The sequence below is a fragment of the Plecotus auritus genome (genome assembly GCF_963455305.1).
Source record: "Plecotus auritus genome assembly, chromosome: 4".
NCBI lineage: Eukaryota > Metazoa > Chordata > Mammalia > Chiroptera > Vespertilionidae > Plecotus > Plecotus auritus.
The window spans coordinates 82,078,801-82,139,748 of record NC_137775.1 but is presented as its reverse complement, the minus strand read 5'-3'; the positions used below and the strand labels follow the sequence as shown (position 1 = coordinate 82,139,748).

The window sequence follows — 60,948 nt, the reverse complement described above, 5'->3', positions numbered from 1 at the left end:
CATCCTCCTGCCGCTCTCCTAAACGTATCTTTTCCTCAACCTCCAGACCCGTGCTTTTAAAAAGTTAAGTCGTTACAATAGCCTGTGATGTAGCGGGGTTTCACAGTTCCCCTGCATTCCTGGCGTGACACTCCAGCCAGAGTCGCCGCGGGACAGCCCGGAGCGCTAGTTGGATGCTCATTAGGGCTACCTGCCATAGGGTCTCAACCCTTAACGAGTTACATTTTATTTTTAAGATTTAAATTTTTATTGTTTAAAGTATTACATATGTCCCCTTTCCACCCCAGTGACCCCTTCTAGCCCGCCCCCGCACCCCCACCCCAGGCCCTCAACACCCTATTGTCAGTATCCATGGGTTATTTGCATACATGCACACAAGTTCTTTGGTTGATCTCTGCCCACCCAGCCACCCACCGCTTGAGTTACATTTTTGAGATAATGGTTTTCCAAGTTTGCATAAGTGTTCACTGAGCCGAATAAGTGGGTTGAGTTTGGGGGTCCGCAAATTGGTGACCTCTCGCCTACTTTTGGCCTCGCGCACACAGTAGGCCCACGCCCCCTCGTCCTCCACTAGGCGGCACGCGCCGGCGGTCCGGCCGAGCCGCCCACGCAGGCGGCGGCGGGGCACTGCGCATGCTCGATGCGGCGGCGCAGCTTTCTGCAGCGGAGGGGTTAGCTCTGCGGCGGCGTGTGGGGTCTTCAGTAGGACGGACGCTCTGGTTCTCGCACAGTCTCCGGCCTCCGCTAGCGACGGGTATCTCTCCGGTCCTCGCGTCCGCGACCGCCGCTCCAGCGCGCCCCGATCTGGCCCCCGATCCCGCGAAGATGGCTGCCGTACGCCGGGCCCGCAGTTACCGCCGCTGCCTGGTGCGCTACTCCGACCGAGAACTCTGCTAAGCCCTCTGCAGTAGACAGGCAAGAGTAGACACCCGGACACCCAGCACACCTCCTCGGGGGACGGTGCCGAGGGGGCGCGGAGAACCCCTCGACCGCGGCCGGCCGGCCCGCCAGCATGGTAATCTGAGGAGGGGGTCAGGGGATCCTGCGAGGCGGGGGTGCGGTGTGCCGGAGGGGGTGCGGTGTGCCGGAAGGGGTGCGGTGTGCCGGAGGGGGTGCGGTGTGCCGAGGGGCCCGGCCTGCGGGGAGGAACCCTGAGGGAGCAGGAAGGGGCTGGGAGGAGTGGGAGCTGCACGGCCGCTACCCTTTGTAGGACCTCTGGCCTGGGGAGTGGAGGGGTGCTAGCCCTGAGCACTCCCCGGGCTTTCTTCCTGCACCCTCAGCCGGGGTCGATGTGAGGAGAGTGGGTTTGCAGGACGGCCGAGAAAAATGCCTCTTGTCGGCTCGCTGAGGACCCTGAACCAATCTCGCTCCTCTCGAGGGATTTTATCAGAAGCATTGAGCATAGGTTGACGCCGCATCTGGAATCCGGAGGGAGCCCTGGCAAACAGAGGCACTTGTTGATTGCTCCCCCTCTGCAAAGCCGTGCCCACGGAGAGGCCTGGGTTTCGGGCGCATCTGCCCCGTGACGCGGCAGTGCCCTGGATAGGATGCTGGCAGGCGGGCCAGGCGGCGTGGGGTTGGGAGGATTTTGTCTCACCTCTCAGCAGCGAGGGCCTGAGAAGCGACAGTGCGGTGCAAATGGAGAGACTGAGCTAAGCTCCAGAAATCGACAACGCAAATTCCATAGGACTATTTCAGGCAGGACTATGTAGTCTCTGCCCTGTGCTGCCTTGCTTTGGCTTGAAATCATTGTCCGTCCGAGAAACTGATCTCTAGGGTTGCATGACTCAAGAGTGAAATGATACCAAACTAATTAGCTTACAGTAGACACTCAAATATTTATTGAATAAATGAGTGGCTGAATTATTTGATTTTATTAATCTGGATAGGAAAAGCAGTAATTGACTATGCACCTAAATACTGGTTCTCTGGACAGTATTAAGTACTTAACTTTTTATATTTCATTAATCCCACGTGTGAAACAGGAGTTAAATGATGAAGACACGGGCTACCCAAGTGAAAGGTGAGGTTTAGGTCACACTCAATTAGGAAAAACTAAGTGAAAATCTCGGATGACAGCTGAGGACCTGCTTATTTCAAGTGGTATTTGAATTGAAAAATGTAGTAAAACCTAAATTGATAGTTTCTCGTTTTTGCCATACTGTCGCAATCAAAGTAACGATGGATTAAAACTCTGTGATAAAACAGGAGCTCATGAAGAAGAAAGATGCCATCTGTATTATAGATTTCCTGTTTCCTCATTCTTGAGAAATGCATTATATATCCACATGGCATTTTATTAATTCAACCGATTTTTTTTGAGCACCTGTTATCAGCCTGGCATAGTGCTGGACTCTGGTACAATACCAGAACTTCAATATAACCAAAATTGTAAGGTGATTTGTGGTAAACTTTTAATCATAGAATGTCAAAACAAGGGACAAGTCTTAAGTGTCCTGATACAAGCACAAGTGTAATGAAAAGCGGCAATTAAAAGGATCAACAAATGCCCTCTACTGGGATGATTCCTGAGCTGAATCTTGAAGGATGAGTAGCCAAGTGAGTAAGGAGCAGCAGTCATTCCAGCCGTCATTCAAACAGCATACGCAGGAGCAGGGATCTGGAGAGAGCAGGGGAAGTGTTGAAGTCAGTTTAGTATGACCACGAGGCTCGAGGTAGAGAAAGCTGTTGTTCCCTGGTTACCCTAGGGGACCCAGATTCCCTTGTAATTAGCTGTACTTAGAGTTTACAATAATAAAGCAGGCTCTTACTTGAGAAGAAATACATTTCTCAGCGGGATCTATAAATTCACAGTTCTTTCTTGTGTATTTTCCTATTAGTGATGTTCTTAGTGCGGAAAACTCCCAGCTTAAGACTCAGAAGAAGAAATGTATTGCTTAAATTTTCCAGTTTCTGGAAATGTGTCCGAGTTTTGGCCTCTTTTATTTATTTCTTTGCTGATTTAGCTTTTACAGTGTGTCAAGCACTTTATCATATACAAACTGGTTCAAGTCTTAAAGGCACCCCTGCTTGAAGTCTGGTTCGCAGAGATAAGATAGGAAGCTAGGCTTATTTATGTTGCACTACAGAGTAGTTCTAGTACATAACTAGTTACGGTACTCCAAGATATGTGCTAATACATTCCACCACCACCCCCCCACCCCCCGGGAAACAAATTACAACTAAAATGGGCAATTGTGAAACTTAACATCTTTGGAAAGAGTAAAATTAAATAGTTTTGTTATTTTTTTCTAACCTTCAAGGTCATTTCCCTGATTGCCACATTTCTCTATAGGACTGTCCACAGTAAGTATTAAGCAAGTCCCATTTGCTAATAAGTCTATTACTTAACAGACTGAACCTAGGCAACATTTCATCTTCACTGGAAGGTAGGGTTCAGTTTAATTTAGCAAACATTTATTGAGAAAAGAAGAATAAAATGAAATAAATTGATGTGAGACTTCTGTTAAGCTCCAAACCATGCACAGTCATGCCAGTCCTGCTTTATTCCATTTTAAATTAATCCAATATATAAAAATCTGGATTTATAAAGTAGAAGGGGCTTCTTTACAAAAAACATTTCACTGTTACATGGCCTTGGTTTATGAGCTTTCCTAGTGCACTTAAAACATTAAGCAGAAAAAAAGTCATATTCACACATTAATAAGATGCCAGTGTGTAAAAGAAGGAACATCTATACATGGATTATATACATCATCTTTAAAGTGATCTGTAAAAGGAAAACTATTTGCTGAACTCTATACCACAACTGAATGTTATTTTCCAAAGCATAGTTGTTCTTTTTAACCACCTACCAAAACATTTAAAACTAGAGCCTGTGAGGAAAGTATCTAGAGAAAAGCAACTTTATATTTCATTGGGCGAGTGGCTAAATAAATAGGTGTAGATTTCAAAGAGAAATTGATGTTGATTATTTGTTTCCCTCCTTCCCCCCTTCAGGCAGAAGCGGAGGAAGATTGTCATTCTGATATGATCAGAGCAGATGATGATGAAAACGAAAGCCCTGCGGAAACAGATCTGCAGGCATGTTTCTTCATTATATATTTAATTCTTATTCCATTGCTTTCCAGACATAAACGGCAGTTGGTCATAATTGTGAAGATCTATAGTTTTCTTTGCATTGGATTTAACTGTATTTTTATACTGGTTTATAGAATGCTTAAATTATAACTATGTTATAGATTTCTTTTTTTCTGTAAAAAGATTTATCAGTAATTGCTGCTGTGTAGTTCAGTATATGGGTTTAAAGTATACAAACCTAGGCTTAAGGCCTCAAAGAAAAAGATTGACAGATTTGACCACCTAACATTTTTAAACCTATATATAGCAAAAGACATCATAAATCTGTCAAAAGAGAAATAATCAACTGTAAAAACTACCACATATGGGCAGAGGTTTGATAGCCTCAGTATATAGGATATCTTATAAATCAGCAAGAGGAACACAAGGTAGAAATATATGAATGGACAACTAATGGAAAAAATAATATAAATGGCTATTAAAAATTTGAAAAGATAACTAGCCTCATTAATAATTTAAAAAATACAAATTAAATCTACACTTAATTTTTTTTAAATGATCAGATTGGTGGTGAATAATGCCCATTGCCATCCAGGCTATGAGAACACTGATGCAGTGTATATGAAAGTGTAATTGCTACAACTTTTTTGAAAGAGTAACAATATGGGTCAAAATGAGAAACATACATTCCCTTTGAACCAGCAATTCTGCTTCCAGGAAATTAATCCTAAAGAATCATGGAGAAAGTGAGTAAATATACATGTACAGAAATGTTTATTGTAGCATTATTTATATGGAAAAATGGAATACAGCCTAAGTATCTATCACTTGTGTTAAGTAACGATGCATCCATACAGTGAAATACACAGCAGCCATTTAAAAGAATGGGGTAAATCTTTGTGCATTGAAATAGAAAAATATTCATTGTAATTTGTTAAGTGCATCTTACTGAATTCTTAAGCTTTATAATATTCATTTGGAATGCAACATCTAGTAAATATTAAGAGTGCTGCTAAAGATTCTTGAGGTTAGAGGTATACGTGTTAGATGTAGGAAGGTGGGATCCCAAACAAAAGCAGTGTGCAGAATAGAGAGAAAAAATATTTTAGAAACATTATTTATATATATAACTAGAGGTCCAGCACACGATTGAAATAGCGCGAGGAGGTGCCCCACTCCCGCCTTGCGAGGAGGCATCCCGTGGGGGGCCGGGACCCATGCCTGACTCGCAGCGTCCCCTGGCCCCCTGCCTGTGTCCACTCTGGGGCCGCAGGGGGCCAGGACCTGTGCCTGACTTGCAGCGTCCCCCGGCTCCCCTGCCTGTGTCCGCACCGGGGCTGCCTGAGCTACCTCACCGGCTCAGGCAGGCCCCCCTGCCTCTGTCTCTGTCTTCACTCTGGGCCTTACCTGCGCACGCAACCTCCTCCTGTCTGGTTGTGACCCGTTACAGAGTCCTGGCCTAATTTGCATATTACCTCTTTATAATATAGATTTTAAAAGCCAGGACTAATACACAATCCCATTGGCAATGGCCTTCTCTGGGAGGAAGGGCCTCTTGGGTTGGGTTCCCTAGAAAGCAAACTTGGAGATGGAGAGTACCATGTAGGAGGTATTTAAAGCAGTACTCTTGGGATCAACACTGTTTTGTCACCTTAAAGGGAGGGAGGGAAGCCAGAGTTGGGGGGAGTTGAGCTGCTTTGCATTCTTAATGGACCACCTTTGTTATTCCTGTGGAAGTTCTGAGGATGGAAGAACCTTTGAGAGTCTGGCTTTTTCAGTCACTGATTACTTTCATCGATGTATCTTTGGGTAGGAATCACCTGGGAAGGGAGTATGTATGATCTTGCTGAAGCAATATCCCAAAAAGGCTAACAGCTGAGGGAATCCCAGCATTTTGGGGAATGTGGCAGCACAGCACAGTCCACCACACAGGGGACTTCAGTTATCCTGCATTTAAAAAAGATTAATGATATGTATTAGAAAAAATATTTTATTAAAAAAGAGAAGGGTTGTTAACAGATAACGTTGGGTTTGCATACAGAAATTTTAGCAGCACTCAACATCTGCTAGATCAGTGGTTCTCAACCTTTCTAATGCCGCGACCCTTTAACACAGTTCCTCATGTTGTGGTGACCCCCAACCATGAAATTATTTTTGTTGCTACTTCATAACTGTAATTTTGCTACTGTTATGAATCGTAATGTAAATATCTGTGTTTTCCGATGGTCTTAGGCTCTACAGCAGTGGTTCTCTGGTTTTCTGGGTCGTGACCCACAGATTGAGAACTGCTAGCAGGGTCGCCTAAGACCATCGGAAAACACAGATATTTACATTATGATTCATTAACAGTAGCAAAATTACAGTTATGAAGTAGCAGCGAAAATAATTTTATGGTTGAGGGTCACCACAACATGAACTGTATTAAAGGGTCGCGACATTAGAAAGGTTGAGAACCACTGTGCTAGATAGTGTATTCCAAGGAAACAAATGTTTGAAAGCATCTAAGTTGAGTGCCTAAGTGATGGTGTATATTTTTTATTCTAATTAAAACTTGTTTTTCTCATACCATTAGATGTTTTCTGTGTAAACAATCTTATTTTAGGCAAATTTTCATTATTTCTTTCAAGTCTGAAGCAGAAAATTATTTTAGAATAGGCATTTATTAGTAATTTAAAAGAGTGTTTTCTGGTTTTAGAAAAAAAAAAAAAAATATATATATATATATATATATACACACACACACACATACACATTAGGGGCCCAGTGCATGAATTTGTGCACCTTGAAAGGAACTGTGAGCCTCAAGGCTGCAGTGGGCACAGAGGCAGGTCTCAGCCCATCCTCCGCGCCCCCGCCTGGCCCTTCCTATGTGGCCCCCGCTCCCACTGCTGCCACTCCCACGCGCTGAAGGTGCCAGCCCCACTTGCACCCCCTGACAGCACGGAGTGATTGGGGCCGGTGCCAGCAGTGGGTGTGAGCGGGACCAGCGCTGTCAGCAGGTGCAAGTGGCGGCTGCTGCCCTGATTGCCCCTCAGGAGCAGGGGGAGGTGGAGGAGCCCTCAGGGAGATTGGGGCTGGCAGCTGCCACTCGCACCCGCTATGGCACTGAGCACTGGCAGCGGGTACGAGCGGCGGCTCCAGCACTGGCTGCAGGTGCAAGTGGGGCTGGAGCTGTCAGTGGGTGTGAGCAGTGGCTCCGGCGCCAGCTGCAGGTGCGAGTGCTGGGCGGGACCACGGCGTGCAGGAGCAAAGAATTTTCAGTAACCACCAGAGGCTCACCCTGATGACAGCGACCAGCACCCCACCTTGGTCTGGAGCCCCTGCTCACCTGCTCCACCATCCTGCTGCAGCCAACACCTGCCATGTTCCGTGCATGCTCCCTGGTGGTCAGTGCACATCATAGTGACCCTTCGGTCTATTTGCATATTGAGTTTTTATATATAGAGGTATATAAGACCTATTGACAAATTGTTCCCAAGTTGAGCTACTCTTTCTAGAGGAGTCCTAAAATACTTTTCTCCTTTAGGCACAACTCCAGATGTTCAGAGCTCAGTGGATGTTTGAACTTGCCCCAGGCGTAGGCTCTGGCAATTTAGAAACTCGATCTTGCAGAGCAGCAAGAGGCTCTTTTCTGAAAGCAGCAGACACCAAAGGAAAGCAAGAACTGGCAAAAGAAGAAAAGTTAAGTATTATGGACATCATACTTGAAAAAAACTTTGACAAGTATACCAGTTTATCCATCCCTCACTTCTAGGTTCTTTGAGTGATATCACCACTCCTTATGGGCTTCTTTCCTGCAGGTACACTATATTCATGGACCTGTCTTTGATAATTTATAGATCCCTGAGATTCAAATGGTCTCTTAGAGGTTGATGCCTCTGAATTTATTACAGAAGGGCAAAAAATTATTCAAATGTTAACACCTTTTCAAAGGTCTTAATGCAGTATTTTGTTATATTTTCAATTGAACGAATTTATAATGATGCATTAATCACATCCTTATTTTGGAAAATTTTCAAAGTGCTCCCACTGGAAAAATTTTGGATGCTGTCTGATTGTTTACTTCTTTCCTGTTACTCACATGAAGTGGGCACAGCACCCCATCTTTTCATTATTCTCCTATACCACAGAAGCTGTCATCTTTATGCCATCAGATCTTTATACCATCTTTATTTACAAGTAATTTGCCATTAAATAATTGACATTACCATGATAACTAAAAACTTCCATGTTCATTTTGTTTTAATTTTTATGTTTTTATTAAATTGATTGGGGTGATATAGGTCAGTGGACGGCAAACTCATTAGTCAACAGAGCCAAATATCAACAGTACAACGATTGACATTTCTTTTGAGAGCCAAATTTTTTTAAACTTAAACTTCTTCTAACGCCACTTCTTCAAAATAGACTCGCCCAGGCCGTGGTATTTTGTGGAAGAGCCACACTCAAGGGGCCAAAGAGCCGCATGTGGTTCACGAGCCGCAGTTTGCCGACCACTGATATAGGTCAACATGATCATACAGGTTTCAGGAGTGTGTTTCTATGTTACAAGATCTGTATATTGCACCATGTGCCCACCTCCCAAAGTCAAATATTTTCCCATCACCATATATTAGGACCCTTGTTTTAATTTTAAAATAATTACAGATTCACATGTATAGGGAAGTCTTTTGGACTCTTTTCCCATTCTCCCTCGATGGTGACGTCTTGCATAGCTATAATACTAGGAAATATACATTGGTACAATGCTTGGGGCTTATTCAGATTTTCTAGATTTAGAAGCACTTTTGTGTGTGTATGTAAATAAATAGTTCTGTGCAATTTTATTAATGTGAAGCTTCATATAACCACTACCACAATCAAGGTACAGAATCATCTTGTCACCACAAGGCCACCTCTTGCTATACCTTTATAGTTACACTCTCTCATCTCTCCCTCTTCCCCAGCCATTCCTAACTACTGACAACAACTGATCTATTCTCCATTTCTATAACTTTAATATTTTTTTAAATCTTATTTTATTGTTGAGAGTATTACAGATGTCCCCCATTTTTCCCCTTTGCCCCCCTCCATCAATCTCCCACCCCATCCTGGGCCTTCACCTATCTATTGTCTGTGTCCATGGACTATGACTAATTTGTACTTGTAAATCCCTTATCCTTTTTCATCCATCCCTCTAACTTTCCTCCCATCTGGTAACTGTCACAATGTTGTCTGTATCTATGAGTCTGTTTCTGTTCTGCTTGTTCATTTATTTTAATTTTTTAGATTCAACTGTTGATAGATATGTATTTATTGCCATTTCATTGTTCATATTTTTTATCTTTTTCTTCTTCTTCTTAAAGAAGACCCTTTAACATTTCATGTAATACTGGTTTGGTGGTGATGTAATACTGGTTTCCTATAGCTTTTTATTGTCTGTGAAGCTCTATCTGACCTTCAATTCTAAGTGATAGCTTTGCTGGGTAGAGTAATCTTGGTTATAGGTCCTTGCTTTCATCACTTTGAATATTTCTTTTTTTTTTTTAATATATTTTATTGATTTTTTTACAGAGAGGAAGGGAGAGGGATAGCGAGTCAGAAACATCGATGAGAGAGAAACATTGATCAGCTGCCTCCTGCACACCTCCCAGTGGGTATGTGCCTGCAACCAAGGTACATGCCCTTGACCGGAATTGAACCTGGGACCCTTTAGTCCAAAGGCCAAGGCTTTATCCACCAAGCCAAACTGGTTAGGGCACTTTGAATATTTCTTGCTACTCCCTTCTGGCCTGCAAAGTTTCTGTTGAGAAATCAGCTGACAGTCATATGGGTGCTTCCTTATGGGTAACTAACTGCTTTTCTCTTGCTGCTTTTAAGATTCTCTCTTTGTCTTTAATCTTTGGCATTTTAATTTTGATGTGCCTCGGTGTGGGCCTCTTTGGGTTCATCTTGTTTGGGTCTCTCTGTGCTTCCTGGACTTGTATGTCTATTTCTTTCACTAGGTAAGGGAAGTTTTTTTGTCATCATTTTTTCAAGTAGGTTTTCAATTTCTTGCTCCCTTTCTTCTCCTTCCAGCACTCCCATGATATGAAGGTTGGTACACTTGAAGTTGTCCAAGGGGCTCCTTACACTATCTTCATATTTTTAGATTTTTTTCTTTCTGATCTTCTGATTGGGTGTTTTTTGCTTTCTTATATTCCAAATTCTTGATTTGATTCTCAGCGTCCTCTACTTTACTGTTGAATCCCTATAAATTATTCTTTATTTCAGTAGTGTATCTTTCATTTCTGACTGGTCCTTTTTTTTATGTTGTTGATGTTCTCACTAAGGTCCTTGAAGTTCTCACTAAAGTTTCTTGAGCATCTCTATAACCATTGTTTTGAACTCTGTATCTGGTAGTTTCCTTGCTTCATTTTATTTAGTTATTTTTCTGGAGATTTCCTATGTTCTTTCATTTGTGGCATGTTTCTTTGTCTCCACATTTTGACTGCTTTTCTGTGTCTGTTTTTATGTATTAGGTAGATTTGCTATGTCTCCAGGACTTGGTAGAGTGACCTTGTGTATGTAGTAGTTGTTCTGTAGGGCCCAGTGGCTCAGCCTTCCCAGTCACCTGAGCTGGGCACTCCAGGTATGCCCTTGTGTGAACTGTGCACTGTCCTATTGTAGTTGAACATTGATTGATGTAGGTGTCACAGGGAGGGATTGATCCCCAAGCCAATCAATTGCAAGGATCGGCTGCTACTACAGCAGAAGAGCTGTTATGCAGGAGCTGACCCTATGGAGCTCTGGACTTGCTTCAGTGGGGCTTTGGTGCTCACTGAGTCTGCCCCTTGAGTGTGTCACTTGTGAAGATGGTAGAGTTGTAATCCAGAGTGGTCAAAACTGACCACCAGGTGCACTGGCTTTGGAGCCTTCTGGGAGGTACAAAATCAGTCACTCCCTGTGCCCTGCCTGGGGCTACCCAGCATGAACTACAAAGCAGTCTACAGATGGCTTCTACTTGTATTGAGCTTGGAGGTGTCCCAGAGAGACCGAGCTGTGAACCAAGGTGGACTGCCACTAGTGCCAGGCCTGGGGCCACTTACTGAGAGGTACAGGGCATGCTGAGGCCAGCTGCTGCTTGTCTGAGAGATTTTAGGAAAGTCTGAAGCATGAAATCAGTTGTATGGAATAGGCACTGCAAATGGCTTGGTTGAACCTGTAAGTAGGTAGGGGTGGGGTTTCAAGGAATCACCAGGGCAGGGCAAAAAGTGTGAGCCAGGTTGATGGAGATTCAGATATGGCACTGGCTTGTCGCTCTGTGGCGGAGAGATCTCAGCAAAGGAGTAATGGCCTCTGTCAGCACTTTTGTCTGGGAGAAAGCTGCCTCTCCAGCTCTTACTCTGATTCCACACAAGTTCCATCCTGAATGTCCCAGGTTCCTTTCAAGCTGCTGCTCTAGTGCTGGAGCTCAGAGGGAGTAAGTCTGTGCATGGGTTCTTTAAGAGGAGCTGCCTGAGGCCAGCAGCCTCCATGTCACTCAGCCACAATACCTTCTGGTTTTTGCACTCCGAAGTTACAGGGGCTTCTCTTCCCAGCACTGGAACCCTGGGCTTGGGGGGCCTGGTGTGGGGCTGGGACCCCTCACGCCTCAGGGAAACCAGCCAAGATATTCCTCCCGATTTTAAACCACCATATGTGGGAGTGGGACCAACCGGTTCATAATTCACCCCACATCTCCACCCCTCCTACCAGTCTTGATGTACTGCTTCTTCAATTCCCTAGTTGTAGGACTTCCTTTCAGCTAGATTTCAGGTGGTTCTGAATGGTGATTGTTTTAGTTGTAATTTTGATGTGGTTGTGGAAGATGGCAAATACCATGTTTACCTACACCATCATCTTGACTCGAAGCATATAATTTTAATATTAAAAAATACTACATAAATTGAACCATACACTTTTGAGCTTAGTCTAATTCCTTTAAGATCCATTAAAGTTACGTGTATAAAAAGTTTGTTCCTTTTTATTGTTCAGTAGTATTGCATGTTATGGATACCCAATTTCTTTATCCACCAGTTGAAGGACATTTGGGTTGTTTCCAGTGTTTGGCTATTATGTATAGAGCTGCTGTGACTATTCATGTGCAGGTTTTGCATGAATATTAAGTTTTAATTTCTTTGGCCTAAGAGTGTAATTTCTAGATAAGTGCATCTTTGGTTAAAAGAACCTGCCATAGTCCCACAGGTGTGGCTTTGGCTGAGCATCATCCTGTGAACCTAAAGGTCACTGGTTTGATTCCTGGTCAGGACTTGCTCCCCAGTAGGGGGCATGCAGGAGGCAGCTGATTGATGTTTCTCTCTCTCTCTCCCTTTCCCTTCCTCTCTCTCTAAAATCAATTAAATACACACACACACACACACACACACACACACACACACACACATATATTCTCTTGTGTTTTCAGTGTTGAGTTTTGAGAGTTCATTTTGTTTTCTAAATGCTTTCTCTCAGGTTATAGTTTGTCTTTCCATCTTCTTTAACAGAATATTTTGCAGAACACGTTTTTAACTTTGCTGAGGTCCAATTTATCAACTTTTATGGCTTGTGTTTTTGGTGTGAAGTATAAGAATTTTGCTTACTGCTAGGTCTCCAAGATTTTCTTTATCATTTTTTTTCCTGCAAGTTTAAAAAATTTTAATTTAAGTCCACGATCACGTTCAAGTTAATTTTTATGTAAGATGTGAGGTTTAGGTCGAGGTTTGTTATTTTGCCTATGGATGTTCAGTTGTTCTAGCACCATTTGTTGAGAGGACTATTTCTGCTATTCATACTCATTTTTAATACTGATTTTCAAAATATTTTCCACCGTTTATTTTTATAGGCTCGAGAACTCTTCCTAAAAGCAGTAGAAGAAGAACAAAATGGAGCTCTCTATGAAGGTAAAAACTCAGGGTCATGCTGTCATGACATTTCTGAATAATGACTCTGTTACTGAGAAATTTTTTTACTAGAATATATTTGGTATAGAACATCAGTCTCCCTATATTTTAAACTGGTTCTTAAACTATCAAAAATAAAAATTTTATTTCTATATAACCTTACTCTTTTCAAAAAAAATATTGCTGGAAACCTAATATTGATAGGATGAGTAAAATGACTTTTTTAATATTTAGGTTTTAATATTCTTCATTTTAATAAAGTCTTAAAAATATTACTAATTTAAAAATAGATTATGCTTCTTTTATAAGTGAAATTACTTCAGGGGGAAATATTAAGGATCCATTGAGGAACATATTTTCTAAGTTCTAATTTATGTTATCTGTGAAGGAATACCCTTTAACTTTGTTTCTATTAGTAGGCTAATGGAAATACATAAGTAAACACAATGATGAGGCTATTTATCATATTATGTTTGTATTTGGGCTTTCATTTTGACATAGTAAAGCTAATAATTGGGGCATACGAAATATTCTTTTGCTCGGAGCCCTTGAATATGCCCCTAAAATGACATTTTCAAAATTATTGCATTATTGGCAAGTTTCTTCTAGTGATATTTGTCACCTTGAGATATTAAAAGGATCCAATTAATATCTCTCTATAGTCTTAATTAGTTTGAAAAATTCCCACCTCCACTTAGTGTACAGTTATTCACCCAGAGTAATAAAAAACATGGTAGAGTGTACTGAATTAAGTAGACTTCATCTAGTTGACCTCTACAGCCCCACGTTCTATTGGTATATCACTGTGTAAGATATTATCAAATATTATAACTCTAAACCCCAGGCCAGGAGATTTATTTAAAACAAAAACAAAAAGAGGTTTTAAAGGCTATTTAGCTAAATAAGAGGCAGCTGGACTAAAGTTGGATTTGAAGAATAAATTAGAAAAAACTCTTCTCTTTATTCCACCCACTAGGGAGCATTTGATTTTCCTTAATTCTGGGTTTTAGAAAGAAAAATTTACTTAAAAGTTTTTTTGTTGGGGTTATAGCAATTGCATTTTCAAAGTTTGAAGAAAGACATCTACATAAGATCCCTTCTGACAATACATAAGAGGCCGAGGAAAAAGATGGGAAGGGCTAAAAGACCAGTAAAATGTAACACCTTACGTTTCTGTAACATGTTAGCTTTAGGGAAAGAAAGATTATTTCTGAGTAGTAAGGTTTAGAAATAAGTTTGTTCACTGAACTACTGTGGCATGTAGATAAAGGGAATTTGGCTGTTTGTAAAGAAAGTTACCAAACTAAACCACAGTTAAGGGTAATCAAAGGAAATGATAAAAATGTGTGGTCATAGCTAATTTAGCTTTATTTCTTCTTTTAGCCATCAAGTTTTATCGTAGGGCTATGCAACTTGTACCTGATATAGAGTTCAAGATTACTTATACCCGGTCTCCAGATGGTGATGGCGTTGGAAACAGCTAGTGCGTATATAATTTGATAGACAGTAATACATAGAGTTTGTTAAAATTAAGCATCTTTGGCCTGTTGACTCTTAACATGATAAGAAGATGGTACTTTTCTCTTAAGTCATATAGTGTTTAGTATAAAGACTTGTTGATAAAGTTATAGAAATTTTTAATTAGGGAAATTTAATATTAAAATATAGAAATGCACATTTTAAATAGACACAGAAATAAGGTGATGAAAGAATTGTTTTACAAAAGCAGTGATTATTGAAAGGAGTAAATTACAGGGCATATTTCAACTTTTTGAAACCTATTTAAAGTCAAGACTATTAAAATGTAATTAAGCCAGAATTGAAAAGTGTTAATAACTGTTGAAATAGGGTTTCATTACACTAGTCTTTCTCCTTTTGTATATGTTTGAAACTATAAATTTTTACTTACAAGGGGGCTTTTCATTTTATTAGGAAAATGCTGAATTGTAACAAGACTTAGTTTATTATTCCTTAAGGTATCTAGGTGGAATATTGTTAACTGTAACGTTGGTTTAAAAGCACAGGTGCAGGATATAAGCACTCAACAAATAAACCATATTTCATTGGATAGACCCAGCTCTTGAGTCAGCCGTGATGGTTTTATATGATAAAGATCAAGACAATATATTTTGAAGTCAGTACTTTTGAAGCTATTTGCAAAACAATTATAAAATTATTTTGGCTCAACCCCTTTATCCCCAGAAGCCCAATCTGCTGATAATAGAAGGGAAGGGAGTCTGAACCCATGAGACAATGTCAGGTTTAAAATGAACAACTCTGTCTGGCTGATGTGGCTCAGCTCAGCAGTTGAGCATCGACCTTTGAACCAGGAGGTTGCGGTTCGATTCCCTATTGCGGCACATGCCCAAGTTGTGGGCTCAATCCCCAGTAGGGGGCGTGCAGGAGGCAGCCAATCAATGATTCATCATTGATGTTTCTATCCCTCCCTTCCTCTCTGAAATCAATAAAAATATATTTTTTTTAAAAGATGAACATCTAGAAAAAATAGAGTTTGGTTAATAAGACATTATATTATCATATTACTTCTGCCATGAAATAAGAAGTTTCCTTTATCAATAACTTATATTTATTACCAGTGTTTGTTAACTGCTTATAGTATTAGCACTTAAGCTTTGGATAAGCCACATTCAAAACATCCCAATGAAGTCATTATTAATTGCCTATTTGAACTTTTCAGCCAATAATATTGTTTGGCAGATTAGACTTAATAGTAGTGTAAGGTAGTTCATACTTAAAAGGTATCATTTGGGCTTTTGCTAAGCCTCTTTAAAATTTGGGTAGAATCATTTGGACCCAGTTCTTAGCCAGTTCTAAAAATAGACTTCCAAGTGTTGTTAAGGAAGTTTGTATTAAAACATTAAAGAAGCATTTTTTTTCTGTGAAATTCCTTTATACAAACCTAAATGCTATGAAAGTTCTTTAAAGATACATCTGTGTGTTTTTTATCATATATAATAAGCCCTAAAAGTCTCTGCTTTTTTTTTTCTTTTTTTTTTGCCTTTTGCAAAATGTTGATAAAGTAGCTCTTGAATCCATTTAGACTGAACCACACTCACCCTTTGTTGTATTATAATAAGATTTCCTGGTTTCTTAACTTCATCCTCATCTAAGCCATTTGGTACAGCTGATCATTTTTAAGGTTACTCTCAGCAAAAATGGAACTCTACATGTTTGTTTATATTGGTAGATGATTTGTGGACCCTAAGATTTTTTAAGTTACACGTTTTCCTCTAAATGTAGGGTGATAAGGCACATCTGTTAGAAAACCCTTGGTAAGTACCTCAAATGACATCTGTACAATATATTTGACTTTTATCCAATTAGATGGATTACAGTCACTTTTAAAAGAATATGTTTACATAAGATTTTAAAAATCATGTGAAATTATCTTTTTCATTAACACATGAAATCTCTACAATGAAACTAATAAATCTCAACATTTGTATTCCAAAATTCTAATTCTAATTCTGGGTGGGAATTAAATTTGCTGAAGCTTTGTTATGGTACTCTTCTGCAAGGCAGGGCATACTTTTATCACATCAAAGAAAAAAGCAGTAGTTTGCTTTTAGATGACTTTTTATAAAGAAGATTTGAAAATACTATGAAAAATCAGTTACTAAGCTTTATGTTTGTAGACTGAGGCCCTTAGTGTATTCACCTCCCTCCTTTTGCAGCATTGAAGATAACGATGATGATAGCAAGATGGCAGATCTGTTGTCCTACTTCCAGCAGCAGCTCACGTTTCAGGAGTCTGTGCTCAAACTGTGTCAGCCCGAACTTGAGAGCAGTCAGACTCACATATCAGGTGAGAATTTACGCTTGTTATCAGTCCATGAGAAATACTTTAACCTTAGATTTTAGATTTCCAAACTTCCAAGGTCAGATAAGATTGGAGATGTAGTTATAATTATGGTTTGTGTATACTAATAAGCTTTTCAAAGTCCAAAGTGGATCAAAGTTTGTAGTGCCGTTGTTCAAGGATGCCATACTTTCTTCACTGAAGATCTAAGAGCGTGAGTGTCTTGAGTTGTTGGGGGCTGTCCTAAGAAAATTGGAGGAGTATCATCAGATGTTTCAGCCAAGTTGGACAGTAGTCCTGAGATAAGCTGAATGTTTAAAAATGAATGTTGTTTTTTTCTTTTCATATGTTAAGTGTTTCATTTGTTATGGGGGGCAATTAGAAATTTTCAAGAAGATGAAAACAACTTTTACTGTTAAATGCAATCACACACACACACACATATATATAGTAGATTATTTTTCTAGCACACTTATTTTATTTATTTATTTATTTTTAAAATATATTTATTGATTTCAGGGAGGAAGGGAGAAGGAGAGAGAGATAGAAACATCAATGATGAGAATCATTTATCGGCTGCCTCCTGCACGCCCCCTACTGGGGATCAAGCCTGCAACCCAGGCATGTGCCCTTGGCTGGAATCGAACCTGGGACCCTTCAGTCCACAGGCTCACACTGTATCCACTGAGCTAAGCTGGCTAGGGCTAGCACACTTATTTTAATATATCTTGGTGGCAAAAGATCTTCCAAGGGATAGGGGTGCTTTATAAAAGTAGCTTCAGATCTATTCTATACTGGAAAAAAAACAAAAACAAAAAAACAACACACAAAGATATTTGTGTCTTCATGTTAGTAACCATTATTACTTTGGGGTAGTTAAATACACTCATGCTTTATGTCTGAGCAACACTGAAGGTGTGATTCATAAATTTGTAGGAATACATAAAGGTATACCTGCCCTGAGAACGTGACAGTAGGCTGTCAGGAGAGTCACTGAAAGGGTGATTTTCTTTTGCAGTGCTGCCAATGGAGGTCCTGATGTACATCTTCCGATGGGTGGTGTCTAGTGATTTGGATCTCAGATCCTTAGAGCAGTTGTCACAGGTGTGCAGAGGATTCTATATCTGTGCCAGGTAATTACTTTTTTTAAACAGCTCAGGCAGTGATAAAAAGAAGGGATTATGGTCGTTTGCCAATTTTAATAAAAGAACTTGATTGATGTTCTGGATAAAAGCCCTATTTTAGAACAGTTTTGCTGAGCTGTACATATGTGATTTTCTCAAGCTACTTAGCATTTAAAGGCTGGAATGCACTGGGTTTCCATGGTATAGAATAATATGTGGAGCAGATACAGTCACACACTTACATAGAGTAGTTTGCATGCTAGCTTAGCTGATTTAGCAAAGAAATCATGACAAAAAAATAAAAATAAAAAATACTCAAGCCATTTTCACAGTAACTCTAAACCCATTAAGTGGTAATGATTTAAATTTTGATTGCACTAGAATTTTCTTTTAGCTCATTAAAAATTACCCTATACTTTTGAAATCATTATGTGTGAAGAATAATCATAGTATAACATCATTTGGGACTGGTAGTCTTTCATGGGCATCTTATGTAAAAACTAGAGGCCTGATGCACGAAGATTCGTGCAAGCACGGGCCTTCCTTCCCCTGGCTGCCTGCACCGCCTTCGCTCTGGCCAGAGTCTCCTTTCTGCCTTCCCATGCTGCCCAGAGGCCCAGAGTGGCTGGGGCAGTGCGGAACGCCTGTGTTGTCACCATGGCGACGATGCATGCGTCCCACCGCCAGCCACTTGCCGCCTGTGTATGCAAATTAACCCACCATATTTGTTGGGTTAATTTGCATACTCCTGATTGGCTGTGGGTGTTGTGAAGGTACGGTCAATTTGCATCTTACTCTTTTATTTTATTTTTTTAAATTTAATAAATCTTTATTGTTCAGATTATTACAATTGTTTCTCCTTTTTCCCCCCATAGCTCCCCTCCACCCGGTTCCCACCCCCCTTTGCCCTTACCTCCCCCCCACTGTCCTCATCCATAGGTGTATGATTTTTGTCCAGTCTCTTCCTGCACCCCCCCATACCCCTTTCCCCCTGAGAATTAACAGTCCACTCCCTTTCTATGCCCCTGATTCTATTATATTCACCAGTTTATTCTGTTCCTCAGATTTTTAATTCACTTGATTTTTAGGTTCACTTGCTGATATGTATTTGTTGTTCATAATTTTTCTCTTTACTTTTTTCTTCTTCCTCTTCTTAAAGAGTACCTTTCAGCATTTCATATAATACTGGTTTGGTGGTGATGAACTCCTTTAGCTTTTTCTTATCTGTGAAGCTCTTTATCTGACCTTCCATTCTGAATAATAGCTTTGCTGGGTAGAGTAGTCTTGGTTGTAGGTTCTTGCTATTCATCACTTTGAATATTTCTTGCCACTCCCTTCTGGCCTGCATAGTTTCTGTTGAGAAATCAGCTGACAATCGTATGGGTGCTCCCTTGTAGGTAATTAACTGTTTTTCTCTTGCTGCTTTTAATATTCTCTCTTTGTCTTTTGCTCTTGGCATTTTAATTATGATGTGTCTTGGTGTGGTCATCTTTGGATTCCTTTTGTTTGGGGTTCTGTGCGCTTCCTGGACTTGTAAGTCTATTTCTTTCACCAGGTGGGGGAAGTTTTTAGTCATTATTTCTTCAAATAGGTTTTCAGTATCTTGCTCTCTCTCTTCTTCTGGCACCCCCATAATTCTGATGTTGGTATGCTTGAAGTTGTCCCAGAGGCTTCTTACACTATCTTCAACTTTTTGGATTCTTTTTTCTTTTTTTTGCTTTTCCGGTTGAGTGTTTTTTGCTTCTTTGTATTTCAAATCTTTGACTTGATTCTTGCGTTCCTCTAGTCTGCTGTTGGGTCTCTGTATAATATTTTTTATTTCAGTCAGTGTATGTTTAATTTCTAGTTGGTCCTTTTTCATATGTTCGAGGGTCTTGTTATATTTATCGGCCTTTTCTAGGATATTCTTGAAGAGCCTTATAACCGTGGTTTTGAATTCTATATCCAGTCGTTTGTTTTCCTCCATTTCTTTCATTTGTGATCTGTTTCTTCATCTCCCCATTTTTCACTGCTTCCCTGAGATGGTAGAGTAGCTTTGTGTGCTAGGTTTCCTATATGGCCCAGTGGGTCAGCCTCCCCAGTTAACCTGAGGTGGACACTCTTGGTGCACCCCTTTGTGGACTGTGTGTACAGCCTTGTTGTGATTAAGTCTTGATTGTTGTTGGTATCACTGGGAGGAATTGACCTGCAGGCCAGTTGGCTGTGAGGATCAGCTGTGTCTACACTGGGAGATTTTCGGTGCTGGAGACAGCCTTATAGGATTAGCCTCACCAGATTGCAAAAGCCTCTGTGCTCAGCTTGGAAGGGGTGGAGTCTCAGGGCGGGGCAGACAGTCTTGGCTTCCCGTCGACCCTGCCCTTGCGCGCGAGTCTCCAGACCTCTGCCTTCCGCGGTTCCCGAGTTTCCGCCTTACAGTCCAGATTTCCCCCGTAAGAGTGTGGGTCCCCAAGGGCTCACCCGGAACTTTGGTTCAGTGCAGTCGGAACTGGGGTTCAGTGCCGTCAGGAGCTTCCCACTCCCTTCCGCTAGGGATAGCCTGTGGTAACCTCCACAGTCAGTCTTTGTGCGCACTCGCACCTCCAGACCTCCAGACCCCTGCCGCCGCGGCTCCCCTGAGTCTCCGAGTCTCCGTGTGCCTTTCTCTCTATCTGACAGTCCAAACTCCCCCTGTATGAGCCTGGGTCCACAGGGTTTCGCCCGGAACTGAGGTTCAGTGCAGTAGGAACTGAGGTTCAGTGCAGTCGGGGGCTTCTTTCCCCCTCCCGCCAGAGAAAGCCAGCCAGGCACTCAGCCACCCTTCCTCTCTGCGTGCGCGCGTCTCCGTACCTCAGCTCTTTGCAGCTCCTTCTCCGTGAGATTTCCTCTTTCCTTCTAGTTGTAGAATTTCCACTCAGCCAGCTTTCCTGTGGTTCTGGATGGTGTCCGTTCTATCTTTTAGTTGTAGTTTTGAAATTGTTGTGCTGGGCAGCAGTTTAGGTGCTTACCTATGCCGCCATCTTGGTTTCTCGAACCTCTTCCCTTTTGATCTTTACTCTTTTATTAGTGTAGATACATACTTAGTCCTTAGCATTTAGTACTTTTTTTGTAACTTTAATTCTTAAATTTTAGATGTACTATTTTTAAATAACCCAATTTCATTTGGAGTCTTGTATTTTGGGTAAAATATTTGAATTGCTTGAAGTCTTTGGTTTTTGGTGATTTTTATGTACTATTCTATTTAATAAGTACCTATTTAATATCTAGTGGATTATCACCAACCTTTTGAAATTTGGGTCTCTAGCACTGTTCCTCCATTAACTTTTCTTTTGATTATACATGAGAAAACATAAAGAGGGAGTTTATTAAGAAAACAAATTTTCAGGGATTAAACCTTGTATGTTATAAAAGAAAAGTAATTTTTAAAAAATATGCATTACAACATAAATTTGGAGGGGGGTCTCTTTTTTTAGTTTGGTTCCAATATAAGTAGTTTTACCCTTTAAAACTTGAATATTTTAAGTTATAAATGAAGTTAAATATTTTTTGAGTTGTGTAAGAATCATGTGACTATTCAATACATCTTTTAACATCACTTTTTGTACTAATCCCATAACAAAAACTCATTGGCACTACTTGTAAAATATATCTCCAGTCTGACCATTTTACTATTTCTCCAGAGTACATTCTAGTTCAGCCACCATTACTTTTTTCTTTTGACCTTCATAGTAGCTTTTTAAGTGTTAGATTGGCTATATTTATTAAATATATGGCTTTACCTGGTAGATTCTTTTTCTATTATTTCTGCTTATGACTCTTTTATTTCTGCTTATGGCCTTTTCTGCTTAAAGAAGACCCTTCAATATTTATTGTAAAACTGGTTTAATGATGATGAACTCCTTTAGTTTTTGCTTGTCTGGGAAAAACTTTACCTCTCCTTTAAATCTGAATGATAGCTTTGCTGGGTAACTTGATCTAGACTATCAGTTCCTTTCTTGCAGCATTTTAAAGATGTCCTTCCACTCCCTTCCAACCTGTAAAGTTGCTGCTGAGAAATCAGCTGATAGCCATATGGGGTTTCCTTTGTTTGTAAGTCATTTTTCTCCTGCTTCCTTTAAGATTGTCTCATTGTCTTTAACTTTTACCATTTAATAACAGTATGATTTGATGTGGGTCTATTTGGGTCATCTTGCTTGGAACTATGTGCTTCCTTGACCTGGAGGTCTGTTTTTTTCCCCATGTTAGGAGAGTTTTCAGCCATTATTTCTGTAAATAAGGTTTCTGTTCCTTCCCTCTTTTTCTCCTTCTAGGACCCTTATAATGGGAGTGTTTGAGCACTGGAAATTATCCCAGAGGTTCCTTACACTATCCTTGTGTTTTATAATTTTTTATTTTTGCTGTTCTGATTTATAGATTTCCACTATTCTGTCTTCCAAGTCATTGATCTTTTCTTCTGTATCATGTAATCTGCTGTTGGTTCCTTCATGGTTTTTTTATGCCAGTTGTATTCTTCAGGCCTGCCTGTTTATTATACCTTCTTTTTGTAGAAGTTCCCCCTGAGTTCCTTTATTCCACACTCAAGTTTGGTGAGCATCCTTATGACCATTTTAAAAAAATTCTTTATAAGGCAAATTACTTGTCTTCATTTCCTTAGAGCTTTTTTTTTTTTCCTGGGGAGTTTTCTTTTTCCTTTATTTGAGAGAGATTCTGTTTGTCATTTTGACTTTCCATGTTTGTTTACATGAATTAGACACAATAGCTGTTTCTTCCAGTCTTAAAAAAAAAAATGGCTTTATGTAGAAATGGCCTCTGTATAGGATCTGTGTGCTGGGTGGTTTTGGCAGGTGAGTAGGGTGCTAAGGTTTCCAGGGCACTGGTCTACCAAGTTGGAGATGCTCTGGGTGGGGAGGTCAAATGCAGGTCGTAATGCCTTGTTGATCCTGCTTGTTCCCTCATTCAGGGGCAAAATGGGCTTGGGTGATGTGTCTGGGAATGTGCTGCAGTGACCTTGCAGATATGCCAAAGCACCTGGAGGGGGACATAAACAATGTCGCTTACTGGCACCTCCGACCCAGAGGATTCCTGTGGCTCCCCAGCCTTCTTTGTACAGTCTCTCATGTTGTTTGGTGTAGAATTATATCGGTGTAGGCTTTATTGCCAGGTAGTTTTAAGAAGCTGGTTGGAGTGGGTCAGGTGCATGCAGCACTGGGAGTATTGGCTTGAGAGGTTGGAGGGCTCCCTGCAGAGAAGCCAGAAGGTGCATGTGATGCTGATATCCCTGTTAGCTTCCTTTATTTGGAGGCAAACGGCCCTGGGTAATGTAGCTGGGAACTCACTGTGGTGATCTTGCAGGTAAGCCCAAGCACCCAAGTAAAGCCCCTGCTCACCCTGTTGAAGTGGAGGGGGACGTAAACAATGGCGCTCACCAGCTCCTCCAGCTCAGACAGTTCCCTCAGCTCCCAGAGGGCTCCTATGGTTTCCCAGTCTTCTCTATTCATCTTTCTTTGCTCATTGTTCAGAAGCTGTTCATTCAGCCCTCAGTTGTCATGTAGGAGTAATTGCTCACTATATATGTGTTTATTTGAGTTTGCTCATGGGAGGGGGTGGGTTCAGCATCCTCTAATGCCACCACCATTTTGGACCTCTCCCAGACTCATCTTTTAAAAGCATAAGTCATGTTCAAAACCCTGCAATGACCTCTATCTTTTTTTTTTCTTTATTGATTAAGGTATTACATATGTGTCCTTATCCTCCCATTGCCCCCCTACTCCCCCACTCTTGCCCTCACCCCACTGGTGTCTGTGTCCATTGGTTAGGCTTATATGCATGCATACAAGTCCGTTGGTTGATCTCTCCCCCTTACCCCCATCCTCCCTCCCTTACCTTCCCTCTGAGGTTTGACGGTCTGATTGATGCTTCTCTGTCTCTGGATCTGTTTTTGTTTATCAGTTTATGTTGTTCATTATATTCCACAAATGAGTGAGATCATGTGATATTTATCTTTCTCTGACTGGCTTATTTCGCTTAGCATAATGCTCTCCAGTTCCATCCATGCTGGTGAAAATGGTAAGAATTCCTTTTTTACCGCAGTGTAGTATTCCATTGTGTAGATGTACCATAGTTTTTTAATCCACTCATCTGCTAATGGGCACTTAGGCTGTTTCCAAATCTTAGCTATTGTAAATTGTGCTGCTATGAACATAGGGGTGCATATATCCTTTCTGATTGGTGTTTATGGTTTCTTGGGATATATTCCTAGAAGTGAGATCACTGGGTCAAATAGGAGTTCCACTTTTTAGTTTCTTGAGGAAACTCCACGCTGTTCTCCACAGTGGCTGCACCAGTCTGCATTCCCACCAGCAGTGCACAAGGATTCCTTTTTCTCCGCATCCTCTCCAGCACTTGTCATTTGTTGATTTGTTGATAATAGCCATTCTGACAGGTGTGAGATGATACCGCATTGTCGTTTTGATTTGCATCTCTCGGATGATTAGTGACTTTGAGCATGTTTTCTTATGTCTCTTGGCCTTCCTTGTGTCCTCTTTTTGAAAAGTATCTATTTAGATCCGTTGCCCATTTTTTTATTGGGTTGTTTATCTTCCTTTTGTTAAGTTGTGGCGTTCCCTGTAAATTTTGGAGATTAAACCCTTATCGGTGATAACATTGGCAAATATGTTCTCCCATGCAGTGGGCTTTCTTGTTTTGTTGATGGTTTCTTTTGCTGTACAGAAGCTTTTTATTTTGATGTAGTCCCATTTGTTTATTTTCTCTTTGGTTTCCATTGCCCTAGGAGCTGTATCAGTGAAGATATTGCTTCGGCATATGTCTGAGATTTTGCTGCTTGTGGATTCCTCTAAGATTTTTATGGTTTCCCATCTATGTTTAAGTCCTTTATCCATTTTGAGTTTATTTTTGTGTATGGTGTAAATTGGTGGTCTAGTTTAATTTTTTTTGCATGTATCTGTCCAATTTTACCAACACCATTTATTGAAGAGACTGCCTTGACTCCATTGTATGTTCTTGCCTCCTTTGTCAAATATTAATTGAGCATAGTGGTTTGAGTCAATTTCTGGGTTCTCTATTCTATTCCATTGGTCTATATGTCTGTTCTTGTGCCAGTACCAGGCAGTTTTGAGAACAGTAGCTTTGTAATACAGCTTGATATCTGGTATTGAGATCCCTCCTACTTTGTTCTTCTTTCTCAGGATTGCTGCAGCTATTTGGGGTCTTTTTTCATTACAGATGAATTTTTGGAGAGTTTGTTCTAGGTCTGTGAAATATGCCATTGGTATTTTAATGGGGAGTGCATTGAATCTGTAGATTGCTTTGGGTAGTATGGACATTTTAATGATGTTGATTCTACCAATCCATGAACATGGTATGTTCTTCCATCTGTTTATGTCTTCCTCTATCTCTTTTTTTCAGTATCCTGTAGTTTTCTGAGTATAGGTCGTTTACCTCCTTAGTTAAGTTTATTCCTAGGTATCTTAATTTTTTTGGTGCGATGGTAAATGGGATTGTTTTTTTTAATCTCTCTTTCTGTGAGTTCACTATTGGTGTATAAAAATGCCATATATTTCTTGGCATTGATTTTGTATCCTGCTACATTGCCAAATTCATTTATTAAGTGTAATAATTTTTTGATGGAGTCTTGAGGGTTTTCTATGTACAGTATCTTGTCATCTGCGAATAATGACAGTTTTACATTTTCTTTTCCAATTTGGAAGCCTTTTATTTCTTCTTGTTGTCTAATTGCTATGGCTAGCACTTCCAGAACTATGTCGAACAGGAGTGGTGAAAGTGGGCAGATGACCTCTATCTTACTTAATAGCCACTCCTACCTGTAACTAGGATCTCACCTGCCCCTGACTACCCCTGAAATTATGTAGTCTATACTTCACCTTGCTCACTTTGCTGCAACCATGTAGCCTTTTTTTGCTCCTTGTTAGAGCATACCAGCCACACACTCACCTGAGGGTCTTACACTTGCTACAGTTTCTGCCCAGGGTATTCTTCTTCATCACCTCCCAGAGAGGCCTCTATCGGCCACTGTATCTAAAATAGTCTTTATTTTCCCACCACTACTTCTTTGTCTATTTACCCTGCTTTTGTTTGTTTTTGCACTGAGCACATTACCTGAAACTTTCTGTTTTCTTGCTTTCCCAACAGTAAAAGAGCAGGGCCTTTGTCCACCAATCTATCTCCAGACCCAGGACTATGCCTAGCAGGCACTCAACAAATACTTGCTGAATAGAAGATGGCTGGTAGCAGGACCGTTTCTGCACATAGGGACTTAGCCTTTTACATATATTGATGTTGTACTTTTATTACTTAGAGACCCTGAAATATGGCGTTTGGCCTGCTTGAAAGTTTGGGGCAGAAGCTGTATTAAACTTGTTCCATACACATCCTGGAGAGAGATGTTTCTAGAAAGGCCCCGTGTTCGGTTTGATGGTAAGTTGAACCCTTTAGAACTCAAGAGAAATAGAGAGTTATCACGTTGATTTTGATAAATACCCAGTCTTAGTTTTCTCTAACAGACCTAAGTATTATGAGCATATTTAAAGGAAACTACAATAAAAATGAAGCTAGAAATGTTCTATATGATTTTAATTTTAAAATGTTTAAATTTATTATGTTCTTCTTTCTTTAACAAAATGTTTCTTTTTTATAGGAGTATATATCAGTAAAACCACATATATTCGTCAAGGGGAACAGTCTCTTGATGGTTTCTATAGAGCCTGGCACCAAGTGGAATATTACAGGTACAACTGTAGTAAACTGAGTGAGTGAAAAATTCTCTCTCTCCAAGTATTCATTAATTAGTTATTGGACATCTCTTCTCTGTAGCTTTTGCATTTATCCACAAATGGCCCTCAGTATTTTTATCCACTATTATAATAAGAATTGTACTCAACAGAACCAATGGGTTACTACAAATTTAATTCCTCCTAGCCTCTAAATCTAAGAATATTTTACATTTTAGAGTTATTCCTTGTCTTTTGCCCTTGGTGTACTCATTTGCCTTTTCCAATAGCTTGTGCTCTTATTCAGCCTTTTTGTTCATCAGCTAATACTGTCAGTGAGAAATAAGTAGATATGTGAACTACTGTGTATTGTAAGATTCCATTTTTGCTTGACAGTGTTTTAGGAAAAAACATACAGAACTCTAATAGAATATTATTTAATCTAACTTTTTTATTCAGCGAGTGAAACTAAAAGTTCAACAGTTCCCTATAAGGAAGATAATAAAATGCCTTTCGCTCTTTGTTGCTGGCCTCACAGGTTGTCAGTCTTGTTTTAATGATGTTTGCCAGTCCTTTGGCCCATGGTATTTCCGTCTCGGTCTCACAGCTAAGGCTAGGTTGAGGTACCGGTAGAGAAGGACGAGGTTTATACTTGGTGTGTGGTGTGTTGGTGTTCTGTTCCTGTTTACACAGGTACATAAGGTTCTTTCCTGATGGCCATGTGATGATGTTGACAACCCCCGAGGAGCCTCAGTCCATCGTTCCTCGTTTAAGAACTCGGAACACCAGGTAGTATTTTCCTACAGTTTTCTATCCAAGTCACATTTTAGATGAATGTATAGGTTAATGTAATCCTGTGTTTCCTTAACTTACCACTGGATGATTTAACAGACAGTCACTGGGTGGGCATTTGTGAAAAAGATCAATTCTGCACCTTTTCCCTAGAGAGTGTACTCAGTGGGTCTCTGGGGCCTTGGAAACTAGGTTCACTCACATCCTAGCTGATTTCTTCTCGAGCAAGTTGCTTAAACACTATAATAATCCATTACCTCCTAGATTACTTAAATACATGTAATAACTGATTAATAGACTTAGATTTAAAGTATATTTTTTATTTTTAGAACTGATGCAGTTCTACTGGGCCATTATCGCTTGTCACAAGATACAGACAATCAGACCAAAGTATTTGCTGTGATAACTAAGAAAAAAGAAGAAGTGAGTATACAAGGTTGAAATAGCATTTTACTTTTTTTTTTTTTTAATCCTCACCTGAGGATATTTTTCCAATGATTTTTAGAGAGAGTGGAAGAGAGAGGGAAAGACAGAGAGAAATATCAATATGAGAGAAACACATCGATTGGTTGCCTCCTGAATGCGCTCGACCAGCGCCTGGGCTAGGAAGGGGCCTGGTCCAGGGAGGAGCCTGCAACTGAGATACGTGCCCTTGACTGGAATCAAACCTGGGACCTCTCGGTCCACAGGTCAATGCTCTGTCCACTGAGCCAAACCAGCTAGGGCTACTTTTGAGTACCCTTTCATTCAAGGATTCTTGATTAGAAAGAGTCAAATATACTGTTTCATTATTTATACTATTATACAAAATGTATGTTGACTTATAGCATCTCTCTAAAGAGAACTGGCAGGTTTTCTAAAATGTGGTTATTTTTAATTGGATCAGCTTGTTTTTCTCCAAATGGGTTTTTTCTGGTCTAGGTTTTTCACATGTGAAAATGGAAAGTCAAAATATCCTGTAAAGGATATTTTTGTACACAGTATTATATTAGTTTCAGATGTACAACTAGTAAAATGATACCTGAATATGATTTTTTTGGCTTTTCTCATTTTGAATCATAGGGGATTTTCTTCCCAAATTAGCTCAAATGAGTAATTCTTTCATAAGGATATTCATATAGAGAATTTCAATTTCTAATGGAAATAAGCTAATGTAAGATAATTCCTTCTTCCCATTTTTGCAAAAGAATGAAAATGCCATGCAAATATGATCACTGGATTATTACACTCTAGAGAGCTTTAAACTCTTAACAGATCAAGGACCTAATTTTCATTTTTACAACCTTTCTTCATGTGCAATTTTTTAGTCCTGGTTAAAAACCATAATGAAGTCAGTTGTGAGGAAGTTATAATTACTAGCCTATTGCTTTTATAAGTTGGTGTAGGATTTGAAAGAAGTTTCCCTTGTTCTGAATCTCCCTTTCTTCTCCAGCATTATGTGTCGAGATAGTTAGGGTAGGGTTCTCTGTGAGTTCTAGTCCTATCACCCTGTGGCCAACTGTTGCTGGCTCCTCCTCCTGGCTCTGGTAGGCTCCTGAAATCTGGGGCAGCTTCTGTGGAGCAGAGATAGTTGCTGTGACAGTGACCTTGGCCATGAGTTTCCTGAGGTCAGAAATGGGGAATTTGTGAGCCACTAGTTGTTTAGGTTTTATCTAATAAGAATTTAGGAACTCCCACATAGAATGCCCATTTTCGAATATGATAACAATGAAACCATATGTAGCGTTGATACTTTTGTGTTTTTAGCAGCAGTATTTGCAGAAGTGTAATTCTAATGAAGCTTTGTCACATTTATGTATCCATTGACGATTTTACTGTTATTGCAAAAAAAATGTTATACTCGATGCTTTTTCTGCAGGCTTCACCAACTTATCATTTTCTCTCTTTAAAAATTCCCAAGTGTTTTTAAGTAGAAGGAAATACTAGTGTTTGAGATAGGAGGTAGAAGTCTTAATTCTAATCTGAAACTGCTGTGTTAACTCAGCTGCTGGGTCTTCATTCCTTTAGCTATTAAATAGCAATAATGCAATCATATTTAGTACATGAGGTTATTATGATGATTAGGGGGAAAAACCTTATGCTTTTCAAAACACTCATACATATTTGTATGTGATATCCAAAACAGCTTTACTATGTACAGATGTTATGTTATCCTTGCATAATACAGGGGTGGGCAAAAATAAGTTTACAGTTCATATGGAGAAATATATAATACAAGAATAATAATAATGCAAGAATAAACTCTGTGTTTCACATACAACTGTAAGCCTCCTTTTGCCCTACCCAGTATATTCCAATAAATATTCTTCTAATAATGAAATCTCAGTGAAGTGAGGTTTTATTATAGTTCATGCACCTTTTCTTTTACAGAAACCACTTGATTATAAATACAGATATTTTCGCCGTGTCCCTGTCCAAGAAGCAGATCAGAGTTTTCATGTAGGACTACAGCTGTGTTCCAGTGGCCACCAGAGGTTCAACAAACTCATCTGGATACATCATTCTTCTCATGTTACGTACAAGTAGGTGAATGTAATAAAAATACCAAGGTTACAGAATAAATGTGTACTTCATGTCAGGCTTAGGAAACTCTCACATGATGTTATCCTGAGTTAACATTATAGAAGCAGAGTATAATATTACTCTGCAAACCCAGAAAGTGGCCAAAAAGAAAAAAAACTGAAACTGAAAGTGGGCCAGGTATCCGTAGCTCACAGTGTCAGTGGGAACGTGGCTGGGCACCACTGCTTTGGAAATGAAAGCGGCATTCCATGAGTAGAATGATAGTCATTCTAAGCTGTTCATGTGTCAACTTATTCAGGGCAGTTTTAAAACATCAGATTTTTTTCTTCTCCCATGTTTGTCTTACCATTTTTTACTTTTTTTCCATTTGGTTTATTCTCAGGGATTATACACTGATTTAAATAAGTCTGCTAAAAAGATCTCTTGTATTCCAAAGCCAAATCTGTTAGATAGTTCCTATATAGTTCTTCGTTCTATGAGTTAGGATTTTTTTTTAACATTTTACTTTATACTAGAGGCCTGGTGCACAAATTCGTGCATGGGTGGGGTCCTGTGGCCTGGCAGGCAATCAGTGCCCATTGGGCTGTCTCGCCCAGTCCCGATCAGAGCTGGCCGGCTGCGGGGAGGGACCGTGGGAGGTTGGCCAGCTGTGGGAGGTTAGCTGTGGAAGTGCACTGACCACCCACCCAGCCGGCTGGCCAGGGGGAGGGGCCGCGGGAGGTTAGCTGGCCATGGGAGGTTGGCTGTGGGAGTGCACTGACCACCAGGAGGCAGCTCCTGCATTGAGCATCTGCCCCCTATTGGTCAGTGCGCATCATAGGGACCTGCCGACTGGTTGTTAGGTCCTTTGGTCGCTTAGGCTTTTATATATAATCATGCATAATATCTTTAAATGTTCTTCAAAAACATTATTTTCAATTATTACAGGTATATTCCACCATTCTTGTTTTATTCCTTATGTTCAAACATTTTATTATGAAAATTTTTAAACATATAGAAAAGTTGAAAGAATTTTACAGTGAAGTCTGCTATACCTGTTTTGTACACAGTATTATATTAGTTTCAGATGTACAATATAATAATTTGACATTTATATACCTTACAATGTAATCACTACACTACACTAATTCTAGTAACCATCTGTCACCATGTAAACTTATCACAATATTACTGACTATATTCCCTTCATGAGTTCACCCATCCCCCCAATACTCTCCTTCCCCCTGGCAACTGTCAAGTCTGTTCTCTGTATCTATGAATCTGTTACTATTTTGTTTATTTGTTTATATTCTTTATATTCTACATATAAGTTAAACTATGTGGTATTTGTCTTTCTCTGTCTGACTTATTTTACTTAGCATAATACCCTCCATGTTGTTGCAAATTGCAAGATTAAAAAATTTTTAAATTTTTTTAACTACAGTTGACATTTTATTTCAAGTGTACAACATAGTGATTATAGATTTATATAACTTATGAAGTGATCACCCTGATAAGTCTACACCATACATAGTTATTACAGTAGTATTGACTATATTTTGAGTACCTTATACCCCCATGACTCTTTTTAGAACTGGCAATTTATACATCTTACTCCCTTCCCCTTTTTTAACCCATCCTCCCAATCCCTTCCTATCTGGCAGCCATCCAAAAGTTCTCTGTATCTATGAGTTTGTCTCTGTTTTGTTCATTAGTTTATTTTGTTCTTTAGATCCACATATAAGTGAAATCATACGGTATTTATCTTTCTCTGACTCACTTAGCATAATACCCTCTAGGTCCATCCATGTTGTCACAAATGGTAAGATATCTTTTTTTATGGCTGAGTAATATTCCATTATATATATGTACCATATCTTCATACTATTTGTCTATCTATGGACACTTAGGTTGCTTCCATATCTTGGCAGTTGTAAGTAATGCTGTAGTGAGCATAGGGGTAGATATTTCTCTTTGAATTAGTATTTCTCTTCAGATAAACACTCAGAAGTGGAATTGCTGAGTCTTTGTCTCTTGTTACAGCCTTTGTTTTAAAGTCTGTTTTGTCTGATATAAGTATTGCTACCCCAGCTTTTTGTTTCCATTTGCATGAAATATTTTTCCATCCCTTTACTTTCAGTCTTATAGACAGCATTGTTTTCTTATCCATTCAGTCACCCTATGTCTTTTGAGTGGAGTGTTTAATCCGTTTACATTTAAAGTAATTATTGATATAGTTATGTAGTTATTGCCATTTTATTATTCATATTTGTTTCTTCTTAAAGAAGTCCCTTTAATATTTCTTGTTATGCTGGATTGGTGGTGATGAACTCCTTTAGCTTTTTCTTGTCTAGGAAGCTATTTATCTCTCCTTTGATTCTAAATGACAGCCTTAGTGGGTAGAGTAATCTTGGTTGTAGGTCCTTGCTTTTCATACTTTGAATATGTCATACCACTCCCTTCTGGCCTGCAAAGGGGCCCCTTGTACCCACACTATGGCTCTCACTCCTTGATCCAAGCCTGATGGTTTCCTCAGCTCCCGTAGTGCTCTCACGGTTCCCCAACCTTCTCTCTGTGGTCTCTCTCTCTTGTTTGTTGTGCAGAAGCTGTTCAGTTGGCCCTCAGTTGTCTCTCAGGAGAATTGCTCCAATTATAAGTATTCAGTTGATATGTTCTTAGGAGGAGGGCTCAGCATCCTCCTATGCTGCCATCTTGGATCCTTGAGTTAGGATTTACCTGTAAGAAATCATTAATGAGCAGAGAGTATGTGTGAAAAAGGAGCAGTACAAAAATAAGTAAAATTTTAAAAAGGAATTAATAAAATATCAGTTCATGTGGCTATTGAAGTTAGATGCTGTTGGAATTGCAAGAATATTGGTGTGTGACTGAAACCTTTCCATTCCAGTTGAATCCAAAATTCTGAGACAACACATTTTGAGATCACCTTCAATTAACCTACTTCACAACCTTGACCACCTTATTGAAAACTTTTTGGCCACATTTTTATCTTACAAATAATTTTTTGTACTCATTTTTGGAAGATCCTAGAAGTTTTCTTACTTATCTCCTATTTGTTTCTCTCAGTAACCTGTGGAATTTCTTTTTCTTTTCAAAGAAAGAAACCAAACCCAGAAGTAGAATCAAAGAAATGAAAAACATCATGTTTTGGGAAGGAGAAAGAAAGATATTATAAGAGGCATTGTTTGTGCTGCTAAGGTTCACGTTGATTTCCTTATCTATAATAATAAAAGAGTAATATGCTAATTAGACAGGATGCCCTGGGCTGTGAGAGAAGCCCAAGTCCTGGGTGCCTGCCAGTGGCCGGAGGGAAGCCCGGGTCCCGGGTGCCAAAGGGAAGCCGGTGCCGGCAGCTGGGGGAAGGAAGGCCTACCCTTGCATGAATTTCATGCATCGGGCCTCTAGTAATATTTATAAAGGCACTTGAACTTTTTGCTTTTGTTTATTTCTCCTTTTGGGGAGGAAAATATAAAAGACTGTAGTAGTAGTGTAACTTGTCATTTGCTTTCCTTCCCTCCCATCTGTAATTATGTTGTTGCTCATACAAATATTAAACTCTATTCTAGGATTATAATTCTTTCTAAATTACATTTTAACAATAGCCTTAAAATGTCTATTGCTTTTGACTTAGAAATTCTCTTTGGAATATGTCCAAAGAACATAATAAAAAATAACACATTTTTAATTGCCTAGTACTGAAAACAACCTATATCTCCAACAAAAGGGGAATTATTAAGTAAATTGTGGTACGAGCAGACAGAAATATTATGCAGCCACTAAAAATGACTTCTGAAGAGTATTTAATGATGTTAGGAAATGCATATGTCATGATGTTAAATGAAAAAAGCAGGAACACTAATAGAGTGTGATCTCGATAGGAAAACTTAATAGGTTGATGTGTTTAGAAGAACCACTGGAAAAAAGTGTTTTGCATTGCTGTATCTGAGTGATAGAATTATGAGTGACTTCTTTTTGGTACTTTGCTAAATTTTTAAAATTTTCAACAATGAGCCTATATTTAAAATTTACTGAGATATATTTAAAAAATTTTAAGGCTAAAATATAAAATAACCGCCCTCTAGAAATATGCAAGGATTTTAAATGAGTTGAAATTTCCTGGTAACCTGTAATTTTGTGCATTATTTCCAGGTCAACTGGTGAAACTGCAGTCACTGCTTTTGAGATTGACAAGATGTACACCCCCTTGTTCTTTGGCCGAGTGAGGAGCTACACTGCTTCCTCAGAGAGGCCTCTGTAGAGCCTCGCGCCCAGTCCTCTGTCAGTGTTGCATGAATGAAAGCATATAGTGCAAAAGAGCACCTAAGTTATAAATGTACATATTTATATATATATATCTGGAATTGGAACTTATTTTACATTGTTGGAGTTCTTTTAAGAGAGTATAAATTGATTATTTTTTTTAATTTAAAGGGATAGTTGATTCTAGGGTGTTTTGTTTTAAAATTAAGAAGTTAATATTAGATGTTGTTTACACACATTTTTGTTGTGAAAAACTTTACTATGAGCTTTAAATCATGCCCTTTTTCAAGCAGATTTCTGTCACATCAGTCTGCTGCCTGATCATTCCAGTATTCAAGTGGTCAGGGGAGAGCTTTACTGGATAAGCATTTCTTTCACGCATGGCATACTGTCTTTACACTAAAGGCTCAACATGTGAAAACGTGTTCTGGATTTGTTTGAAACAGTTTGACCAATAGAGATTATAAATAAATGTTTCTTTCAAGAAAATGGATTTGGATGGCCTCTTTTAAACATCAGAATAATAAACAGTCCCAGGGTAGCCAGCAAAGGCTTAAAAGTCACTGCCTCATTTCATCATTGGTTTTTATATGCAGGCTAGAGCTATCTGCACTCTGACCTCATCTGCACTCTGACCTCATCCATTAAGTGAGAAAGAACGAATCTCTCAGCACTGGAAGACTTCAACAAGATCAAACAGTCATCTTCATTCTTAAAAGAACAGTAGAGGATCATATAAACGCAGGCTAACTCTTTTTCCAGAACTAAGGTTGGGAGAGAGCTAGCCATCAAGTAAACTACGTTACCTCCCTAGTAACAACAGTAGTAGAATTTCAGAGTTTGTGTCCTACCAGATTCAGATTTCTTTTTGTGATTCAAATACAGCTAGAGTCAGTAATCATGTATTTTCAGAATTCAATATCTGCCGCCACAGTTGCTTTCATATCAATGTTAAAGGCACTTCATACATCCTTACAATGCAGTATGGGATAGGCCTTTTTAAAAGCCAATACATGCCCAGCCAGTGTTGCTCAGTAGTTGCAGTCACAGTTCTATTCCTGGTCAGGGCATGTGCCTAGGTTTTGGGCTCAATCCCCAGTAGGGGGCGTGCAGAAGGCAGCCGATCAATGATTCTCATCACTGATGTTTCTATCCCTCCCTCACTCTCCCTTTCTCACAAATCAAGAACATTTTAAATAAATACATAGCCAATACATGTTATGTTAAAGACGAAAATTAAGCATGTTTAGTTTGGGTGTGTACAGAAAGGAGAAGAGTTCCACTGAGGTTGGCTCTCTGTGATAATCTGATGTGACATGTTCCTCGAATTAGAAAAGAGGAAGACGAGACATGCCTAAGATAAGGCAGCTCTTCATGACATAACTATTAGTTTTGATACACATGTTAATAAAATATCTGATTAGGACATAGTCAAGTATAGCTGGAAAAATATTCCTAAGGAAAGTGGAATTTGAAGATTCTATTGATTTGCCACCTGTCCTAGATTAATGACCTGTTGGGATCAGCCAGTGGATACCAAGTTCAAAGGTTCCTTCATGTCCACTAAAGCAACTTTCATTTATTTCGCTTAGAAAGCTGAAAATAAATTTTTTATTTCACATTTTTGGTATATTAAAATTTTAATACAAAAGCAATATGTATTTATTGTGAGAATATTAGAATATGCAATGATTAAAAAAATAAAATAGTCAACTCAACTGATCTCCAACTGGTAGTAAAGCAGCACACTGACATGGTAAGATGCAGCAGGAAGGATCCCTCATCAGCCCTGGGACTCAGGAATGCCAGGCATATACCCAGGAGGCAGGAGAGTGGAGGGAAAACAGCCTCTCCGTTCAAAGACCTACAGATACTGACACAAGCGCCTCCACAGGACAGGTTCCATCCTCAGTCAATAAGCCACTCACACCCCCGCTCTAGTCAGCATTTAGGGCCTCATTCTTAAAGATCAGTGGACAAGCAGGGAACACCAGGCACATGAAGAGAAAGCCCCTAACACAAAGAGAATCACTTATGAAATAGAAAAGGAACACAAAGGAAACAGGAAAGTACAGGCAGTAGGAAAAAATTGTAAAACCAAAATTACATATATTCAGGGAGATGAGAAATACATCCATGAAACAAGAACAAGAGACTATAAAAAGAAAACCCATTGGCAGATCTTTTGCATATTACAAATATAATAGTAAATTTAAAAAATTCTGACCAAACAATGTCAAAGCTGGAAGTTACCATAGAAATCATCTCTTGACCACCCATCCCAGTGTGGAGGTGAGGAAATGGGAATGGAAAAGGTGTGGTGGTTTTCCCAAGGTGCTCAAACTGACCCTGACAAATTAAGAAGGCTCCTACAAAGTGCCTGGCAGTAGACAGCACTCAGTGAATTTTAGTCTTAATGTTCATGAAGAGTTTATCTATATATATAAAAAGCCAGCGATCGGAATGCCGGAACGACCAATCGCTACGATGCCCCACTGCGGCCAGCAAACGGGCCTGATTTGGGGGGGGAGGGGGAGGCTGGCCAAAATCCCGCGGCCTCTCCCCCCAGCCGGCCCCGCCCCTGATCAGACTCCCGCCCTGATGGAGGGCAGGGTGGCCAGCCAATGCCCCCCCCCATGGCCCTTCCCCACTCCTGATCAGCCCACCCCACCCCCATCTGTCCACAGCCCCTCCCCCCAGCCAGCCCTGCTCCTGATCGCACCCCCCACCCCATAGGGGGCAGGGCTGGCCAGCCAACCTCCTGCAGCCCCTCCCCCCAGCTGGCCCTACCCCTGATGTTCCCCCACCACCCCGATCAGCCCAAAATGTCTGATGGACATTTTGCCATGGAATACAAATTCCCCAAAGCATGCAAAATTGTTCTAAGAATACCAAGTGTGTGTGTGTGTGTGTGTGTGTGTGTGTGTGTGTGTGTGTGTGCAGGCGCGCATGCATTAAATTGCGGGGGGATAGTGTGAAAATTTCATCAGTAGAATTCGTGCACTGGGCCTCTAGTTTGTAAATAACACTTTAATAAAGCTGTTTGAAATTTTTAAGAGTTTATATGTGTTAAGTCTAGAGCAAAGGTTTTAAGTTTATAGTCGTTATGCATTTTATTTTAATCACAACACATAGGTATTACTGTCCCGTTTTATAAATAAGAAAACTGACATTGAGTGTTTAAATAAACTTGCTCAAGCTCACCTGTTACTGAGTGGTAGAGCAAGGCTGACTCTAGAACCCTTGCTCGTAGCCAGAGCCAGGAGTCCAGTTCTAAAGGAATCTCATAAAAACTCAACCATGAGCCCTAACTGGTTTGGCTCAGTGGATAGAGCGTCAGCCTGCCGACTGAAGGGTCCCAGGTTTGATTCCGGTCAAGGGCATATACCTTGGTTGCGGGCACATCCCCAGTAGGGGGTGTGCAGGAGGCAGCTGATCGATGTTTCTCTCTGATCGATGTTTCTAACTCTCTATCCCACTCCCTTCCTCTCTGTAAAAAATCTATAAAAATAAAAATAAACAACCATGATTTCCCATTGGAGCTGAACCAATGGCTTAGACCAGCACTGCCCAGTTCAAACATAATTTTAAGATTTCTAGAGCCACCTTACCAAAAATAAAATAAAACAGGTGAAATTAAAGTAATATACTTTGATCCAAGTGTATCCAAAATAATACCATTTCAACATGTAATCAATATAAAAATTGTTAATAAATTTTTTACACTCTTTAGATTCTAAATCTTTGAAATCTGGACTGTAACTTACATTTGCAGCACATCTCAATTCGGGTTGGCTATATTTTAAGTACCTGATATATGTGGCCAGTGGCCGCCATAAGGAACGGGCACATCATGCACAAGAAAGTGTGAGCAAGATGATTTGTGCCAAACTCAGCCCTTGCAGTTTCTCAACTTGTGCAGTTGGCCACAGGGTAAGCCAAGCATGGAATCAATTAATTCCCACGTAATCTAAGTCTCGGCACCTCTTAACCCATTCCCTGACTCCACCAGAAAGTGTCCTTTGTTTCCAAAATACCCACCTTACCTCTATCCCAGCAGTTACTCCATTCCACTCGAAATATTTTACATGTCAGTGTCCCTCCACGAAACTCTGGGTTCTTCGAGGACAGAGAGCATTCTTTTTAAATTCCTGATTTCAAAGCACCTGTGTGTTGTGAACATTGAGTCAAAAAATCCCTCAGGAGCACTGGACCCATTCCAGGAGTCTGCCCCCACGCTAGCTTTATTGAAATAAATGAGTGAAAGCATGCTTTTGCCGCTAGATGGCACTCTTGTCCCACACCTTTGTTTTTGCTTCTATTCTTCCTTGTCAAGGCTGGGGGAAGCTCATTTTCACATTCACAAGAGAACAGGAGCGCCCAAATCCTTATTAAGTGGCTTTCAAAGATAAAAATGATGGGATCTAAGAATTAAGGAGTGTATCCAAAATGAAATGCCATGTTGGTGACAGAGTGCTGACCCCTGCCATGCTGAGCCCAATAACTAACCAAGGAACCCAGTTTTCTTGGCCAGATTTTTCTCTAGTTAACCTTGGCTGAGGGAGGAAATTGAATACAGTATCTTATTTTCGATGAATAGGAAAGGGATCCCAGGATTAATCTTCTAGGGGTTGGCAGGGGGCTAGGGAAGATGGGAAGGGGCAGAAGAGAGGCCAACTGTTCCCATTTGACAAGCAAATGGTCTGATTTGTGACTTTTTTTATACTTGAAAGGTCCCCAGGCACTGCTTCCCATAGTCTTCTGCCCAGGGCAGAGATTGCATACATCATTATTAAATCCACCCAAAGCTTGCATATCTGCACTTTCTTCTTGTGACTCTGATGGACATTTTGCCATGGAATACAAATTCCCCAAAGCATGCAAAATTGTTCTAAGAATACCAAGTGTGTGTGTGTGTGTGTGTGTGTGTGTGTGTGTGTGTGTGTGTGCAGGCGCACGTGCATTAAATTGCGGGGGGATAGTGTGAAAATTTCATCAGTAGCATAGGCTTCTTTCTGACAAAATGGATTTCTATGCAGACTAACTTTTCCTAAAACACTGGAATATTTATTGTGTGCAGTAAGTTGAAACCAGGTTATAAGCAAGGTGACCATGTAGTCAACTTACTGTCAAAATCAGGACACTCTCTAGTAGGAGGAGGAGTGTGTTTAGTAATTACACTGACAATGAGCATAACCCTGGCTGTCCTGGGCAAACTGGGATGCACGCTCACTCTATGTACAAGGCATTTCCAGGGCCCTACACCAGCCATTCATCAGATTTAACGTGGATGAGCATTGTTTGTTCTGCTCGGGCTACTTTTCTGCCTCCTGCCAGAAAAGAAGAAAATGCCCTTGGTGTTTCCCAGGGCACGAAGACAACTGCCCTTGGACACGGCTGATTTCCCTCAGAATACTCAACCTCTGCGTTGCTAACAGAGACTTTGGTGCCAGGAATCTACAGCATGAAAAAGCACTGCATCTGTGTTTGTTTTCTACTTTCCTCATATCTGTTCTTGACTTCAGTCTGATTTCTCTCATGCCTGGCCGATTGTTCCCAGGCCTGGACCTATAAAACCAGGTTAATGTGAACAGTTGCTAAGAGTTATCTTCCCCTTGCATTATAATTCCCATTTCCTTGAGGTAGGTGGCTAGAAGCAAAGTTTCCCCTCCTGCCTCATCCCTCCTCCATTCCCATCTGCGAGGTACTCCCCTATGTGATCACCTAGTAGAGTGGGTTTATTGGGAGCCCTGAGACGTAAGGAACCAGCTGCGTTGTGTGGTGCAAACACCACAAACTGGATCGAAGGACATGAGCTCAGAGGGCCTAGCACAGAGCCTGACATGTAGTAGATGCTCAATAAATGCGAGCCAACTTCCGATCAGACCATCAGAACTTGAAGGGAGAAGTGAGGAAGTAGCACAAAACAGTAGAAAGACCCTGGACTTGGGAGTTGGAGAGCCCTGGGTTTGAACTTCCACCCTTACCAGCACTCATTATCTTAGTCAAAGCACTAACACCTGAAGCCTTATTTATAAACTAGGGATAATGATAACTGCCTTGGTGACAACAAAACAGTGCACATGGTAAGCCCAGGCACAAACTGGTCCTCTATGGAAACTATTATTAGGTCGGATTATCTAAGAGAACAGTAACACTCAGGTGAGTGGGGAAGACAGTTCTATTACTGGGAGCCTCCAGAAGGAAGATTCTATAATCGAAAACCTTGAGAAAAAAAAACAAACAAAACCACTAAGACTATACGTGTGACCTATCTCAACAGGTCAGTTTATTCAAGAAATTCCCTTCCACCAGGGCAAATTGAAGACTGGGTGTGATCGATTGGTGGACGTTGAGAAAGACTCTGCTGTGGAGTCTGAACTCAGTAGCGAAGCATGCCATGACATTGATTTCTGATGCCTGCTCTGGGCACAGAATTGGGGGCACATAATTACCCGCTCTCTGCTCCTCACCGACCAATGGATACAGACAAGATTCGGGAAGTCTAGAGCAGCATCAGGCTTTGGGTAGCTTCCGGGAAATAAACAGAAGGCCCATACAAAGAGAAAGGTGTGGGAGTTCATGAGAAATCCTCGATAGCATGTTAGGCAAATTTCAGGATTTCCTAATTCTATACAGGAATGGCCTTCCTACTTCTTCCCAGAAGCGCCTGAGAAATTACCTGGAAGAGTCCAGAGAAAATTGGGAATATTAAGAAGCCCACAGAGCCAAGTTAAAGAGCAGGAGGAGAGGGACAGCACGAAAGGATGCAAGGTAAAATTAAAGTAAATGCCCAACCTTGTCCTTTAAGAAGCACAAATTTATAACCCTGGAGCCAAAATGGCCAAGAGCAAGAAGGCTTTGAATGTCCCTAAATCTGTGTTCCTCCCATAACCCCAAATGGCCTTTCCCTAATTGCTGAATTAGATTCTTCTCTAATCTTGAGAAGAATCAAGTAAGTTAAAGTGCAGGTTGGCTCTTACTTAACAAAAGAGTAAGAAAGATGACCTTTCTAAGGGCCATGGAGACTATAAATAGAACATCCCTGTTCCTAGCCCTCTTCACCCACCTCCTCCAACTCAACAAGAAAGAGAAGTATCTGAAGCAGAAATAATAGTCTCAAAGCAGACCTGAGTTTGGAAAAATAATTTAAAGAACCTGAAGAGTGAGGGGAAATATAAAGGTCAACAAATTTTGTCTTAAGTAGAAACAAGTTTTGGAACAGGCTTTTCTTCTTCTCCTACCAAGACTGTCAGGAAGCAGGTTTCTCTGAGTGTGAGGACAGTCACCCACGTGGCTGCCTTGTTGCTTGTACCCTTCAGGGACAACCATCCTGGAGGGAGTATGGGACAGCTCCCTAATCCTTCTGGGGCAGGAATAATCCTTTTCCGTATCTTCCTACATTTTCCATTGACACAGCAGAATGGGAAGCATCTATGAATTTTCCAAACTTTTTAAAAAAATTACTGAAAAGTAAAGTTTACGGAGCCTGGCTCAATTTAAAAAGATATAGGTTTAAGACTCCATTCTTTCTTGTATTATTCTTTTCAGAAAATATACATTTCAACACTCCCCCCCCCCCCCCCCCCCCGATTATAGAGTTAATATACCCATTTTGGAAAGTTCAGAGAGGCATTCTTGGTGTTTCCTTGCCAGTTTTTCACCAGGAGCAGTACTGGCAGAGTTTGGGATGGGGAGGTAAGAGTGAGTGGCCACAAGGGTGACAAATGGGGTGATGGAAAGTGGATGTTTGTGAGCAAGGTGTAACTTGAATGCATTATGATTGTCGATGTGGTAACACTCATTGTTGGACTGGGGAATGATTTGGTGAAGATTAGAGTTCTACAATGTGTCCTTGCAGGTCTTTCACCAACTATAGCCACTGTTTTTCACGTTTGAGAAACACTATCTTTCAAAGCCTAGTTTCCTCATCGGTACAGTGGGGAGACTTCTGTTGGCCCCAGATACATTGTGTCAAATTCCCTGCAAAGTAGAGATGAAACGATTCTATTAAGGCCTATGTATTGTAGCACATAAAGACAGTGCCATTAAACCTTAAACATGGGAAGATGTAGTCAAGGGGATGAATTGTCAGGATGTTGTAGGCACCTTGAGAAAACAGTAGACATATACTGACCACCTGATTTAGTGTGATGGGGGATACAGAGGGAGAAGTCTGAGGGGGAATCAGCTAAGATGAGCTGACTCCTGATCACTGAGCTATTCCCCGGGAATCTCTGCGCAGTCCTGGGAAGATGTGGTCAAGGGGACTCATTGTCAGAGTGTCTCAGGCGTCTTGAGAAGACAGTAGATATACTGACCAGGAGACGAGGCAGTGCTTTCCAGAAAGACTACCCCTTTGCCGTTAGCGGCTCCTCGGATTGAAACCACCTCTTTTCAGTGACCCCAGGTACTGCCTTTCACAAAAGCCTCAGTTGAGGTGGGTCCTATGTGTGAGGAAAAGAACCAACCAGAAGACCTTTAGGACTTAGGGGACTCAGAGGGGCGGGTGCCTTTCAATGAGGAGACAGAGAAGCAGGGCTGTTCCTCACTCACCAGCCATGTGGATTTGAACCCACTTCTCCCAGTTCCTCTATCTCTGGATTTCTCAACCTCACTCACTACTGTTGGCACTTTGGGCTGGACGGTTCTTTGTTGGGTTGGGAGGGCGAGCTTTTCTGTTCACTACAGAATGTTTGGCCTTTACCCATTAGATGCCAATAGCAATCGCCCTGCCAGCTGTGACAACTGAAACGTTCTTTATGCATAGCTAAACATCTCCGGAGGGGCCAACTCACCTCACCTGTGGCCTGTTGAGAACTCCAGAGTCACCCTGAAGGAAGGAGAACTAACCAGAAGGCTTGAACAGGTTTGCCGGTAGTTGGAGAGATTGTTTCAGGGACAGCCTTCCTTTGGGGGTCAAACTCACTCACCATCCAGGCCCAGCTAAAACGTGGCTCATGTTTACTAAAATGTATTATCTTAGGCTCCGATGACGAGTTCCTTCACCCTTGATCTGACCCAAACACTCTGCCAAGTCTCTGTGTGACGCTTTCCTGTCTTCCCTGGCTCTGGGAGAGCTTTCTGCCACGTAGTCTGGCGTCTATAGACCGGGGCTAGCCCGTGTGCACCTGCTCCACCGTGTCACTGAAATGTTACAGATGAGCTCCAGCCCCATCCCGGGCCTCCTCGCTTCAACCTTCTCCACTCAGCACCATCCCCATGGATGGCTGTTCTTTGTCTCCTGGTCAATTTCATTCTCAGCTGTTGTGTTAGTTTTCTTTTACTGCTACAACGAATTACTGAAAACTTAGGGACTTAAAAGAACACAAATGTATTAACTTACAGTTCTGGAGTTCAGCAGTTTGACAGGGGTCTCTCTGGCCTGAAGTGGAGGTGCTGGCAGGGCAGCGTCCTCCAGAGGGTCTAGGCGAGAATCCCTACCTTGCCTTGTCCAGGCTCTAGGCTGCCCACACTCCTTGGGTCTGGCGCCCCTCCTTGTTTTTCAAAGCTGACAGCAATGCACCTCGCTGACCACTCTTCCTGGTCCCACCTCCCTCCCCCTCTCTGACCATAGGTGGGAAAGGTTCTTTAAGAACCAATGTGATTAGATTGGGCCCACCTGGGTAATCCAGACAGCCTCTCCATCTTCAAGTCGTTAGCTTAATCACATCTGCAAAGCCCCTTTTGGCCACAGAAGGCTTTGTCACAGTCCTAGTGATTAGGACATGGACATCTTTGGGGGTGGAGGTCCATCATCCTTCCTATCACAGCTGTGGACACTGCCTGGGCTAAACCAACCTCAGACTCCATGCCTCCACTCCTCCGGGTCTGAGTGCGGGTTGCTAGCTCTCTGTTTTCAGAAGGCAGCGTCATTAGGTGGGTATCAGCCTCAGCACAATGATTACACCACCCAGCATCATGCATTTAATCCATCTTCCTTCTGTCGCTTGAAGATGAGTTGGGCCACTTCCACCAGCCCCCAGTCCCTTTCCTCTGGGGCCCAGAAATACGAAACTGCAGGCCTGACTCCCTAGGAGGAGAATCTAGACCAGCCGTGGGCCAACTACGGCCCGCGGGCCGGATCCGGCTGTTCTATCCGGTTCTCTTGCTCTCCCCTCCGCTCCTTTACTTTGAATTTATATTAGTTCACACAAACACTCCATCCATGCTTTTGTTCCAGCCCTCTGGTCCAGTTTAAGAACCCACTGTGGCCCTCGAGTCAAAAAGTTTGCCCACCCCTGGTCTAGACTCTAGAGCAAGGTCAACCCCACCTTATCCTTCCTCTCTCCACCACCCAGAACAGCCCAGGTGGCTCTGGACCCGCTGGTGTCTCCTGTTGGCCAGCACCACGTGGAGAGGGCTGTGCCAGCCCACCTGCCACACCTGTGTCTCCCCACACCGCACCCCGTCTCTACGCACTACAAGACACCCAGGGCCATAGACTGGCTCATGGAAACTGTGAACAACGATGAGCAGACACACCTGTTAACTCACTGGGTCCTCACAATGACCTATGGAGCAGGTGCTACTGTCCCTTCTCACAGGTGAGGAAACTGAGGCACAGAGATGTCTAGTAACTTGCCCAGTGAGTGAATGGCAGTGGGATTTCCACGCTGGCTCTCCCACAGGAGACTCCCACACTAACCTGGAAATCATGTGCTTTCTCCTCCCGAGCTGTGCTTGCCCCTTTCAAGAGCACAAAGAGGAGTGCGCCCCACCAAGGGGGTGTGCGTTCAGGTTGGGAGCCCAACGCTGAAGGCTTGTTCCGCTTCTGCTCTTGACCGGCCAAATGGCTTTAGACAAATAATGAACCATCTCTGAGCTTCCATTTCCTCATCCACAGAATGGGTGACAGTGACAATACCATAGTCACAGGATGTGGTGAGGATCAGAGGAGATAAGGGATGTGGGCTTCATGCTTGTTTTGAACGAACCTGGGAGAGGGGCCTTGCTGGCCCTCACAGGCACCTCTAGGTGACACCTATTCCTGCAGGATCAGGCTTTTCACTCGTTGCCACTGCCTGGGTCAGGACCTGGACACCTTGTGCTTGAACCTACCCAGCAGTTGTCTGTCAGGCGCCATGCCGGTATTCCTGCCCAGACCCATGTAAATGCTACCCCTGATTAGTCTTACTGAGTCATGCCTGCTGGGATTCCCAAGTTACCACCTCCTGGGGCCTCGCTTTCTATGGTGGGGTCTGCAGGGAAGCCAAACGTGCAGACGTGGCTACCTGGACCCTGTGAGGCTTGTCTGAAAGGAAATTGGACACTTACCTGGTAACTCCGGCCCATTGTCTCTTGGGGCTAGATCAGGCATGGGCAAACTTTTTGACTCGAGGGCCACAATGGGTTCTTAAACTGGACCGGAGAGCCGGAACAAAAGCATGGATGGAGTGTTTGTGTGAACTAATATAAATTCAAAGTAAAGGAGCGGAGGGGAGAGCAAGAGAACTGGATAGAACAGCCGGATCTGGCCCGCGGGCCGTAGTTGGCCCACGGCTGGAGATCTTCCCACGTTTGAAGAGAAACTGGATGTTTGGGTTGTATGTGAAAATGTCCATATTTTTTAAAGTTGTCTCAAGTTAAAAAGAAACACACACACACACACACACACACACACGCATTCTACAGGTCAAACAACAGCCATGTGCAGGATGAATGGAATGGCCAGTGTTTGACCTTTGGTGTACAGGCTAAGTCAAAATCAGAGCTTTGCATGCCAGGCCCAGAATGATTCCACAGTGACCTACCTTTCTCAGTGCCCAGTCTTCCTCCTGCTTGGGCCTCAGCTGGCCAAGAGGCGTTCCCCCATGCGCCCTGGCTCTGGGTGCCTTCCTCCCAGCTCCTCCTGCTCCCAGAAGCTATTTTCTTCTCCTGGAAGCCTTCCCTGATTTACCCCCAGCCAATGAATAATTAAATAATTACATACAATCAACTTCCCCTGGGCCTCTAGTGCACGCTCAAAGGTTTTTACAGGAAAAAGACACACCTGTGATTTCGCCTCTGTTGTATTTTCTACCATATCCTGCCATGCACACGCATCAGAAGGCTTCAGAGGGAAGTTGTGCTACTAAGTTATAAGCAACTTGTGTGCAGAGTACCCAATGCCTCCCTCCCCACTACCCCCCTAAACCCCAGGATTTGCCTTGTGGGTGCTAAATGAATATCAAGGCTTCTCCAAAGCTTGGATGTATGGGACTTAGCTGAGTTTATCCCAGCCAGGCTAAACTCAAACCCAGAAGACCAAGGCTATTGACTCACGGGTTTAAACGGAATCCTTGTGTTTGCTACAAGCAGAGCAAAACTCCCCTCTCTCTCTGCAGCCCCTCCAGAGGGCTCCACTCTTACCATTGCATCCTTGGTCACTGGGGGTCCCAGTCCAGGGGAGCCGAATGAACAAAGCCACCTCCCCTCCTCCCCTGGTGAGCAGTGGATCCAGGTGCTAGCCCTGCTGATGGGTGACGAGATGCCAGTACCACCTGGGATACAGGAAGAGCTGCCCTGGGGGGGGCGGGGGGGGCGGCTCCAGGATGTGGTGAGCGAGCACTGATATTACTAGCATCTTAAAGTGTGAGATCCCAGAGGGGCCTCAGAGACAGTAAGAGCAAAGGAGGAAGCTGAGGCCCAGAGAAGTGTGGCTTGCCCAAGGACCAGGCTGGGGGTGCCCTAGGTAGGATCCAGGACATGTCACTCCAACTTTGAAAACGTTTTTCCCACTAAGCCATAGATTTTCCACTTTCATTTGAAATGTTCTGATAAGAACACAGGTGAGTTAGCACAGGGCCACATTTTTCATAAACTCCACTCTTGAAGCTGTGCGAAAATGGGCGTCTGATATGTCTTGAACGTAGCATTTGGAGGCTAATACATCCTGCTCCTCCAGCCATCCCGCCGTCAGTGCAGTTTCTTTTTCGCAGATGCGCGCAGAGCATCCACACGTTCCGAACTCCTAGCCAAAGATTTGTCACAGGAGCAGACAAAGTGAGAAAACTCTCACAGGTAATTTGCTGCCAGGAATTACGATCTGCTCTCTGAGAACGTTCAAATGAGGAAGAGCCACCATTTTAAGTCAAAAACATTTTTACACTTTTGTTATTTTCCAAAACAAGAGATGATAATTATACTGTTTCGTTCTCATGCTCACCTGGGAACCTCTGCTGCAGAGTCAGTCAATGTAAGGAGAGAGCTACTGATGCTAAGATCTTTATCTTCATTTCATAGACAAGAAAACGGAGGCTCAAAGCAGCTCCACATCACTTATCCATGCATCTGCAGTCAGACCAATGCACCAGGCACTGTTCTAGGCTCTGGAGATACAATGGTGAGCGGGACAGACACGGTCCTTGCCCTCAAATTGCTTCCAGCCTGGCAAGAAAGAGACAGTTGATAGTTATGTGAAGTTGAAGGGAAACAGAATAGGCCACCCCAAAAGGGGCCACTTTGGCGTGAGGATTGCTTTCAGCTGAATGCCCTTGAGGACCAGCAGGCTGCAGGGAGAGCTCTCTGCCTTCCCCCGTCTGCCTAAAAGCCAGGCATAAGCCCCCTTTGTGAAGGCGCCCCCTCCACGCTCTTGCACCGGAAGGGCAGGGCGGTTCTTCATTACTGGAGAGGGCTCTGGACTCATCAGTCTGGAGGTGGCACTGAGAGGAGGCTGTAGAGCAAACCTTATTGCAACGACCCTATTGTCCCCAAGTTCCCCCACTATTTAGCACCCCTAGAACCTCAGAGCCCTTTCCCTGCATCTTGTCACTTCCTATAAGTGTATGCTCTTTTGTGTAAGCCGGTGGGTCTGGTCATTTCTGTGCAGGTTTCAGTTCATTTCTGGGAGACCTTCCATAGGCCTATGGAATAAACCTTTTTATCCTGTTCATCTGCTTTGGCAGCTGAATTCCAGGGTGTCAGTCACAGAACCTGAGCACATAGAGGAAAAAATCTCCCTCTCCTACTCAATCCTCTGACACTGAGTCCGGAGCCCTCTCTGCCTGTCCCTGAGGGATGCCCGACTCCCAAGTCAGCGTGAGTGAGATTTCCCAGGTCGGTGGCTCAGTCCTCAATCCCTATCTGCTCCTTTTACCCAAACCTGACCTCGTCACCACCCTGCTGCTTCCCTAAAACGTGCTTTATTTTGTGAGGCCAGGCTGGAGACCTCCCCGATTTTGATGGCCAGCGTTTTGGGGGTTTCTCAGCATCAGCCTCCGGTAGCCCAAAGCAAGCTGCGTGGCGCATGTCATCTATGTTGTAATGATGTGGCCAGCCAAAGGAAACCAGACCCCAAAGAGAGACACGAGCTTCAAAGAGGTTTTGCTTATAGTACAATTACCTAGTCATGCAAACAATGCCAGACGTGGGTGGTTTCTGAGAAATGCCAAACATTTCTCAAGGACGTTATCATTTAAAGTCAGCCTTGTGACTGCTGCTCTTCCAAAACAAGTCTGACATCCAGGCCCCGGATTCTTCCCCTCAGCCCAGAATGTCATGTCTCTACCTATGATTGAGCTCTGGCGGCTTTGTTATCACAGAACCAATAAAATCCAGCAGGAGAAACCACAACTTCTCTGATAAAGCAGGCAGATGGAGACAGAATGACAACTGACACGCAAAAACTCTGCGTGCCTCGTGTGTGTGTGTGTGTGTGTGTGTGTGTGTGTGTGTGTGTGTGTTAGAACTTCGGAGTCACCATGGGATTCTGCGGAGGGGGCTTTGCCAGGTCCTAATGGTGGAACCCTGAAATACATCACAGATGTCATGAGCATCTGGCCACAGCCTGAGTCCCTCAGCACCGTGACAGGTGCAATAGCTCGGGTGTGCCTTAGGCTCACCTGTTCGGGTGTCTGACGTGGTTGCTCACTTCGGCAGTTTGTCCCGAAGTCTGCTATGGGTCAGTCCCTCTTCCTTCTGTTTCTTCAGCCGGGGAGCCCTGAAGGTGGGCTGAGAGCCCTGTGAAAGTGAACTTGAAAAACGTGAACACTTCCGCGGCTGGGATCCAGGCATGGTCAGACATGGCTGAGAGACCGGAGGAGGGTGGGGAGCTTGTCGCAAGTGAGGCGCTAGGATCACAGTGAGGATCCTCGTGGACAGGTCACGTGACTGCTAAGCTCAGCACCAAGACCCGGCTCCTGGAAGAAACCGTTGTTGAGGGCAGCACACCCACCACCTCTGCCATCTACCCGCACTTCCAGCCCAGAGTGCATCTCTGAGATGGGATGCCCCTGGGAACAGTGTGCGAAGCAGGCTGGGGTGAGGTGTTGGAGACCAGGTGTAAGCTGACACGTCCTCCTTGCACCTTAAGGGACTAGCAAGGCTGGGTCCCCTACCCACAGTTTTCCCAGGCTTGTTTGGATGGCGGTTATCAGTAGAATGAGAGCAACCTTTCATAGCTTACCAAGAAGTCTGTAACTATTTACTGAGATTTGCTGTACTGAGAATTTGTCCTTCTGCTCTGTCTCTCCCTTAGAGATTAAGAGGAACAAAGAATACATTCCTCTTGGTAGACCTCCTATTCAGTGTTTTGAGTATAAAAGGCATTACGCAGTTAATAAACTTGCTGCAGTCTCTCGATGACCTGTAGTCCTCCCGATCCCGCTCTCCTGTCTTTCTTTCTTTTCTCAATTCCCACCTCCCTACCTCAGCCCGGTTCAATCTGTCAGGCTGGCCCTGGCAGTGAGGGACAGGGAGACTGGCCCTCTCTGTGAGCTGAGGACTAGAGCAGGTGGTGTGGGGGCACCAAGACCGATGGGTGCTCCTGCCACACCCTAACCATCAGAGGCGGAAGGCAGGCTCCATCCCCATGCTGCTGTGGGCACTCACAGGCCAGGGAAGGATGGCAGAGATGAGGACAAAAAGCCTGGAACAGACTGGGAGAAGCAGGTCACTGTGAGTGAGCAGGAGAGCAGAGTGCAGAGCAGCAGCTGAGGAAGTGCCAGAAGCAAGAACAGTGATGGTCTGTGAGCTGCCCCCTCCCACCCACTGGGGTGTCAGATAAATTGGAACAGGGCCACAAAGCAGGTGGAGCAAACTTCAGGACAAACTGCTAAAGTGACACCCTCACAGGTGTGCCTGAGGCATCCGGGCTATGCCCTCACAGTGCTTGGTAACTCTTGGAAATGTGTGGGGAAAGGAATGCCCCCCAGGATCGCACTTCCTGTGGGAACCGTTTGGGCTGTTGACAATTGAGAGCACTAGGATTCTTAATACCTAGGTGCTATCTTTGTGAAATTGGTTTAATGACAGTTTTTAGGGGGATTTAAGAAGGAGAAAAGGAGGAACATTACTACGTTAAATAAATATATAAATAAGGAGATGCAATCTTATTTCAGAAATATAAGAAAACAGTAAACACACACTTTTTCGTAGAATTGAGATGACTGTCATATAAACATGGTAAACATTTATTTTTTTAATTGGTAAGTTTTTTTAAATTTTTAAATCTTTATTGTTGAAAGTATTACATTCCCCCCCCTTACCCCATTAACCACTTCCAGCCCACTCCCGTTCTCCCCCACCCCCCAAACCCTCACCACCCCATTGTCTATGCATACAAGTTCATTGGCTGATCTCTTCCCAACCACCCTCCCCTGCCTTCCCTCTGAGGTTTGACAGTTCATGCTTCTATGAACATGGTAACATTTATACTCATAGGCCAGAGAAGGGCATGTGTTGAGATTACATGAGGGATTCAGATAAGTGGGAATGCTGACATTGCTTTATTCTGAGTCTCATGACTGACTCCCTCAGGGATCTTTAGCAAAGACCCTTGGCCCCCGGGACTGAACTTTCCAATTCAGAAATATTCGGAAGCTTAGGAATATTATCTACAGGCCTCTCTTTTCTCAGAAAAATTGCATTTAAATAGTATTTATTGTAGTGAATTTTAGCTCATTACTACAGGAATCATATGGCATAGTCTTTCCTAACTGATATTTAAATATGGAAAACATTTTTGGGGTTACAATGAGGTGGCTTATTGTTTTTCATTTCAAATGAGTTATATAGGGATTGTTGTATGTTTTCTTTTTTTCTAATATATTTTTTATTGATTTTTTACAGAGAGAAAGGGAGAGAGTTAGAAACATCGATGAGAGAGAAACATCGATCTGTTGCCTCCTGCACACCCCCTACTGGGGATGTGCCCACAACCAAAGTACATGCCCTTGATTGGAATCCAACCTGGGACCCTTTGGTCTGCAGGCCGACGCTCTATCCACTGAGCCAAACTGGTTAGGGCAGATTGTTGTATGTTTTGACTTTTCCTTTTAGGATTTTTTTTTTTTTAACCGATGGGTGTGATCCCCTCTCCCCCCTCCTTTTCAGCCTTCACCTCAAGCCCTTTTAGTGGAAGTTGTTGGGAGTGACCCCTTTCCTTTGTCCCGTTAGCTGTTCCCCCTGCTTGCCAAGTTTTAGGGCCTCATCGAGCTGTGAGACACCATGGGGAATGCTATTGTGGCTGAGAGCACAGGCTCAGGAGCAGAACCACCTGGGTTCAAACCCTGGCTCTGCCAAGTAGTAAGCTAAATGCCCCTGGGAAAGCTACCTTTCTCCAACCACAGTTTTGTCATTTGTAAAATGAGAGAGATGATAATATCGACCTCACCATGTTGGTGTGAATCTTCAATGGGTAAATGAACAAATGGCCCTTAAAGTAGAACCTACATAGTAGGTGCTCAATAAATGTGAACTATTCATAACAAAACAAAAAGGACCAACCTGATGTAATACAATTTGAGGAGTACCCATAAAGCACACACCAGTTCTAGAATATTTCCCCACCACCCTGCCAAAGTAGATTTCCAACCATTCAAGTCACTCCGGGGCCAAATTATTGCCTCATCGGGGTCCCTGCTAGAGTGCAGACATTCAATCATGGAGGATAACTTATTCAGATCCTGTAGCAGAAAACTGGATAGAGAGGGTAGTTTTTGCATAAGTCAACACCTTGTGAGAAGGTTCCTGAATATTAGAAGACAGACCCACGTTGGATCCAAGGGGTGGGATGAAAGTTTGGTGCTCATGGAAAGGGGCTTTGAAAAGAATTTTGACACAGACAACAGGGGGATGAGGGCATGAGTGGGGGTGGGAGGTGGGGGGACAATGGGGGGATAAGGACACATACATAATACTTTAATCAATAAAGAAATTAAAAAGAAAAAGAATTTTGAGGGGAAATACATTCACATGTTTGTTTTTAAAAAGTCTCCATTTCTCTTTCACACACAGACACACACACACACACACACACACACACACACACACAGCACCTAGCTTCCTAGTTCCATACGTATCCATCCAGTCTCTTTATGCATTCATACCTAGTCAAGAAAATGAGAATGTAAATTCTTGATCATTTTGTACACATAACTGCATATGGTATGTACTATTTTTCGCCTTGCTTATTTTCCTTAATAATATGCTTTGAAGATCTTTCTATAAGGGTGCAGCAAGAGAGTGCTCATTCTTTTCCAAGCTGCATACTATTTCATCAAATGGATATATCATAATTTACTTAGCCAGTCACTATGGATATTGGGTTGTTTTTCATCTTTTGCTATTCAGAGTGCTGCCACGAATACACTTTATACTCATCATTTCACACATATACCAGTATATTTGTAGAATAAGCTTCATAAGTGGAATTGTTAGAAAAAAAAGGTATTCATTTTGAATTTTCTTAGATATTGCCACATTTCCCTCCCCGTGAGTGTCCCAATGCATGTTCCCACCATCACGGTGTCAGAGTGCCTGGCTTATGTGGTCAGAATTTTGGATTGTTGCTAATCTGGTAGCTGCAAATGTGCCTTTGTGTAGTTTTACCTTGCATTTCTTTTATCTTGAGTAAGGGTGAACTTCCTAAAAAGAAAGGGACCCTGAAATAGGATGTGGAAGAAATCAAAGATAAACTCCTGTGATTCACAAGTTTATTCTGAGCTAGCCCTGAACACAAGTGCTTGCACTAAATGCCTCTTCCATTTCCGCTTCAAGCACAAATTTTCACTAACATTGAAAAAAAAGGTATTGGGACACACATACACACAGCACTATTGTCCGCCTTCCAACCACGCCCTGGTGTCCAGGTCCAGTTCAACTTTCACTCTTATTACACCTTCATGGCTGTTACGTTCTGTTTATTTTTCCACATCTGTGGGTTTGCATTTCTAGCATCAAGATCAGATGCCAACCAGTCTTTGCTTTAGAGCTTGGTCCCCTGAAGGCAAGCATGAGAAGGGCTTTATTCTGGGGAACAAGCACACTAGTAGAAGTCTTATTCCTCCTAGAATAGTTAATTCCATGTCTTTTGAGATAATCCTTGGGCTTTATGTTTATTTTTTTAGTTTTTTTATTCCCTAGGTGGATGCCTGCTGGGAGAGGGCCTGGCTGGGAGCAGCTGATCTGTGGAAGGACCTTCCAGTGTTGGCACTGTTTTCAGTGCCTCCTGGCCTCATTCCTGCCCTTCAGCTCAGTGACATCAAGCTCAAAGCCTCTCCAGAGTTCTGCCTCCTCCATCTCACCTCTGAGCCTCAGTATAGGTCAATATGCGCTCCACCCACATCCCATTGCCCAGAAATTTGCTGACATTTCTGGTGCACTTACCCCTCTTATGTTTCTTGGCTCATGAGTTAACTATATTCCTGTACTTTATTACTTACTTAATAAGCTCTCAGAAGAGGTGACAAAAGTGTCAGTATGGTCTGCCACCTTGAACTAAATGATAAATGACTTTAATGTTTTTATACAAAACAAAGACAGTGGAACTAATTCTGTTCCTACTTTGGACATGTTATTCTTACTACATGTTCATCAAAGTCAGAATGATCGTCGCCACTGTTGATTTTGATTAACCTTTGATATGCCATTGGACCCATTCTGTGTTAATTACACACACTGAGCATTTCCAGGAGCCTTGCATTGAGCCAAGTGCTAAATAGGATATATAAGGATGACTCATATGGATCATGACAATATCAAAAATAATAAACTTCTATACTATAGTAATTAATAATAACCATGGTCCCATTTTAGTTGCCTTCTATTTATTTTTGTCTTTTTATTGATTTCAGAGAGGAAAGGAGAGGGAGACATAGAAACATCAATGATGAGAGAGAATCGATTGGCTACCTCCTACACCGCCCCCCCCCCCAATTGGGGAGAGCCAGCAACCTGGGCATGCGCCCCAACCAGGAGTTGAATCCTGACCTGGTTCATGGGTCAATGCTCAACCACTGAGCCACACTGGCTGGGCTTTAGTTGTTTTTTTTTTATATTTGTATTTTATCTTGACCTAAATAGATCTGGATCCCTTCAGTCAGGTATTTTGTCTTGTAACTTTGTCTATGCCCAAATGTGGTTCTTAGAATCATTGGCTGCTCAGTAAGCATAGTTGATACTTGAGCAGTGGTCAGGGTGAGTGTATTAGTAGGTGCTCAAGGAAAATTGGTCAACTATAATACCAAACTAGAAGAATTTCCAAAAAGAACCAGAAAAAGAAAGAAAAGGCAATTATTATTATTTTTTAATGAAATTGAATGTTTTATTATTAGACTGTTTCTTATTTTCCTGCAAGACAATTGCTCCACTGTATAAAAATAGCACCAGCAAAAGCAGCATATTGCAAAATTAAGGTAGTACTGTTCATTATCCAACACTGTACAACTAATAGAAACTTGTCTTCACTGCCAGTTATTTCCAATGGAAAGATCATTGAGTATTTTGAGCCAAATCTAGAGATGGATGTAAGCGAGTTACATTATACAAGTTTTATGACAATGTTATCTTTGAATTACATAACTTTTATTAGTACTTGTTACCACAGATAATTTTAGGAATTCCGAGTAACTGTAGCCTAGCCTAAAAATTAGAGGGTGTTGTAAAAAGATGCATATTGTTCATCTGCAATCATTTGTAGCATTGTTGTAAGTAGTTTCTTTTTTCATTTGTATGACTAAAAGTTGCTCTTTTAAATCTTTTGTCCACCACTAATTTAAGACAACTATGCTACATCAAGTTGTTTCATACTACTGTACTTAGGGATTTCCATTTTCACTCCTCAGTAGATTTTATGTATTTCTCATATATGTCTTCACTCATTGGCTCACCTAGTTCTGAAAGATTACTCAATGTCATCTTGATCGCCAACCATCTTCATAACAAGATTTGTTGACAAGTCCTGGATTTTCTGCATGAGCTTCATTAAGTCCAATTACTTCTCCTGATAGAGGAGAATAGAGTTCACTAGCAGCTTTCACACTTCCCAAAGTACCAAGCCTACCTTATTTGTTCAATTTTGTCCCAATTTCAGGAAACTCCAACATCTCCCAAAGCTTCCTGTGCAAAATTGATGATCCCACTGTTCCAATACCATTTTCTGTTGTTACCCATTTATGTTTCTCTGTGAACTTATGCATGGAGAATAGGTTGGGGCCAGTGCGCAGTGACCCCACAGCACCCCCCTCAGGCTCCAGGGCCCTGGCAATGTTCACAGTAGCAATTATTTTTTAAAAATACAAAAGCATATCTCAGAACTGAAAGATCAGGTTAAAAGTGTCAAGAAGGACCTTGTACAACAAATATAAAATAAAAAGACCAACACTCATTATCATGAAATGTCAGTTAACCAAAAGTAACAAAAATATCCTAAAATCTCCAAAAAAGAAAGAGTAGGCTATGTTCATATGACCAGAAATCAAAAGGGCCTCCAGCTTCTCGCTAGTAATGCTGGAGGCTAGAAGACAATGGAGCAGTAACTTCAAATTTTTGAATGAAAATTATTTTCAATTTAGACTTCTATTCTCAGCTAAACTATCATTTAACAATGAGAATAGAATTAAGACATTTTCAAATATGCATGGGCCCCAAAATTGTATCTTCCATCCATCTTTCCTTAGGGAACTTGTGTGGCATGTGCTCTACCAAACTAGGGAATGTAGCCCTGCCCAGTGTGGCTCAGTTGGTTGAGCATCATCAGGTTGCCGGTTCGATTCCCAGGTCTGCAGAAGGCAGTTGATCAATGTTTCTCTCTCTCATAGGTGTTTCTCTCCCTCTCCCTTCTTCTATCTCTAAAATCAATAAAAAACATATTTTTTAAAAAACTAGGGAATGTACCAAGAAGGAAAAAAGATATGGAATCTCAGAGGAAGGAGAGGAAAGAAGGTCTAGCGATGATGGTGAAGAGAAACAGCATGACAGCAGAGTAGCAGGATTAGAGAGCAATCTGTCCACATTTGAGGAGAAATGGAAAGTTCCAGAAGGACTTTCTTAAGGAAAATATGAATTACTATAAAGAAAAGGACTGTTATGGTTGGACAATATTTGAGGATAAACTGTTGTTAGTTATAAAGGAAATTAAGTAATGAGATGAGAAAATTATCAACTCCAGGAGAAAGAAACTGTTGTCTAAAACAGGAAATGGAATTATAGTATACCAAATAACCTACCTGTGAGCAGTCATAAAAGCAACAATTCTGGATAGTCATTTAACCAGAGATTGTGATAAAAACTTGTGCTTCAACAAATGGTCCTGAGACAATTTCATTTCCACATGCAAAACTAAAATGAAATTCAACCCTGGTTACCTTATACCAGTGGTCGGCAAACCGCGGCTTGCGAGCCACATGGCTCTTTGGCCCCTTGAGTGTGGCTCTTCCACAAAATACCACGGCCTGGGCAAGTCTATTTTGAAGAAGTGGCATTAGAAGAAGTTTAAGTTTAAAAAATTTGGCTCTCAAAAGAAATATCAATCGTTGTACTGTTGATATTTGGCTCTGTTGACTAATGAGTTTGCCGACCACTGCCTTATACCATACACAAAAATCAATTAGACATGGAACGCTCACCTAAATATAAGAGCTGAAAATATAAAGCTGCTAGAAGAAAACATAGGAGAAAATCTTTGTGGCCATGGATTAAATAGGGCACAATAACTAGAAAACAAGATTTTCAAAACATGATCTGATTATAGACTTTTTTATCCAGAAGATAAATTTACTTTTACCCAATTATCCAACCCCTCCCCCTACCTTCTGCCTCTGGAAACCACAAATCTGACCTCTGTTTCTAGAATTTGGTTTTTCTTTTTTAAGTTTCCACATATAGTAAAATTATATAGTATTTGTCTTTCTCTGTCCGACTTATTCCATGTAGCATAATGCCCTTACAGTCCATCTATATTGTAGCAAATGGCAGGATTCCCTTCTATTTTATGGCTAAATAGTGTTCCTTTATTTATATGTGTACCACAACTTCTTTATCCATTCATCCATCAGTGGACATTGTAGTTTCCACGTGTTGCCTGTTGTAAAGAATGGTGCGATGAACATGGGGTGCTGATATCCCTTCAAGACAGTGATTCTGTTTCCTTTGGATATATGTATATCCAGAAGTGGATTGCTGGACCATGTGGTAGTTTTAATTTTATTAGGAACTTCCATACTGTTTCTCCATAGTGACTGCACCAAGTTACATACCTACGAACCGTGCACAAGGGTTCAGATTGGGTTCATCTTAAAGGACAGAGGTTGAGAAGCATTTCATTGTTGTAGTGATCCAAACCCATGTACCTCATTTCTTCATCAAAATTCCATTTGCTGCTCTTGCCTGGCAGTGAATACTGATGGTGAGGATAAGAGGTATAGGTAAAGAGAAAGGGGTCTTCCTGAGGCGAATGGCACGTGGCGGGAGGGTAGTAGCTGTTAAAATCCATGTGCACCTTCTCTTCGTAAAGATCCGCCCCTGGATTTGGCCATAACGGGAGACAGCCAGTTTTGGCTGATGGTGGTTCCACTGGAATCTGCTGAGAAAGGGGATCTAAAGCATTCTGGGAAGGGGAGAAGTCATAAGGCCAGCCGGCCTGAGGAAAGGGGTAACTGGGACACCCGTTGTCATTAAGAGGGTTTCTCCCCAAAGCAGCGTTTTTATTCCATGTTTGCAGATCACTGTAATCAGAGAGAACTCCAGAGACAGGAGGCTGAAGCAGGTCCCCACCACCATAGATCCGAGCGCTGGACACTTTGCATTTCTCATAGAGCTCAGTGGGGCTCACGGTAGAAGTGGGGTCTGCCAGGTCAGCGGCTCCCCCCAAACCATAGCTCTTAAATAAGCAATCGTTCGGTGACTTCTGCTGGGGGATGCCAGCCGCCAAATGTCCACTGTCACCACCAGGCAGGTGGATGCTTTCCTGGAAAGACCAGTTTAAAGGTAAATTTCCCCAACTTTGTGCTTCACCTGGAACAGACTGGAAAGCGAAAAGCTCGTGTAAATAAGTTAAGCAGATGGACACAACTACCTCCCGGCACCCATGAGTTACTCTGTACAAATAGGTGCTCTGTCCGAGTTTCCTCATTCCTTGCATGCTCGGAGCGCAGACACACGGAGCAGCATCACCACAACCTCTCAAGATCTGAAAGAGGAGACGCTGATTCCATCTCCATTTTAGATCTTACTAACCAGTAAGCGCCAAATTTCCCTTCACTCTGACATGAGTGTTTAGACATTTCCCCTCAGATGCCAATCTGATATCCTAAATGCCTTTGTGAGAAACTTATAAGGGCTACTTAAGAAAAGTCAAATTACAGCATCACAGATTTGTCTTATACTCAGTACAACTCTCAGGGGGTCTCTCTCTCTCTTGCTTCCCTTCTTGACTTTTCTATTTTTCAGTGCTGTGTGACGTCCGAGAGACTAGGGTTGTTGTATTTTTTTCCTCAAGAGATTTTTCTCTGAACTTATTTTGTTGAATCATAAATAGGAGGACTTCTAGACTATGAAGTGGTAAATTTATTATTATTATTTAATGTATTTTTATTGATTTTGGAGAGGAAGGGAGAAGGGAGAGAGAGAGATAGAAACATCAATGATGAGAGAGAAGCATTGATCGGCTACCTCCTGCACACCCCACGCTGGGAATTAAGCCCACACCTAGGCATGTGCCCTGACCGGTAATCAAGCCATGACCTCCTGGTTCATAGGTCAACCTCAACCACTGAGTCACACTGGCCGTGCAGTAAATTAATTTTTGTAAAGAGAAAGTATATTTTTCTCCAGTGAATCCTAGGAAAATAATCTGGTTGAGGATTAAATAATCCTCTTGTCTATGCAAAACTATTGACTAATAAGAGGATGGGGTGGAGAGACTGTCACCAGGTAAGAGTGAGTGGGAAGAAATGCCCTTCAACTTGTCCCACAGCTGGGAGAAGGGATGAGGGCCAATAATTTGGACTAGGGACTTATATTTCCTGACAAGAGACACAAGATATATATATAATGTTAAAGTACATTTAGAGCTTCCAGGGATGGACTGACTCCATTTCTGTCCTGAAAAAAACTTGAAGCATCCCTGGCCAGTGTTGCTTAGTGGTTGGAGCATTGGCCCGAACACCAAAGGGAAGTGGGTTCAATTCCCAGGCAAGGGCACGTACCTGGGACGGGGGTTTCAATCCCCAGCCCTGGTTAGGATATATGTGGAAGGCAACCAATCTATGACACATCAATGTTTCCCTCTCTCCACCTCCCTATCACACCTCCACTCTCTCTAAAAAATCAATGGAAAAAATATCCTCAGGTGAGGATTAACAAGAAACAACACTTAAGAAATGTGGAGCATTGAACAGTTAAAAAAAAAAAAAAGAAGTATAGGACTTACTATCACCATTAAGCAGACATAACCCTCATAAAGGCATGGACTTCACATCACCTCCCGCCAACCCCACCCTGATGACCATTGTTGCAGAAACTGCCTGGTTATTTCATCTCGGTCAAGTGTGCTAAGGGAATACAGTTGACCCTTGAACAACATGGGTGTGAACTGCACTGGTCCACTTTGATGCGGATCTTTTTCAATAAATATCTATACTATTTGGATCCAAAGTTGGGAGTCTCTGGATGCAGGGGGGGCTGTCTGTCTTCATTGATCGCCACCATTCTCTGTAGGGGATTTGAGCATCTGTGGTTTTTGGTATCCATAGCGTATCCTGGAACCAATCCCCTGTGGATCCTGAGGTACAACTTCAGTTTGGGGGAGTCAAAAATTATAGACAGATTTATTACTACTTGGGGGGTAATAAACCCTTGCATTGTTGAAGAGTTAACTGTAATCTGTTTTAGGGAAGAATGACAATGTGGGCAGGAAGCATGAGGCTAATATTTGTGGAGATCATTTCAATTAATTCCGGTTCTGTGAACCAAATTATAGAGTGCCAAAATATAAGTACTAATGCCAGTCTCTTTTTCATTGTGGTAGGGAAGATGATTCTAAAATTATATAGAATTTATGTTGAGAGCATGTGACAAAGATGGTAGAAATTAAGAGGAATCCCTCAGGCTCAGTTTGTGTGGCAGATGCTGGCTTACAGGTGAGCCTGGCGGGATATGACTTGTGCTTTCACTTGTAGGTAAGGGGCTGGAGAAATCTACTGCCCCACCATAGGGGTGGCGAGTTGCTGTATGGTTCTGAACACATGAGGAAAGGTTACCTTTGCCTCTGGGCCCCTGTTCAGCTTTAAGGAGACGGAGGAAGATGCCACGTGCACTTTCTTTATTGTTCTTCTTGCCTCGGCTTCCAATTTGGTTTCTGGCTTCGGATGATCGTGTTCTCCCTTTGACTTAAAGGATACAAGGATGTAAAATAAATGACCAGATGGTACTTCCTGGTGTGTAAAATTTTACCCTGTGCCCTGTCATTATGACTGTGTGTTGCTACAGTTGAATATTGTAACAAGATTGGCTACACCCTTTAAGTACCTCCCAAGTCCACCGTGCACTTCCTTGCCTGCCTGTTTTTG

At 41.9% G+C, this 60,948-nt stretch overlaps 2 protein-coding genes across 2 annotated transcripts in view; one reads left to right on the top strand and one right to left on the bottom strand.

Moving 5' to 3' along the window:
- The first annotated feature begins 603 nt into the window (after positions 1-603).
- On the top strand, positions 604-34,666 carry FBXO9 (F-box protein 9). Its single transcript, XM_080666431.1, has 13 exons — positions 604-1,015; positions 3,961-4,044; positions 7,568-7,723; positions 12,884-12,941; positions 14,325-14,424; positions 16,637-16,767; positions 17,780-17,894; positions 26,197-26,315; positions 26,536-26,626; positions 27,302-27,397; positions 27,730-27,823; positions 29,771-29,922; positions 34,070-34,666. The coding sequence occupies exons 1-13, from the start codon at positions 1,013-1,015 to the stop codon at positions 34,176-34,178; spliced, it is 1,308 nt and encodes a 435-aa protein (XP_080522557.1). The 5' UTR covers positions 604-1,012; the 3' UTR covers positions 34,179-34,666.
- A 23,002-nt stretch (positions 34,667-57,668) lies between these two features.
- The window catches only part of GCM1 (glial cells missing transcription factor 1), a gene marked incomplete at both ends in the record, with an annotated part of 16,447 nt that continues 13,167 nt past the window's right edge, over positions 57,669-60,948 (bottom strand). Inside the window, 2 exons of the mRNA XM_080664550.1 lie at positions 57,669-58,403; positions 60,640-60,768. Coding sequence (XP_080520676.1) covers positions 57,669-58,403; positions 60,640-60,768 — 864 coding nt within the window. The remainder of the gene's footprint in view (positions 58,404-60,639; positions 60,769-60,948) is intronic.

What these genes read in the sequence shown, in the direction of transcription:
- FBXO9 (XM_080666431.1), top strand. An exon ending in AACTGGCAAAAGAAGAAAAG is followed by an intron (nt 7,724 to 12,883) that starts TTAAGTATTATG and finishes TTATTTTTATAG; the next exon opens with GCTCGAGAACTCTTCCTAAA. An exon ending in CAGTCAGACTCACATATCAG is followed by an intron (nt 16,768 to 17,779) that starts GTGAGAATTTAC and finishes TTTCTTTTGCAG; the next exon opens with TGCTGCCAATGGAGGTCCTG.